The sequence below is a fragment of the Phacochoerus africanus genome, chromosome 2 (genome assembly GCF_016906955.1).
Source record: "Phacochoerus africanus isolate WHEZ1 chromosome 2, ROS_Pafr_v1, whole genome shotgun sequence".
Lineage (NCBI taxonomy): Eukaryota > Metazoa > Chordata > Mammalia > Artiodactyla > Suidae > Phacochoerus > Phacochoerus africanus.
Window position 1 is genome coordinate 144,689,045 of NC_062545.1, and position 72,089 is coordinate 144,761,133.

The 72,089-nt window shown below is 40.9% G+C and overlaps 1 protein-coding gene across 1 annotated transcript; it reads left to right on the plus strand.

Moving 5' to 3' along the window:
* Positions 1–35,885: 35,885 nt before the first annotated feature.
* MAGEL2 (MAGE family member L2) lies at positions 35,886–40,025 on the plus strand. Its single transcript, XM_047769469.1, has one exon. It carries the CDS (start codon positions 36,041–36,043, stop codon positions 39,620–39,622), a length of 3,582 nt encoding a protein of 1,193 aa, XP_047625425.1. The 5' UTR covers positions 35,886–36,040; the 3' UTR covers positions 39,623–40,025.
* Positions 40,026–72,089: the final 32,064 nt, after the last annotated feature.

Below are 72,089 nucleotides of genomic sequence, written 5' to 3' on the forward strand. Positions count from 1 at the left end.
TTTGCAAAATAACTCATGTTCATTTCAAAAATTTGACAAAGAGAAAAGTATGAAAAACAGAAAAGTTCATAGTCACATCACATAGAAATAGTAACTGTTCATATTTAGTTTCTTGCATTTTCTACATTTTATTAAAATTAATAGCTGTCTTTTGTGGGTAGAGTGAGGCATTGTACTAAACTCTTTACATGCATTTTTCTCTTTTGATTTAATCCTCACAACAGCCTTATGAGGCAAGCTCTTATTACATCTGCACCATGGAGGAAATACAGGAACAAAGCAGGTAATTAAATTTCCCTGGATCATAAAGGTTTAGTGATAGAAGGGGCTATGATTTGGACCCAGGCTGAATGAGTCCAGAGCCTGTGCTTACCCCCACCTGCCTACAACTGACCACCTACCTCCTGCCTTTTAGTTTATGCCTTTTAGAAATTTCATGTTCAAGTCTGTACTTTTAGGTCCCTGCCCCCAGCACAAACACACACATGCACATACACACACAAGGCTATCAACTTTATTTTGTAATGAGCCCATCACATTAATCTTGTTGAGAAAGCCGTCATATTCTAATTAAGAAACTTCATTTCAGAGAGATTAATTGAGCCGGCTAAGTTATGTTCCTGCTTAGCTGTGAAGCCAAGATTTGAAACTTGGTCTTCTTGGAAGGACCAGAATGAAGGAGTCTTCTCAGACCAGTGGTACTGGAGGAACATGCATGGGAAACCTGGGAGAGGACAGTGGGGTTGAGATGAGAAGGTGGCCTATCCGGATATCTGCAACCCAGCAGCTCTGGCATTGCACTGGGCCACTAAGCAACCCCTCAGAGGATGGGATGGGATGGGGGAGGAGCAGTGCCTGGGGATAAATCTCATATTAAAGTTCTCAGTCCTGCAAGGGGGAGGGAGAGAAAATGGCCTTTAATACGACCAGAAATCCTTCAAACTTCAGAAGATTGAAAAAGAGGATGTGGCCAAAGAAAGACCCTTATCTGGAGAAGATGGAAAATGAGGGGAACACATAGGTCACGACACCCCAGAAGAAGTAACCTGAGAGTTACGTTGGGTGAGGGGATTATAATCTGAATTGAGAACTAGGATTCCCACCGTTTAATGGCATTACTTAATAAGTGAGTGCAGGTGCTAAAAAAGCTGAAGAAGCCTCAGATGTGCAGAGATGAAATCCCTCCCTTTCAGAAGACATCCTGTGGTGTCTCTCATGAAGGGTAAGGGTATTTCTACAGTGACTCAGGCAAAGATGCCCTGGCTTTGATGCCATCTCTCACCCTGAGCCAAGATGAATTCAGACATTACAGAACTGTTTAAAAAAAATTCCTTCTCACCTCAAAATTTCCTGCAGAATCAAAACAAATCTGCCCCATTAAATATAAAATTAGGAATTCCCTGGTGGCCTAATGGTTAAGGATTGGCATTGTTACTGCTGTGGCTTGGGTTGGATCCCTGGCCTACAAAATTCCACATGTCATGGGTATGGCCAAAAAAATTTATATATATATATGTAAAATTACGGGGCTCTCTGAGTTGTCTCATTTCTGGAGCAGGACCAGACCCAGCTCTCACCCCTGCCAAGGTAGGCTGATGGACACTTTCTCTAAGGCCCTAATGCTCCTTGCAGCAATCATAACTTCTGTACACTTCTTTCATCAAACCAAGAAGTCACCAGGTAGGCAGTCCCATCACCTCCCCATGTTTGTATTTATGTTCCTCTCTGCCAGAGAAACCAGGAGAACCACTCCAAAGGTGCCTTAAGCTCCCTGACACAGGAACATCAACCATGCCACAGAAAACCTAATCTTGAGAGGACAGGATAGTAAGAAGTGAAGAGCTGACCCCAGCAAGTTATGTGGGCAGGGCCGCTGAGCTCTGGCTTGGACGCAGCCAGACGCAGAGGAGGAGGCTTCCCAAATATGGAACAGAGTTAATTCATGACTTTAATTTGTGACATGCAGGACAGCACCTTGGGGCACAGGGAAGAGTCAGTATCTCTCTTAGACTTTCATGATGGGCTCAATTGAAAGGTTAGAAGGTTGGTCAAATATTTTTTAAAAGGTTAATCTACAAGGTGCTGGGGGTGGTCATTCAGGGAGGGGTCTCCAGACCCTCGATGTTTCGGCTGAGATCACAGCATGGTGAAGCCTGGACTGCTGAGGCTGGGAAAGAGTTCCTAATCCCCATGACATATGACATTTTATCAGTCTATCTTGCCAACTAGAAATTCACTTCTTTACAAACACCCACACGTGTATTTCACTGTAATTAACTTCATTTAATTAAAGTTATGGAGAGCAAAAAGGACCTTTGTAAACTTAGTATAAAATATAATGCCACCTCATATATTCTGAGGGGAAAATTAATTACTTCTGTAGTATCATTAGTAAATAGGAAAGGCATGTTTTAAATGAACTTCTAATGCAGTTATTTCCTCTGCTTGAAAAGTCATCTTTGAAGAGATAAATTTGGGGGTTGGGGTTGACATATGCACACTGCTGTATATTAAATAGATAGGTAACAAGAACCTACTGTGTAGCACATGGTAACCCACTCAATACTGTCTAATAAGCTATATGGGAAAAGAATCTGAAAAGGAACAGCTATGTGTATATGTGTAACTGATTCATTATGCTATTCACCTGAAACTAACACAATTTTCTAAGTCAAATCTACTCCAGTAAAGTTACTTAAAAAAAAAAACAGAAAAACTAAATGATAACTAATAATACAGATTTTCAAAAAAGAAAAGAAGGAGTTCCCATCATGGCTCAGCGGAAACAAATCCGACTAGGAACCATAAGGTTGGGGGTTCCATCCCTGGCCTCGCTCAGTGAGTTTTGGATCTCGCATTGCCGTGAGCTGTGGTGTAGGTCGCAGACTGGGCTCGGATCTGGCATTGCTGTGGCTCTGGTGTAGGCCAGCAGCTATAGCTAGCTCGGATTAGACCCCAGCCTGGGAACCTCCGTATGCTGTAGTTGCCACCCTAAAAAGACAAAAGACAAAAAAACAAAAGAAAAGAAAATAATATCTGGCCCCCTCCACTTGAATTTCATCTGACCAACACATGAACACCTCTTGTGTTGGAATATGCTATCTGGTCTTCAAAGCACAGTTGTGTGTGGTAAGACAACATTGTAAAGAAACTACAATTCAGCAAAAAATAAAAATAAAGCACCATTGTATTTTCCAACTATTCCCTCCAGTAGCATCCTAAAGTGTTCACTCAGCATACACATGTTTTTAATAAATGAGTTAAGTTTGTCTTTCTCTTCCTGGGTTGCTAGATAAAGGAAAAACCTGTACCTGTCATTTTCACTATTTTCTTGATGCCTAACTTAGTGAGTAGCATATGTATGTGATTGATAAATACTGGTTATGTGAGTTAAGAAACTAAAAATATTATAATAGACTTGCCCTGGAGTTCCCTGCTGGCTTATCAGTTAAGGGCTCAGCATTGTAACTGCTATGGCATGAGTTCAATCTCCGGCCTGGGAATTTAGGCATCGTGTGGGTGCAGACAAATAAAAATAAATAAATAAATAAATAAATAAATAAATAACCTATTCTACCACATAGCAAAAACAAAACCAAGCATAACTAATAATGATCAACCACTCTAAAGTACTGGAGGTGCAGTACTTTTCCCTCATGGCACAGAGGATTAAGGATCCAGAATTGTCACTGCAGTGGCTCAGGTTGTCACTGTGGCACAGTTTTAATCCCTGGCCTGGGAACTTGGAAATGCCTCAGTTTTGGCCAAAAGAAAAAAAAAGTAGAGGACCAGATGAAATTAATGAAATTTAAATGTACAGAAAAATAATATCAATAGGTTTTTATTATTTATTGAAGTTTAATTGACATTTAAATTGTATTTGTTTTAGGTGTGCAGAATAATTACTTGATATATGGATATACAGTGAAATGAATACCAGAATAAATTTAGTCAACATCCATCATCACACACCATTAACAACATTTTTCTTATGGTGAGAACTTTTAAGATCTACTCTCTTTGCAATTTTCAAAAATACAATATAGTTTTGTTAAGTGTAGTCATCATGCTGTACATTACATACCCAGGACTGATGTATATCAACTGGAAATTTGTACCTTTTGACCACCCTAACCTATCTCGCTCATCATCCAACCCCTAACTTGGCTACTACTAGTCTGTTGTCTGTATCTGTGAGTTCTATTAGTTTGTTATTTGTTTTAGATTCCACTAAGAAGTGACATCATATAGTATTTGTCTTTCCATGTCTGACTTATTTCACTTAGCATCATGTCCTCAACATTTATCTATGCTGTCACAAATGTCAGGATTTCCATTTTTATGGCTGACTAATATTCCATAGTATATATATAACCACATTTTCTTTATCCGTTTTTTGGCTGTGGATGTTTGGATTCTTTCCATGTCTTGGCTATTGTAAAATAATGGTGCAGTTAACATGGGGTTATAGATATCTATTTGAGATAGTAATTGATTTTCTTTCAGATAAATGCCCCAAAGTGGAAATGTTGGATCATATAGCAGTTCCACTTTTAATTTTTTGAGCAACCTCCGTACTGTTTACCACAGTGGCTGAATCAATTCACATTCCCACCAATAGTGCACAATGGTTCCTTTTTCTCTACATCCTCCCCAAGTCTTAGTATTTCATGTATTTTTGATGACAGCCATTTGATTCTAACAGGTGTAAATTTTGTTTGTTTGTTTTTAAGGAGAAAGGGGAAATAATATCTTCTTACCAGGTAAAGAAGCCAAGGACACACCAGGTCAATGCCCTAAATTTGACAAAAATAGCAAGTGAAAAAAAAGGAAAAAAAATCAAACCACAGATTATTGTCAAGATACTTTATGTGTGCTAACTGATCAAAGATGTGATAAAGCCAATTATCCTGCATAACTTGACATTCTAATACCCTGCTAGAGCTATATGAATAACTACTATTGACCTTTGAACAACTAACTGGAGGAGGGTACATTAGGGCATTAGGGATACTGACCCAGCCACTGTCTGTCAGAGATAAATTTATAATTTACCTCTTATACATTCCCCAGTTTTCCATCCACGCATTTAACCAAACGCAGACCCATCTATTGAAAAAACTTCTGCCTATAAGTGGATTCATGCAGTTCAAATCTCTGTTGTTCAAGTCAACTGTACCTGCTTTCTTATTTTATGTAGTAACTTGTAATGTGTATTGAGCACCTATATGTTTCATTTGCAGTGTTAGGAATTAGGGATGCAATCGTGAACAGACTAGGCATTGTCCTGTGCTCACAGACCCTGCAGTGCATTGAAAGAAGCAGATGAGTAAAAAGAATCACACTGCAGTGCAATGAGTGCCACTCCAAGAGAAGTATGGAGGCTAAAGAGGCTCAAACTGGGCCATCAAACTTGGACTTTCCAAGAGGGGTGACATACTTCTATACCATGAAAAGGAATTAGCAATGTGAAAGGGGTTTGGGAAGGGTGGACAAGGGCAGATTTTCAAGGAGGAACTGCTGTGTGAATACATACACAAGATGGCAAGACTGTGAAGTTTCCATAAACCTAGAAGATGGGAAATAAATTTCAGAATGGTCTAGAGGCTAAAATTTTGGAAAAAGGGAAGGAAATAACATGCTGAATATGCAGTCATTGCCCTGAAGATGTAAGTAATTTTAACCATACAACAGCCCAACAGCCTTAGAAGGAACAGTGCTGAAAAGATGGAATTCTTGTGAGTAAGCATCTTCCCTTTTTTTTTTTCTGATTGCTATTCAAGGGTCTAAAACATCCCTCTTTATCTATCAATTTCCCCCCTAATTCTTTGTTTCACTTACTAAGTGATTTGGAGCCCCTAACTATATTATGCATTTTCCAATGTGTAAAGGACTTTATGTGTCCCCTTCTTATCAACCTGTGTGTGTATGTGTGTGTGTGTGTGTGTGTGTGTGTGTGTGTGTGTAACAATTTCAACTGTATATAAGCATTGTGCTGGGTTTTGAGTATACATTTGCGAATTAGACAAAAACAGCTCCTGGCCTCAAGGAATTTACTGAGAATCCCAGAAAGTGGATAGAGCACAATAAAAAGGTAAACAAACAAATGAAAAATTAAATACAAATTACACATTTGGATAGATAATGAAAGAAATGAATTGACTAAAATGGTAAAAATGGTAGAGGAGATCAGCTCAGAAAAGCTACTCAGGGAGTTCCTGCTGTAGTGCAACTAGATCAGCAACATCTCTGGAGCACTGGGACACAAGTTTGATCCCCATCTTAGCACAGTGGGTTAAGGATCTGACAGTAGGTCACGACTGAGACTCAGATCTGATCCCTGGCCCAGGAATGCCATATGCCCTGGGCCCACCAAAAAAGGAAAAGAAAAAGAGTTTTCTGAAATGGTGAAATTTCAGCTGCTACCTGAAGGATCAGGAGAGCTCTAGCAGAAGGAACATGAATCTAGGCAGAGGAAACAAGCTGATGTGAAGGCTCAGAGTTAATTAAGTGAATTTTACAGTTTCCTTTACTAGCAGACACAGCATTACAGGTGAGCTGGGCAGCATGCAACACCCAATACTCTGCTGGTTCATCTTCATAATGGAGGCAGCACTAGCTGAGTATGGGATTTCTATGCCTGCCAGCTATGTTCCAGTCAAGAGATATAAGAAAAAGTCCAGGTGCTTTCCCTTCCTGCATCCCTTTACTCTTTCTAAGAAGATAGAAGAAAGTTTCAGAGATATTGAAGCTCTCATGACGACAAGAATGAAAAGAGACAAATCACAGAGAGGCTGAGCCTGACATCTTCAAACCACTGAACTAATATCAATTAGCCACCTGCTTATCTTCTATATCTTTTCTCCCCAAATTTACTGAGATATAGTGGACCTAGCATTGTATAAGTTTAAGGTGTACAATATGTTGATTTGACGCACTAACGGATTGCAAAATGATCACCACCGTAACGTTAGCTAACAACGCCAGCATGTCATATCATATTGTGTGTGTGTGTGTGTGCGCGTGTGTGTGTGTGGTGAGAACATTGAACTCTCTGAGCAACTTTCACATTATTATTAATGACAATCACCATGTTGTACATTAGACCCACCCAAGATGTTTGGACACTTTGACCAACATCTTCCCGTCACCCCTGCTTTCACCCCAGCCCTTGGTAATCACCACACTACTCTGTTTCTATGAGTTTGACTCTTTGTTAGACTCTCCATGTAAGTCATATCATATGATACTTTCTTTCTCTAAATGGCTTATTTCACTTAGCATAATGCCCTCAGTGTTTCATCTATGTTGTTGCAAAAGACAGGATTCCCTTCCTTATCGTGACTGAATAATGCTCCATTGTATAGAATATTATGCATCTGTGCATTACTTATTTATGAATGGATAAACAAGGTGTGGTCTATTTAACTTTTTTAAAATCAGCTCATTTTTAAGTCAGTGCTATTATTTGATTAAGAAATCATACTAATACTAGTAATGCATCCTTGGAGGTAAAAAACATAAAGTTCACATAATTAAGACAGAAGAGGAGCCTAAGGCCAGCCTTTAAGGCAATGACATATTAGCACATTGTATTCAAGAGTAAATAGAAATCACTAAAGAGTTTTGGACTGATTTGAAATTACATTTTTAAAATATTACCCTATTACATTCAGAATAACTTGAGAGCGGTAAGGGTCAAAACTGGGATTCTGTTAAGAGATGTGGATGATGTAGAAGAATATGGAGTATGGTTATTTTTTGGACAAAAGGGCATAGATTACTTTCTGAGAGTGAGTGGTAGTAAGATTTAATGAGATAAGGAAGGTAGAGGCAGAGAACATGCTTTTGGTGAAAGTCATGAAGTGTTTATACATGAGGACTCTATGAAATATCTTAATAAGATGTGGGGTAGACAATAAAGATGCATTACTTTAGAAAAAAAAATCATAGCCCTGCATTAGAGCAATATATTTATCCAGAAAGAAAGCGTAAAAGGTAAAGAGAAGTGTGTGTTTGGGATTATATTCTGGGAAACTGAACCATTTCCATGTCTAGTTTTTCTTTTTTTTTTTCTTTTTTTTTTTTTTTTTTTGGCTGTCAGTGGCATGTGGAAGTTCCCAGGACAGGGATCAAAACTATGTCACAGCAGCAGTGACAATGCCAGAACCTTATCCTGCTAGGCCACCAGGGAATTCCCCATGTCTACTCTTGAAGGAAGATCTGGTGAAGTGACTCCAAAGGGTATTTAGATGAAAGACAGAAAAAAATAGGAATTCCCACCCTGGCACAGTGGGTCAAAGGATTCAATGTTGTTGCTGCTGTGGCTCAGATTCAATCCCTGGCCCAGGAACTTCCATATGCCACAGGTGCAGCCATTAAAAAGAGAGAGACAGACAGAAAAAATAAACCAAGAGAATATTGGGTCATAGAAATTAAAATAGTAGTGTTCTGAACTGGCACAATTGGCCAATTGTGTCAAATGCTGCTGAGATATCGTGTCAGGGGAGCACTACACAATGATGATTAGAGATGAGATGGAGATGATTATGTTCAGAGGCTAGAATGTGATGTGAATTAGCTCAGGTGAGAAGTAATGGTGACCTTAACCAGTAGATGAGTCATTAAGATTGATGTGAGAAATTGATAAATATTTGGAGAGAAAGTTGACATGAATCTATGATTGGTTAAATGCTAGGAATAAGGACAGAGAAGACTCAAGGATGGCCAGGTTTCTGGGAGTTTGGGGGTGGTGGTTTATTTAGTTGTTTCAGCTGTGCACTTGTCAAGGGGGTAATTTCTGGGGCCGGGGTTTGAACCCAGGCCACAGCAGTGACCATGCTAGGTCCTTAACCCACTGAGCCACCAGGGGACTCCCCAGCTTTCTGTTTGAATAATGCCTACTGTTTGGTTTGGGAGCAAAGAGAAGGCCATGAAAAGATGCTGAGGTCAGCTTTAGACATGTTGAGTTTCATGTGAATGGGAGACATCTAAACAGAGATGTCCCTTTAATTGGGGAGAAATTTCTAAGAGAGGAAGTGAAGATACAGACTAAGATGTCATGAATCCATGAGCAAAGTGAATGATACTGCTTAGGGAGAGCGTATGGACTTGTAAAGGTAACTGGTACTTTGCCTAAGCGGTTGAGGAAGGACATCCACTGCTCAGGTCACTCAGACACGAACAGCTATCTGCAGATGTGTTGAATCTTCTAGTTCCTGAAGCACGGCAGTTTAGGAAACTTCGAGAAAGAAGGGGAAGAGGTACAGGAGAGAGCTCTGCAGAGAACAAATATTAAATGGACAAGCAGAGGCAGAACTCTCAAATCATATAAATACAAAGTGGACAGAAATTAGGAATAAAGCAAGACCTAAAGAATATGATTTTAGAGATGCCAAGGGAAGGATAGGATGATCAGTGGTATTAAACTTAGTTGAGCTATGAAGTTCTAAAATAACATGTGCTGAAGTTACTAATAAATAGATCATTTTCCTCTAATTAAGGATAATTTTGGAGTTCCCGTTTTGGCTCAGTGGGTTAATAACCAGATGTAGTATCCAAGAGGATGCAGTTTCGATCCCTGGGTTAAGGATCTGGCATTGCCACAAGCTGTGTCATAGGTGAGAGAGGCGGCTTGGATATGGTGTTGCTATAGCTGTGGTTTAGGCTGCAGCTGTAGCTCCAATTTGACCCCTAGCCAGGGAATTTCCATATGTCACAAGTGTGGCCTTAAAAAGAAAGAAAAAAAGTAATTTCAGTAGAATAGGAGTTGATAGAAGACAAATTTCAGTGAAATAAGAATTGAGCATGTCAGTGCCAACAACCAAAACATGTGCCATATTTGTTGGGCAGAAACCAGTTTTGACTGTGTGGTGAGATGGAGCCTTAAACGAAATCCATGATATATTATCTATAGGGATGAGGTATGTGACAGGAAGTTGGTGGTGCTCTATTTTCTCAGAGGAGTGGCAAGGGAAGTAAAAATTTAAGGCCAAATGGAAGTGAAAAGAGATAAAGATAGTCCTGAAAGTGTTCTAGCTGATGCAGAAATCTTCTTTCCAGGAGTGGCTGCCATGCCTGACTCAGCAAGTATCATCAAATGTAATTTATTTGTAATGAGAATAATCTGCCACTACCAAGTTTATTTATTCAAGGAATGCAAAGTTTCTTCAATATTAAAAAAATCAATAATCATAATGCACAATATTTATAGTCTCACGAAGAAAAATCACATGATTGTATCAACTCTTGCAGAAAAAGTATTTGACAAAATTCACTCCCATTCATGATAAAAAATTCTTAGCCAACTAGGCATAGAAAGGAAATCATGAACCTGATAAAGATTGTTAAAACAACCATTCAAAAAACCAGGCTGCAGTTAATATGATGCAGTGTTTAATGGTGAAAGCCTGAATGCTTCCCTTGAAGAATGGGTACAGAAGGATGCCCTTTTTCTACTTGGTAGTTAAAGTCCTGGCCAATTCAATAGGATCAGGAAAGGAAACTGATGCTTACATATTGACCATGAAGAAATAAAGATGCCTCTATTTGCAGATTACATAATTGACTACATAGAAAAAATATGGAAAAAACAAAAATGAAAAATTAGTCCATATTTAATAAGTGAATTGAAAAAGGTCACAAGATACAAGGTCAATATATACAAATAATTGGATTTCTACATACTAGTAAGTAACAACTAGAAATGGAAATTTAAAATTCAGTGCATTTACAAGAGCTCAAAAATTAGATATAAACCTAAGGAAGCATGTATAGGATCTATATGTTGAAAAGTATTAAAGACTGATTTTAAAAAATCAGTCTTAAATAAATGGAGAAAATATCATGCTGATAAGATCAGGAGACATTACATAGTAATTAGAGCAAATTCATCAAAAGGCTAAACACAATTCATCAAAATCCTAGCAGTTTGCCTGGAATTGTCCTTGTTTCAGCACTTAAAGTTACGCTGCCTAAGAAGCCCCTATGCGAAATGGATATTTGGGATATGAGTGAGAAAAATTGGGGGAAAAAACATGGAGTCAGTAGGCAGCCACAAAAGAGAGGCTGGATGCATTTTAGTGTAAAATAGATACAGCAAGCATTATCTGCTTTTTATAGTTCCTGTCATTGTTTTACTTTTTGATTTTTCCCTGGCCAGTTATGTTGGCAAGTGTAATTTACAGTTCGCAGTAATGGACCAACAATTATTGCATCACTTTGAGTGTTGTGATTTAAATGTATACCGCTTAGACATGTTGTGATCATGAATGTGAGTTCATATTTGACCTTTACTGTGAATTAATGGTTCTGCTTGTATCCATTTAGAGCTATTACAATTTTCACCTTTATGAATTCTGTGACCATATTTTCCAAGAATTCAGATAGCGAAAATGAGAATAATTGCAATAACTGTCCCAGACTGCCCTGAAAAAAAGGCAAAATGGCCGTGTGATTTTAATGACATTTGAAAGGCACATACCAACGTTTTAGAAAGGTCAATAAACAAAATAGAGAATATTGCACCATATACAGAAAAAAAAATGGGTTTTGTATAGTAGAGAATGTGATGTGATATATATTAATTTGCCGAGGCTACTATAACAAAGTACTGTAGACTGAGTGGCTTAAGCAACAGAAATCTATTTTCTCACATTTCTGGAAGCTAGAAATCTGAGATCAAGGTGTCATCAGGGCTGGTCCCTTCTGAGGGCTGAAAAAGAAGAATGTGTTCCAGGCTTGTAGATGGCTGTGTTCTCCCTGTGTCTTCACGTTGCCTTCCCTTTGTATGGAGACTGAATCTCACAAGTTGGGGCAAAGAAACAAACACTCCTAAAAGGATCAACAGCTTCTCTCTTTCCTTTCTTTTTCTTTTGGGGGGTGGTCTCCTGTAAGGACCCCAATGATCAGCTGAAAATAGCAGCCACTGTATTAGCGGAGGCATACCAAACATACACACACCATCGTTTTGTTGTCTTGATTGCTCTCTGAAGTGAAGTCAGATTTTTGAGCTGCAAGTAAAATGTCCTTTGGGCAAACAAAGGAGGCCATTCTGATAAGGAATGTATCATCCCCTTACCTTGTAGGGCTGATTCTATCAGGTTTTCCCACCACCACGCTTTCTACAGCATATCAAGGGACATGTTGAATCAAGGCAATGGCAATAAAAATGAACCCCCAGCTCTTAAGCATTTTGATTTGAAAAAATGGAGCTTCAGGAGTTCCCTGGTGTCTCAGAGAGTTAAGGACTCAGTGTTGTCACTGCTGTGGCACAGTTTCAGTCCCTGGCCCCAGAACTTCTGCATGTCACAAGCATGGCAGAAGAAGAAGAAGAAGAAAGAAGAAGAGGAAGAGGAAGAAGAAGAAGAGGAAGAAGGAGGAGGAGGAGAAGGAGAAGAAGCAGCAGCTAAATGAAGAGAAATGGGGCTACAAATTACGTTTTTGTTTTCTATGAAAATTTTAATTGAACCAGAATAAACATAAAACAGAAGATTATTGATATTTTGTCCAAATCCAAACTGGACTTTGTTCTTATATCAGCATGTTCGGCAGATGGTGCAAATGTAAATCTGGCAATTTCATTCAGTCTATGAGTTTCTTGCCAAAGAAAATAAAAGGAAAATATCATACTTGCTAAAAGCCCCATACACCTGCCTTTAAATTATATTTTCAGTGTGTGAGAGAAAGAGAATGTCCTTGTCTAATGTGGAAATACACTGAGTTAAGAATAAAGAGAAGATAACAATGAAATGGAAATGTATACGCTTTTTTCTCCTAAACTGTTTGTAGACAATAAGGAGCCTAGTAAAAGATGAATTGATTGTACCTGAGTTGCTTGATGATATGTTTGGCTGCAAAAAAAATAATACAGCAAAAAAATAAAAAGACAAAGCAAACAAACAAAAACAATTGGGGGGGGGCAGGAAGAAGACTGAAAATTTTAAAAAAATTATCAGCAAATGCTGGCCAAGTTAAAGAGGATTTTCTCAATTTCTTTTCTTTTTTTTTAATTGTAACTTATTTGGGAGTTTCCACTGTGGTTCTGTGGGTTAAGAATCAGTCATGCAGTGGCTCGGGCCTCTACTGAGACTGGTGTTTAATCCTGGGCCTGGTGCAGTGGGTTAAAGTATCTAGCATTGCCACAGCTGTGGTGCAATTGCAGCTGCGGCTCAGATTCAATCCCTTGCCTGGGAACTTCCATATGCAGCAAGTATGGATATAAAAATTAAATAATTAAAAATATAAACAAACAAATAAATTATAACTTTGTTGGAATAAAAATTTGATTTCACAAGTCCAATTTACCTCTATGCCTAGAAATCACTTTCTCTCAGAAAGAGGATTAATTTATGATAGCATCCAATGCACTCCACATTTTTTATAAATCATGGACATTTTAGATGTTAGTAGCTTATATGATGAATTTATAAAAGAAAAAGATACCAGTGACAAAAGTCTAGTCTATCAAAATAAACTGGTAGATTCAAAGTACTTTATGTTTCGAATATTTTTTTTTGAAAGTGGACATTTTTTGGGAGCTGGAAACTAATTCCTACAAATGTAAAAATCTACTGTTTCTGATAAGTAACATTCTATGTATCCTATGTTCAGGAGTGTTTGCTGAGAAAACATTTAGCTTGACGTCATCACATTGAACTTTCACAAGGAATCAGAATCGTGTACAGGTAAAGAGAAGACCTGTGAGTCAAAGAGAACTATATGTTTGTGTTCAGTCTTTTCATCACATAAAAATATGACTTATCACAAGAGCTAGAGGCTTTTTAGAGAAACGTTATTGGAAAAGGAAACACAAGGAAAACAAATATCCCATGCATCATGAACTATGTCATTGTTATTTTAAAATTAAATATAGGAATTCCCTTCATGGCTCAGTGGAAACAAATCTGGCTAGTATCCATGAGGACGCGGGTTCAATTCTTGGCCTCACTCAGTGGGTTAAGGATCTGGCGTTGCTGTGAGCTGTGGTGTAGGTCGCAGAAACGGCTTGGATCTGGTGTTGCTATGGCCGTGTTGTAGGCCAGCAACTACGGCTCTGATTTGACCCCTAGCCTGGGAACCACCATATGCAGTGAATGAAGCCCTAAAAAGCAAAAATAATAATAATGATAATAATAATAAATTAAATTAAATATAGTAACATCCTATATCCTTTGAATTTGCATCTCCCTAAAATTCTTACATGCATCTTGAGAAAAGCTAAAATATAATCTACAATATTCAAATATGCAATCAAGAATAAAATAAGGATTTCCCTGGTAGCCCAGTGGTTAAGGACTCAGCTTTGTCACTGCTGTGGCTTGAATTCAGTCCTTGGCCCAGGAACTTCTGCATGCTGTGGACGCAGCCAAAAAAAAAAAAAAATAGTTAAAATAAATTGCTCTATTAGAGAACTGAAACATGAAATCTTGTTATATTTTCTCACACATATTACTTCTTAGTTCAACTACTTATTACTACTGATTGCCACTATCAACTAATTCTGATTTTATTTAGTTTAAAAATATCATTTATGTAACATAAAAGCAAATGAACAAAATAATATACACTTTAAAGTAATATACAATAATGCACAACTTAATATGCACATAAACCCCTATTTTCATAGGTTATATTAAAGTAAAATACTTGTGTATATGTACATTTTTTTTTCTTTTTGGGGCTGCACCAGCGGCATATGGAAGTTCCCAGGCTAGGGGTCCAGTTGGAGCTGTAGACACTGGCCTACACCAGAGCCACAGCAATGTCAGATCTTAGCCATGTCTGCAACCTACACCACAGCTGATGGCAATGCCAGATCCTAAACCCAGTAATCGAGGCCTGGGATCAAACCTGCATCCTCAAATGAACCAGTTAATTGTAAAATGTAAATCTCTTAAACTTTTAAAAGAAAACACAGAGGGAAATATTCATAACTGATTTAGAGAAAGAACAGAAAGCACGATCCACAAAAGAAAGGCCTGATGTGAGTTCCCTGGTGGTCTAGGGAATTGTCACCACTGTGGTGTGAGTCACTGCTGTGGTGCAAGTTCTGTCTCTGGTCCAGGAACTTCTGCATGCTGCAGGCACAGCCAAACAAACAACCAAACAAAAAAAAGATAAAAAATCACTGTTCTTTTAAAAAATTAAAAATCAAAAATAAATAAAATAAAATAATAAGTTAAATTATTCTTCTTTGGGAGTTCCCTGGTGACTCAGCAGGTTAGGCATCTGGTGTTAGCACTGCTGTGGCTCAGGTCACTGCTTCGATACAGGTTTGATTCTTGGCTCAGGAACTTCTGAATGCTGAGTGTATGGCCCCCAGAAAAATATATATATTTTGGAGTTTTTTGTTATTTGTTTGTTTTTTAGGGCCACACCTGTAGCATATGGAAGTTCCCAGGCCAGGGATTGAATCTGAGCAGCAACTTCAGCAGTGCTGGATCCTTTAACCCACTGCACTAGAACAGGGACTGAACCTCTACCTCTGCAGTGACCGAAGCCACTGCAGTCAGATTCTTAACCCCCTGCACCACAGCAGAAATTCCCTGAAAGACACAGCTAAGAAAATGAAAACAGGAAGCCACAGACTGGGGAAAATTGTGAACCACAAACCCCCAAAAAAGGATTTATACCCAAAAAATGTAAAGGACTCTAAATTCAACATTATGAAAACAATCTGATTAGAAAATGGTCAGAGACAGAAATGGACACTTAAGCAAACTGGTTATATGGATGGCAAATTAGCCCGTGGTAAGATGGGCAAAACCAATAGTCATTAGGGAAATGTAAATTAAAGCCACAATGAGATATCACTACACACAAATTAGAATGGCTGAAAGAAACTCTACTGTCAGTATCCAAGAGAGGCTGTGGAACAACCAGGCCTCTCACACAGCTGGTGGAAATGTAAATTTGCAAAGCCATTCTGCAAAATGGTTTGGCACTTTCTCATAAAGTTGAACATACATACACTTACATATTACACCTAATTTTCCAACTCCTGGGTAATTACTCTACAGAAATGACAGCACATATGCATAAACAATGGATACACAAATGCTTATACCAGCTTTAGTTTGCAATAGCCCACAACTGGTGAATGCATAAATCATGGTATGTGTATACAAATAACCATTTCTCAGCAATAAAAAAGAACTGAATATCATTACACACAGCAACTTGGATGAATACTGAGGGTGTTATATTAAGTGCAAAAATTCAATATTGCAGGTCCACTTATGGAGCAGCAGAAATGAATCTGACTAGTAACCATGAGGATGCATGTTTGATCCCTGGTCTCACTCAGTGGGTTAAGGATATGTCATTGCCTTGAGCTGTGGTGTAGGTCATAGACATGGCTTGGATCTGGTGTTGCTGTGGCTGTGGTGTAGGCCAGCAGCTGTAGCTTTGATTCAATTCCTAGCTTGGGAACTTTCACATGCTGTGGGTGTGGCCATAAAAAAAAGCCAATATCAAAAGATTATGTACTGTATGATTCCAATTTTATAACATTTTTTAAAATAACAAAATTGTAGTAAGGGATAATAGATAAATGGTCACCAGAGTTAATGGAAAGTGTGACTGTAAAGGGGAAACATGAGAATATTTATTTGTGGTGATGAAACAGTTATGTAACCCATTTGATGGCTATGCAAATCTACATCTGTAATAAGATTTCATAGAGTGATATACTCCCTCAAAAAAATTAATGCGTTTCAGAACTGGTGAAACTCAAATAAGGTTTTTGGTTTATTTAATAGTATTGTGCCAATGTTAATTTCCTAGTTTTTATTATTCTACTCTGTGTTATGTAAATTGATATCACCATCCCTCTCAATGAAGGGGACATTGAAATTCCTTGTGCTATTTTTGCAATTTCTAAAATTATTTCAAAATGAAGTTTTTTAAAAGTGAATGCTAATAGTAGTACAGAGAGAGAACAATTCTTAGAACAGCTTAAGAAAAGTGTAACAGAGATCTCTGGTGGCTTAGCAGGTTAAGGATCTGAGTTGTCACTGTTGTGGCCCTGGTTGCAGCTGTGGTGCAGGTTTGATCACTGGCCCAGGAATTTTCATATATTCTGGGTGTGGGGGAAAAAAAAAGGAAAAATGGGGCATTGATCCTTCTGACTATCCAGTGTGCCTCATAATGTGAGAAAAACTCCAACATTTTTACAAAAAGCAGAATAAAAGGATAAAGTATGACACTTCTATATGGCTGTAAAATCATCAAAGTTCCCAGGATATGGTAGCATAGTAATGATGGTGTTAACAATAATGGCTAAAACTTACAAAGAACTTAGTATATAATTCTATTTTTTTTTTGTCTTTTTTAGGGCTGCACCCGAGGCATACAGATGTTCCCAGGCTAGGGGTCTGATCAGAGCTATAGCCACTGGCCTATACCGCAGCTCAAGACAATGCCATATCCTTAACCCACTGAGCAAGGCCAGGGATCGAATCTGCATCCTCATGGATACTAGTCAGATTCAATTCCACATAGCCACAACGGGAACCCCAGTAAGTAATTCTTAGAATTACCTAAGAGTATGTATTTCCTTACCACCATTTTACAGATAAGAAACTAAAACATATAGATATTCATACATACAGCCTTGACCACAGAGCTTGTTAATGACCTTAGTGGGACTTTCACCCAAGGTGGTCTGGTCCTAGAATAGGTAGAGAACACAGAAAAAAAAAAGTGTAATATATTCTGAAACTTCTGAAAAGCAAAGAGAACATAATCACAACAGATGATGTTCAACATTTTGATGCATCCTCTTTTTGGTAAGATGTTCTAATCCTTAATCTGGGAACATGGACTAGAGCACTGAGAGAAAACCACATCCCTGTCTATGTAGAGCAGTCTAATGGTGTGGGGGGGGTGAGGAAATACAAATGAAACAAGCACAAGAGAATTTCTAAAGTAGAATAAGGGATTAAGATTGCCAGGGAAGGCTTCTCTGAGACAGTGTCACCCAGGCCGAAGTCTGGAAGTGAGGGAGTGGGCCAGGGGAATATCTCAGTAGAGCAGTAGGACATTCTGGGCAGAGCACAGAACTCCTGTGATGATCTGGTTGCTGGACTGGATCCAAGGTGTACAGGGAGGCCTCTGCAGATGGAATTGGACATGGGAGATGGCCACATGGTAGCCATGTGACCAAGATCATGCCCTATGGTTCATATGACACAGCTCATTCAGAAAGTCTCTTCACACAACTACCACCGTATATTTTCTTCCCTTTTATAGACTGTTTGTTGTTTGTTTTTGAGAATGCAGTATTTTCTAATCCTAACAGAAGACAACACAAATGATATTGCTCTGTCCTCTCCTTCCCTCCTTTTGATGGAGCAGTTCCCTTAGGTATATGTGAAAGATGTGTCCTCAGGGACACCTCCATTGGGGCTCCCTCTGAGACTGGCCTTGGGGGAATTCAGGGGAGCTGGTGTCAATTCTGGATCCCCATTCTCAGAATTCCCAGCAGATCAAATAGAACTTCAACCCAAAACTTGCCCCACCAGTTCAGGAAGAATTTGAGGCCTCTTGAGATTCTTAGCGAAGGGTGTGGCTGAACTCTTCTGCCACCTTGTGACTGATTCCATTTCTCCCTTCCCGTCATCAGAGGGATGCTTCTCCAGAAACTCCCTGACTAGGACGTTCATTTTCAGAAAAGGGTCCTGCGGAGATCAAAGGACGAGGGGACCAGAATCCACAATGGACTTTTTGACACAGAGCTAAGGCTAAATCAAAGTATATACCTAGTAGTGAAATGGAAGGTGGATTTTGAAAGAAAAGGGCATCAGGTATTTCATAAATGCCTAAAAAAATAAAGAGAATGAAGAACGAAGGTTGGGTGTGAGAAAGAAGAACTAAGGAGTTAAATAGACAGGCATCTTCTGCAAACGTCTCCGCCTTGGAACTCCACTTAATTGTCTATCTCTTCTATATGACAAATGTTCAACCTCCAATGAATCCAATGCATCCTTTCTCTATACACCCTGAGACTGAATCTCCTGCTGTCGGGATATGTATCTATCTGTCTGTAGGCAATTCCCCCTTCCCTTCCCAGCAAGGAGACCCTGCAACCTATCCTCACTCCCTTCAAGCTCACTCTGTCTTGCTAGTTTGTGAGGAAATCTGGGCTGTCAGTCAAGAACTCCCTCAGTGTATGGCCCTTGTATAGTTCAAAGTATATGCCTACATCCAGACTTTCTGTCTTTTTTTTTTAATTATAAATTTGACTTTCCAACCACCACATCTCATCTCCTATGAGAGCAATTTTCCTTCAGCTCACCTTGGTGTATTTTCAACTTCTCCCTTTCTACCTCATAGATGCATGCCCTGAATATACATCTTACTTTCCTGCCTTGGCTATGTATCACACACTTCTCATTCTGTGCTTTTCTAAGTTCTCCACAACTTAGGGCACAAATATCAGTTCCAGGGCTGATTGCAAAGCTTTATAAACTTATTCAAAGTGTCACTTTAAACTCAAACCAACATGGAAACTTAATGACTCTTTGTCAAGTTCCTGACACTTTTATTCTTTGATTGCATCATACTATGAAGGTGGATGTACAATTTGGGTGAAATTTTTCATGTAAATCATGAAATTTCAAAGAAATATCAGGTTCAAGAAGAGCCATTAGAGTAGTATATTTAGCTGTATCACACATGATGAATCATATATGCTTTGTAGAGATTCTTTGACTAAAATTTTGAAATGGACTTCCACTTCTGGGTTGGGAGCAAAAAGTTCCACCATGATCATGAGAGAAATATGGATAAATTAAAAGAACACATCACAAGTTGAAGGCACAGAGAAACCTGAATGCATTAAATTACAAAAAAAAAAAAAAAATGACAACCCCTTCCTAGGAGCAAAGAGACAATCTTTGTGGGTAATGCAGAAGCAGAAACAAACCCCCCACAGAGGGCTATTGAGAAACTATTATTTTTTTCCTTTTTTACTGCCACACCTGAAGCATATGGAAGTTTCCAGGCTAGGGGCTGAATTAGAGCTGCAGCTACAGGCCTACATCACAACCACAGAACCCCAGATGGGAACTGCATTCTGCAACCTATGCTGCAGCTAATGGCAATGCAGGATCCTTTACCTGCCGAGCCAGGGGATCAAACCCACTTCCTCACAGATACCATGTTGGGTTCTTAACCTGCTGAGCCACAATGCAAACTCCTTAACAAACTCTTATTGACTCCATAGTATCTGATGTGATAAATTCAAATTCTGGGGAGTCTAAAAGAACTAAATCCACTTGCTGAATCTCCTTCAAGGTTTACAGACTGAACATGAGCATCACACCAGTGGCTGACAGTGGGGCAGGGGAGACAAGATGAACTCATGAACTCTCCCCTGAGTGCAAGGTAGTGACAGGGAGGAGGATGCTGCAGTTGAACAGGAGAAGTAAAACCCTATGAGGTTTACAGACCCCTCCGGCGTGCAAGGCAATTGCCTGCAGTAGGCTGTGAGCAGAGAAAGAATGGACAACACTTACTCCCAAATGCACACTAAATCTCCCTTGAGTGCACTGGACTGGGCTGAGAAAGACTAGAGGTAATTGCAACTAGAGATTCTCATACTAAGTGAAAAAAGTTGGAAACAGACAGACAAATAGCATATGCTATCATTTATGTGTGGAATCTAAAATGTGTTACAAATGAACCTATCTATGAAACAGAAACAGACTCACAGACATAGAGAACAGACTTGTGGTTGCCAAGAGGAAGGGAGCTAGGGGAGGTATAGGGTGGGAGTTTGGGATTAGTAAATGCAAGTGATCATATATAGGATGGACAAACAAGGCCCTACTGCATAGCAAAGAGAACTATATCACAATACTCTGTGATAAACCATAATGGAAAAGAATGTTTTTTAGTCACAACTACAATATGTGGATCAAACCCGCACCACAGCAGTGAAAACGCTGGATCCTTAAACCATTAGGCCACTGGGGACACCATAATGAAAAGTAATATTTTAAATGTAAATACATGTATAAATGAATCACTTTGCTGTACAGAAGAAATTAACACAGCATTGTAAATCAACTCTGCTTCAAATTAAAAGAAAAAGAAAGATTTGAGGCAGAGAACTGGGAATAAGAAAGACTTCCTTAGGCTTGAAGTTAGAGGAGCAGAGCTAGAGAGAAAAGAAAACTCCCTGGTGGAGTTTCTGTGTGGCTCAGCAGGTTAAGGATTCCCCATTGTTACTTAAGTGGCTCCAGTATCTCCTGTGTTGAGGGTTTGACCCCTGGCCCAAGAATTTCTGCATGCCAATAGTGCAGCCAAAAAAAAAAAAAAAAAAAAAAAAAAAGGAAAGGAAAAGAAAATTTCCTAGTAAACCAAAAAGTTGTCAACTGAAGAGTTGAAATAAGAGGGAGAGATGGATGGGGGCAGAAGGAGGGGAGAGAGAGATGAGAGAGATTTCCTACCTCCATACAATAAGCAACTGGGTCTAATACATAGATATTTGAATCTGGTCTCAGATTTGAATTTTTGCTTAAAGGAATATCTTATTCTTTGTTTTAATTGTTATTTCCCCAATGTAATTTTTTTTCAACTGTACAGCATAGTGACCCAGTTACACATACATGTATACATTCTTTTTCTCCCATTATCATGTTTCATCATAAGTGATTAGACATAGTTCTAAGTGCTACACAGTAGGATCTCATTGCTAATCCATTCCAAAAGCAATAGTTTGCATCCATTAACCCCAAGTTCCCAATCCATCCCACTCCCTCCCCATCCCCCTCCCCCAGGCAATCACAAGTCTATTCTCCAAGCCCATGATTTTCTTTTCCGTTGAAAGGTTCATTTGTGCTGTATATTACATTGCAGATATAAGTGATATCATATGGTATTTGTCCTTCTCTTTCTGTCTTGCTTCACTCAGTGTGAGAGTCTCTAGTTCCATCCATTTTGCTGCAAATGGCATTATTTTGTTCTTTTTTATGGCTGAGTAGTATTCCATTGTGAGTATGTATATACATATATATGTGTTTGTGTGTGTGTGTATATATATACATATATATATATGTGTATATATATATATATATACCACATCTTCCTAATCCAATCATCCATTGATGGACATTTTGGTTGTTTCCATGTCTTGGCTATTGTGAATAGTGCTGCAATGAACACGCGGGTGCATGTGTATTTTTTAAGGAAAATTTTGTCTGAATATATGCCCAAGAGTGGGGTTGCTGGGTCATATGGTAGTTCTATGTATAGATTTCTAAGGCACCTCCATACTGTTCTCCATAGTGGTCATACCAGCTTACATTCCCACCAACAGTGCAGGAAGATTCCCTTTTCTCCACACCCTCTCCAGCACTTGTTATTTGTGGACTTATTAATGATGGCCAATCTGACGGGTGTGAGGTGATATCTCCTGGTAGTTTTGATTTGCATTTCTCTAATAATCAATGATATTGAGCATTTTTTGTGTGCTTGTTTGCCATCTGTATATCTAAGAAATATCTTATTCTTGCCGTCAAAATGTATGAAGCCATTATTAGAGAACTGAATCTAAGCATAGCTGTAAAAAAAATCCCAGATTCAACTCAACTGCATATTAGATCACTTAACTATTTAGAACCCACATAAGGAGTTCCCGTTGTGGCGCAGTGGTTAACGAATCCGACTAGGAACCATGAGGTTGCGGGTTCGGTCCCTGCCCTTGCTCAGTGGGTTAACGATGGGGCGTTGCCGTGAGCTGTGGTGTAGGTTGCAGACGTGGCTCGGATCCCGCGTTGCTGTGGCTCTGGCGTAGGCCGGTGGCTACAGCTCCAATTAGACCCCTAGCCTGGGAACCTCCATATGCCGCGGGAGCGGCCCAAGAAATAGCAAAAAAAGACAAAAAAAAGTAAAATAAAATAAATAAATAAACTTAAAACCCACATACTAGTTGTCTGACAGACAAAGGATTATACTTTCTCTGGGAATAATTATTATTCACTTCAGTCTTTAATTTTCTTACATACATTATTTCATACACAATAAAAATTAAGAAACCTAAGAAGAAACAGAAAAATGTGACCGAGGGGAAGAAAGAAAACAAACACAAGAGAAGAGACTCAGAAATAATCTGTATGTTTGAACTGGCAAAGAAAGAGTTAAAATAATTATGAAAAATATGTTTAAGTATATAGTGAAAATGTAGATAACATACATGAACAAAAGAGAGATTAACAAATGAGAGGATATCAGCAAAAAGAGAACTACTTTAAAAAATGAAAATGTGGAGTTCCCACTGTGGCAAGTACGTTAAGGATCCAGCATTGTCTCTGTGGTGGCTTGGGTCACTGAGGAGGCTAGGGTCAATCCCAGGCCCAGCACAATGGGTTAAGGATCTAGTGTTGCCACAGCTGTGATGTAGGTTGCAGCTGCAGCTCAAATTTAGTCCCTGGGCCAGGAACTTCCATATGCCATGGGTGTGTGGGGAGAAAAAATAATGTAAATGTTATAAGAGGAAAAAATTCAATATCAAGATGAATACTTCATTAAATAAGCTTAATATCAAATTGAATACACCAGAAGAGGAAAGGGTCAGTGGATAGGAAGAAGACTAGTGAAAAGTATCTAAGCTGAAACAGGGAGAGAACATTCAAGAACTACAGGGCAATGTGTAAAAACAAGTTTAACTTATGTGTAATTGGAATCCCAGAATGACAGGAGAAAGAATAAGACAGAAGAATTATTTAAAGACATAATGGCTGAGAATTTTCTAAAAATGGTTAAATGTCTTAACCTACATATACAATAAGTTAAGTGCACCTGAATCAGGATAAATAATAGAAATCCACACTTATGCCTATTATCATCAAACTGTGGAAAACTAAAGACTGAAAATCTCAAAAGTAGCTTGGGACAGAACATTATGTGCAGGAGAACAATAATAATAATGCCTTACTGGAGTTCACTGATGGCTCAGGGGATTAAAAATCTGGTGGTGTTGCTGCTGTGGCACAGGTTGGATCCCTGGCCTAGGAATTTCCACAAGCCTAGGGCACAGCAAAAAAGAAAAAAAATCCCTATTGCCAAAATGCAATGGAATAATATCTTTTTTTCCCCTCTCTTTTTCTGCCACACCTGTGGCATATGGAAGTCCAGGGCCAGGGACTGAATCCGAGCTAAAGTTGTGACATACACCACAGTTACTGCAACACTGGATCATTTAACCTGCTGCGCCAGGCTGGGGACTAAACCAGTGCCTCCAAAGAGACAAGTTGGATCGTTAAACCAATGTGCCACAGAGAGAACTCCTGGAATAATATCTTTAAAGTGCTGAAAGGAAAAAGAAAATTGTCTGTCTATAATTATCTATCCAGAAAAAAACATCTTTCAAGAATGTAGTTGAAGGAGTTCCCATCAGGGCTCAGTGTAAACGAATCTGACTAGTATCCATGAGGATACAGATTCAATCCCTGGCCTCACTCAGTGGGTTAAGGATCTGGCATTGCCATGAACTGTGGTGTAGGTCGCAGACACAGCTTGTATCTGGTGTTTCTGTGGCTGTGGTATAGACCGGCACCTACAGCTCCAATTCAAACCCCTAGCCTGGGAACCTCCATATGTGGTGTGTGGCCTTGAAAATACAAAAAAAGTAAAAAATAAAGAATGAAGTTGAGAGACAAGACTATTCAATGAAGAAAGGATAGTCTTTTCAGTAAGTGAGGACGGAAAAACTGGACAGCTGATTAAAACAATTGAATTGAACAGCTATTTTATACCATACACAAAAATCAACTAAAAATATCAAAGTCTTGAATGTATGACTTGAAATCATGAAAAGCCTAGAAGTAAACATAGGAATAAAGTTAAAATTGATCTTAGCAGTGTTTTTTTGTGTTTTTTTTTTTTTTTTTGTGTGTGTGTGTTTTGGTTGGTTGGTTGGTTGCTTGGTTGATTTGGTTTTTTGTTTGTTTTTTTTTTAATTTGACACCAAAAGCAAATCCAACCGAAGGAAAAGTGAACAAGTCAAACTATATGAAACTAAAAAGCTTCTGATGGCAAAGGAAACCATCAACAAAATATAAGCAATCTATGGAATTGTTGAAAATATTTGCAAATTATATATCTAATATGGAGGATGCATACAATTCAATAGCAAAAAACCCCCAAAACAATCCAATTTAAAAGTGGAAGAAGGAACTAAATAGACATTTTCCCAAAGAAGATACACAGCCTGCTCAATATCACTAATAACCAAGGAAAAGCAAATCAAAACCACAATGCTATATCAAACCTGTTAGAATGGCTATTATCAAGAATACATGAAATAAGAAATGTTAGCAAGGATCTGCTGTGGTGCAGCAGGTTAAGGATCCAGTGTTGCCACAGCCTGAGGTATAGGTTGCAGCAGTGCTTTGGATTCAATCCTTGGCCTAGGAACTTCCATATGCTGTGGGTGTGGCTGAAAGGAAAAAAAAGAAGTCTTGGCAAGAATTTTAGAAAAAACAGAGAATTTCAACATTTTTTGAACTTCTGGTAAGAATGTAAATTGGTTAAGCCACTATGGAAAACAATATGGAAGTTCCTTTAAAAATTAAAAAAATTAAATTACCATATGATCTAGAAACTCCATATATGGGTACATATTCAAAGGTGACAAAAATCACTATCTAGAAAATATATCTATACCTCCATGTTCATTGCAGCATTGTTTATAGCAGCCACGACAGAAAGCAAACTATCTATAGGTGGATGGAGTTATAAAGAAAATGAGATGTTTGTATAGGCACGTGTTTGAATAATGGAATATTATTCACCCTTTAAAAAGTAGAAAATACTGGAGTTCCCACTATGGTGCAACAGATCAGTGAGGTCTTTGCATCACCAGGACACAGGTTCTATTCCAGGTTGCACAGTGAATTAAAATGTTCCAGCATTGCTTCAGCTGCAGCTGAGCATAAGTCACAACTTCAGCTCAGATCCAATCCCTGGCCCCAGGAGCTCTTACATGCTGCAGGTAGCCAAAAAAGGAAAAAAAAAAAGAAAACTCTGCAATTTGTTAAAACACAGACCTGGAGGGCCTTATGCTAAATGAGATAAGTTGGGCAGAGAAAAATGAACATTACATGATCCCTATTACTTGGAATCTAAAAGAAACCAAGCTTGTAAATACAGAAAACAGATTGGTAGTTGCCAGAGGTGGGGTGAAGGGTGGGCAAAGCGGTTGGAGGTTGTCAAAAAAAGAAGAATGACAGTAAAATAAAGTTGCTTTCAGATAGACAATAGCTGAAAAAATTTAGTTTCTTGCCAGCATTCACTACAAGTAATACTAAGGAAACTTTATCAGGCTGAAGGGAATTGATACTAGAAAAGATCTTGATAATGCAGTAGTGGAGGGAACTAGAAAGTATATGTGGGAGTTCCCATCATGGCTCAGCGGTAATGAAACCCACTAGTATCCATGAGGATGTAGATTCAATCCCTGGCCTCGCTCAGTGGGTTAAGGATCCAGCATTTCCATGAGCTGTGGTGTAGGTCAAGATGTGGCTCAGATCCCACATTGCTATGGCTGTGCCATAGGGTGGCAGCTACAGCTCTGATTGGGCCCCTAACCTGGGAACATCCATATGCTGCTGGAGCGGCCCTAAAAAGACCAAAAAAAAAAAAAAGAGAGAGAGAGAGAAGTTTATGTGTGTATATAAAATGTATAGCATAAAAGGACTAAAAATTATTGTAATATTCACCATATGTACAAGCATGTTTATAATATTCTAACATAATAATTTGACATAATACTATACACAGGAAAATCATATATTTTAAATTATGCATACATAGATATATAATCTAGTCAGTCCTTGATTTGCCTAGTACTATGTCGACTGAAACTTGTGCACATCCAAACAATGCTTTTTGTGTTTGCATAGAACCTTGGCTATTAGACACTAGTGCAAAGCGAGTTCACTTTTCCAATATGCACAAGTTTAAGTTAATATGGTTTTATGCACAGTAAGAACTGCATATATGTAATATCTATTTTTTGACCACCTTCAGTCATTTTGCCTACTCCTCACTCTCACCTCTGGCAACCACCAATCGATTTTCTATGTATAATATCATATATGATTTAAAAAAGACACTTGTCCATTTAAAGCAAAATGAATAGTTGTATATCATGTGTTGTGGGGTTTGTGGCAGATAGAGAGGTAAAATAAAAAGCCATAAGAGCACAGAGGGTATGAGGAGTTTAAATGGAATTATATTGTTGAAAAGCACTTATATTATTCATGAAGTAGGTAGTATATTTGATGTAAATGGCACTAAATTAAAGATTCATAATGTAATCTGTAGAGCACCATTAAAAAATGAAGAAGGGGGAGTTTTCTTGGAGTGCAGCAGGCTAAGGATCTGGCATTATCACTGCTGTGGCTTAGGTTTCTGCTGTGGTGCAGGTTTGATCCCTCACCCAGAAATTTCCCCATACTGTGAGAGTGGCCAAAAAAAAAAAAAATGAAGGAGATATAAATTAAAAGTCAGTATCAGAGAAAAAATTGAATACTGAACTATTTGATTAAGACTAAATTGGAAACAAAAAAACCAACAGATGACATATGAAAACAAATAACAATGTAGTCAACTTTTATCCTACTCTCATTAATTACATTAAATGCTAATTGACTAAATATTTTATGAAAAAGGACAGAAATTAGCAGAATGGATTAATAGATCACAACTTTAGTTTGATTGTTAATTTTGACTGGGGTACAGGGTGTCCAAATATTTGGTCAAACATAATTCTGGATGTTTCTGTGAAGGTGTTTTAGATAAGGTTAGCATTTAAATCAGTAGACTGAGTGAAGCATATTATCCTCCATAATGCTGGTGGGCCTCACCTAATCAGTTGAGTGATTGAATAGAGCAAAAAGGCTGAACTTCTCCCAACTAAGAATGAATTATTTCTGCCTAAGTGCCTTTGAACTGGGGCATAGGCTTTCTTCCTCCTTTTGGACTTAACAAAAATATCAGCTCTGCCAGTTTCAAGCCTACTGGCCTTCAGAATGGAACTATACCATTAGCTCTGCTAGTTTGTAGTCCTTTAAATTCAGATTGGAATTAAACAATTAGCTCTCTGGATCTCCAGCCTGATTAATCACCCTGAAGATCTTGGGACTTGCCAGTCTCCATTATCACATGACACAATTCCTTATAATAAATCTATAAATTATATATCTATAAATTATATCATATATGCATATCTATAAATTAAATTTATATATATATATATTTCCTGTTAGTTCTGATTCTCTGAAGAACCCTAATATACTAAATATGTCTTATTTATTAATGTATACCTTAACTATAATGACCTTGGAAAATTAAAAGTTTAAAGATGAAAATAAACAGGGTACGTAATTACTAAGCATAAAAGTCAAAGTTGCTCTGTTAATATCAGACAGAGTAGACTTCAAGAGGAGGGGTGTTACAAGCTAGAGGGGGCATTTCATAAAAATGAAAGGGTAAACATCAAAAAGATATTATCACACACAAAATATGTGTTCTAATGAAAGATCTTATAATGCATCAGATTAAATTCTTTAACTAAGGAGAGAAATAGACAAATCCACAAGCAAATTTAGAGATTCTAACTTTCTAATGCTTTCTTGAGTAATTAATAGAACAAATAGATAAGAAACTCAATAAGGGTACAGAAGATGAGAACACCATAATCAAATTGACTTAAGTGACATTTATAGGACTATATCAAATAATGAAATCAAAGTACTACACCTACTTTTCAAGTAAACAAAGAATATTTTTCAAAATATACCCTATGTTAGGCACTAAATGTAAGTCAATATATTTAAAACAACTGAAATAATATTAGGCATATTCTCTGATCGCAGACCACAGTGGAATTAAATTGATAAGTAATATTACAAAAATATGTATATAATGTCCAAATGATTGGAAATTAAATAGCTTAATTCCTAATAATCCATAAATCAAACAAAAAATCAAAGAAAATTATAAAATGTCTTGAAACATTATAAAAACACTATATAACAAAATTTGCAGGATGATTCCACTGTAAGGCTGAAAGATAAATATATAGCCTTAAATACCTATATTACAAAAGAGAAAAACAGGAAATATTCCAAATAAATTACCTAACCTTGTATGTTAACAATACAGAAAAAGACTAAATCAAAGTTAAGTTAGAAGAATGAATAAAAGAGAAATAAAAGCTGAAATAGATGAAATAGAAAAAAGACCAACAAAAGAGACAATTATACAAGTTAATAGTTTATCTTTTAAAGAGTAAGAAAATGAGTAACCCATAGAGATACTAATAAAAGAAGAAAGGAAACAAGAGCGAGAGAACAAATCAGTCATGTCAGGAATGAAAGAGAGATAATACTGCATATTACACAGACCTTAAAAGGATAATAAAGGGAAATTTTGTTAATCTCCATTTAGTTAAGAGAGACATTGTTCATCTCCATGTTAAAACCATTTAACAATGAAGTGTTAATAAAGGTAAATTGACAACTTTAAGTTGATAAACTTGACAACTTAGATGAAATAGACAAATCCTTAAAAGCAAAAATTACTCAGACTGGCAAATGAGGAAATAGAAAAACTGAATAATGTGATAAATTAAATTCAACAAGAAGACAACCCAATTAAGAAACAGCACATAGAATGAAATATACAAAGAAGAAATACAAATGGTCTCCAAGTACAGCCTAAACTGTCTTCCAACAGTCTTTGGCAGTTTCTTACAAAATTAAATGCAATTGTAGCATAAAATCCAGCAATTTTTCTCCTTGGTATTCACTCAAATAAGTTGAAAACATAAATGTACACAAATTTTTCTAACAGTCTTATTCAAAATTGCCCAAACTTGGAAGATCCCAACATGTTCTGTAACAGGTGAATGCTAATAAACAAACTATGGTAACTCCACACAGTAGAATATTATGCCAAGAGGAAAATAAATTATTCAAATACACATGGATGTTTATAGCATCTTTATTTATATTTGCCAAAATTCAGAAGCAAAGTTGGTGTTCTTTCATAAATGAATGGATAAACTGTGGTACATCCAAACAATGGAATATTAGTCAATGCTAAAAATGAAAAGACATAGAGGAAACTTATTTGCTTATTAGTAGGTGAAAAAAGCCAATCTGAAAAGTTTACCTACTGTATGATTCCAAGTATATGACATTCTGGAAAACGTAAAACTACGGTGATATTTAAAAGGGCAGTGTTTGCCAGGGATTGGGGGTGGGGGTAGGGCGAATAGCAGAGCACAGAGGATTTTTAGGGTATTGAAATTATTCTTTATGTAATAAAGATTGATACATGTCATTATATGTTTGTCAAGACCCACAGACTAAGAGTTCCTTGGTGGCCTAGCAGTTAAGGATTCAGTATTGTCACTGCTGAGGCTCAGGTTCAATCCCTGGCCCTTGTGACCACTGTGGCTCAGGTTCAATCCCCAGCCCAGGGATGTCCATATATGGCAAGCACAGCCAAAAAAATAAACAAAAAACAAACAAAAATACCATGATACAAGATTTTCTTGCTCACTGGAATGCCTAAAATCAAAATGGCCATGTTCATCAATTTTGGAAAGGGTATGAAACAACTAGAACACTAATACATTGCTAATACGAGTATAAATTGTACAATAACAACTTCACATCACTAGAATGGCAAAATAAAAAGTACTGACAACACGAACTTGTGTAAAGCTGCTGAGAACTTGGAATTTTCATATATTCTGAAAGAACATAAAACTTTCTAGCCCAACAATGGAGAACTGTTGAACTTCCTTATAAATATAAACACACACTTAGGGAGTTTCCATCGTGGCTCAGTGGTAAAATACCTGACTACTATCCATGAAGAAGTGGGTTTGATCCCTGGCCTCACTCAGTGGGTTAGGGATCTGGTATTGCTGCAAGCTGTGGTGCACGTCACAGTTGCACCTCAAATCCAGTTTTGTTGTGGCTGTGGCATTGGCCTCAGCTGCAGCTCCAATCAGACCCCTAGCCTGGGAACTTCCATATGCCCCAGGTGTGACTGTAAGAAGAAGAAAACAAAAAGTCTACAAATTATAAATACCAGAGAGGGTATATAGAGAAAAGGCCCTCTTACATTGTTGATGGGAATGTAAACTGGTGCAGCCATTATGGAAAATGGTATGGAGGACTCTTAAAAAACTAAAAATAGAGTTACAATGTGATCCAGCAATCCTACTCCTGGACATACATGCAAAAAAGATGAAAATTCTAATTTGAAAAGATACATGCACCCCAGTGTTCATAGCAGCTATTTACAACAGCCAGGACATGAAAACAAACCATGTGCCTATTAACAGCCAATTGGATTAAGAAGATGTGTTATACACATACAAGGGAATATTACTCAGCCATAAAAATAATGAAATATTATCATTTATAACAAAATGGATAGGCCTAAAGAATATTATACTCAGCGAAGTAATCAGATAAAGACAAGTATTACATGATATCACTTATACGCAGAATTTAAAAGAATAACATAAATGAATCTATATACAAAAGAGAAACAGATTCACAGACACAGAAAAAAAACTTATGGTTACCAAAGGGGGAAGGGTGGTGGGGTAGGGATAAAATAAGTGTATGGGATTTACAGAGACAGACTGCTATGCATAAAATAGATAAACAGGAACTCCCTGCTGGCCTAGAAGTTAAGAATCTGTCATTGTAACTGCTGTGGTGCAGGTTCGATCTCTGGCCTGGGAATTTCTGCATGTTTCAGAGGAAGAAAAAAAAGCAGATAAACAATAACGATTTACTGTTTAGCACAGGGAACTATATCCAATAACTTATAAGAACCTATATTGGAAATAATCTGAAAAATATATGTAACTGAAAAAATTAGTTGTCTTTGAAGGTAAAAGAATCAACTGGAAAAGGGCACATGGATTTTTACTGGATAAGAAAATGCTCTTCATTTTGTTTTGACAGATAGTTACTTGGTGACAAAAGTCATTAAAGAGAATGCTATATATCTAAGCATTTCATTGTATGTTAATTACGTCTTAAATTTAAAGAAAGGTTTTGGCAGCACTGGAGTTAATGGCCAAGAATGCTCCCTTTTGGCAACAAATAGATCAGGCTTCAATTTCAGATTTTGCTGCAGATTGCCGGATCTGCAGCAAGTTAATTACCATCCTGATCCTCAATTTCTTGACGGCAAAATTTGGCCAAACATTTGCGGATTTTGTGAGGAATATACAGTGTATTAAAGCTATTAAGATGGTATTTGGTCTAATAATAACCATTCGATAAATAGTAGTTACACAATTTTAATGAATCCCTTGCAATTCTTCTTTCAAACACCTTGTATTTGTGATATAGCCTACTTTTTTTTTTTCCTTTCCCTTTAGTCTCCATCTATTTGGAGAACACTCACAAATCTCCCACAGCTTTGGATCTGTTTTTTTTTTTTTTTTTCTTTTCATTGCTACTGCCAGCATCACACCCCCACCACCACACTCCAAGCAGGAGTATTTGGTTATTTACATCGACTATGACCCATATGTGTTTTAAACAATGCAAACAATAACACTTTCCCACACTAAAAATATCCCTCTTCACCTATAAGATCCTATGTCAGAATTTTCTCTGTGCATAGCACCATGTCAGGCAATACTAAATCCTTCATAAAAGGCATTTCCTAAATAAATAATTTTAGACTTTGTGAAAGTCATAACTGATTATTTCACTCACTTAGAAATATTTACACCTAGTCTAACAGCTATAGAGGAGTAAAAGACAGACACTTCTGGTGCTAATCTTACACTTTCATTCAACACTTCCTCTCTGACCACTTAGAATGCACAGAAGATACACAGTGAACAAAACAAGGCTCCATTCTGCACAGAGACAGTTCTTGTGACAATCCAGCAATAAAGAAACAGACAAATTTTTCATACATCTGGCCCAATGATTTTCCTACTCTATCTTCATTTCTCCTTCCCCTAGTCTTTTTAATTACTTGTGTCAATCTTTTGCTATATATTTGTGTAACTACTGAAAGTCCTTCTTAATTAGAAGACAGACAGACTGCTATCTTCCGTGGATGTTTTGTATATCAGTGCTTTGTATATGTTTTGTATATAAGTGTTTTGTACATGCGTGTTTTGTATATGTTCGGCTCCTCTTGGATTTCTAAGCTGTTTCATGGAGAAGCAGCGAAAAGGAATTTTGATGACACTTGGTTAAGAGGACTAGAGATGCAGGAATACACACACAGAAGGGTGGTGAGAGCTTCAGGAAGCGTGAAGATTCCACAAGGAAAAGAGGGTTTTCAGAGACCTATTTAAAGCTTGTAGTGCAAACCCACTAAACTCAGGATAGTATTGGATTTCACTGTTATTAAATCAATCAACCTTCACAAAGGGGCTTTATGTCACTTGATTCCTCATGTGTGGACCCACATTGGGAGTAGGTTCTTTGTAAGTAGCTATGTTGTCAAGTGGCCTGGTCCTAAGAGCAGTGATTCTCTAAAACTGGCAGATGTATTTTCCAGAGAGGAATAAACCCAAATCACCCGCCACTACCAGCCCCATGGGAACCACTGGATAATTATGCCCCATTTTTTTTCTCATATAATTAAATAATGTTACCAAGTAGTTGCAAAGGTGCTAGTGTATGACTTGACTACCTTCCATTTATAATGACACCTACAAGTCCCCCCCAACTCCATAATTCCTGATAATTCCTTTCTGGCTTCTGATCAGCCATGGGCATACACTGAGCCTCCTTTCACATAGAGGATTTGGTGGGAGTTGACATTGTGTGGCAGGGCTATTCATTAAGCTCCAACCTCAGTGAGAACAATCAGGCCCTGCTGGTAACAATTTATTGTGTGGGATGACCCACAGCAGGCTGGACCAAAGGTTAAATCTGCTATAATCCTGATAAACAAATGGTTAGTGGAAGAATTTATCTTTGATGAATTTATATATTTGAATTAGAGGAGGAAAAGGGGTACTTTTGTGAAGGTAGAAATGTCATAGGTTGAAAAACAAACTGATTTTCCAAACCCTGCCACAGCCAGCAAGTGCCATATGACAGAGCTGGTAACAGGGAAATTTGAGGATTATCTGTATAGAGTCAGCTCCCTTGAAGTAGTTCTAAACTCCATCACACTGAAAATTCTTATATGGACTGAATCCAGGAGAGGGACCTGGAAGCATGAGACATGGGAATACACACCTTTTAGAAGCAGCATTCTGGGTGTTTGTAAGTATGACACATCACTGAGCAGCATGGAAGAGGGGCTGGCCTCTGAAAAGGTGTTCCAAGGGGATAAAAGCTCTGATTTTACAAGCCTTTAATTGCCAGAAAAACTACTGAAACCTCACTCTCAAAGTAGTCTTTCATTATTTAAGGCAGTAATAAACTTGGGAGTGTCTATATGTCTTCATTAGCATTCATAAATTATCAGTTTGGAGGGACCCCGGGCTAGGGGTACCTCAGGAGAAATCGGGTGTAGCCTCCATCATTCTCTTCTGCCCCCTTGTGGTATCTTTCATGGGTTTTGTTTTGTTTGTTTTTTGTTTTTATATTGGTCATTCTGGACCCTTACTCTAGGCTCCAAATAGCGTCTTTTGAACTAAACATCCTTGATACTTAGTATTTTGTATATTTCCAGAAACTACACAGCTGGAATTGAGACTGTCATTTCCTTTCAGCATGAAGTAGTATATAGTGTTACTCAATACATTTGATGTCTTCTTTACCTGTTAATACATTGTTTGTTAATATTTAAACTGATTTTCTATGAGTTGATTTCTCTCCAATTCTGTATTTTACTCTGTATCTGTTTTTTTTTCCCTATATATTAACCTTGGATCTATTCATTCCTCATTTTATTATTTTCTAGTGTGTTTGGGGGGGTGTCATTTCTATAATTTCTTTCTTGCCCTGCAGTTGATAAACAAGCAACAGGAAACCTACCTTGTTCTTTCCAGTTATTCCACAGGAATTATCCCCCATTCTAAAAATGTTGCCACTTGTGGGTGTCTGGAACATCTCAATTGCCAAGTTTTCTTTCTTTCTCTATTTTTTGCCATCCTTTTTCTTTGTGTCTGAAAATATTTGTATTCCTCAAGCCCTATCTCAGGAGTTTGCTTCTAAACACTGTTCTTCTGCAGCCACATTCCCTGACATGGCTCTATTTCCATGAGGAGCATCTTGACTCCCAGCTCAGTTTTCTTCCGAATCCCAAGCCATTATACAAGAGTGTCTATAGAGTATCTTTGGCAGTCCCACAGCACTGTAAATGCCATAGCCCATTCAATATGCATCAATGTCTCTTCCTATGAGCCTCCACTATGTCCCTAAAAGAATCAACGGACACCAGCAATTTTCCACTTTCCAGGACACTTTCTCGGTCTCTTTCACTCTTATAGTAAATTATAATAGCTCTCTACTATGACTCAAGTAATATACAAAGATATATTATGTATGCAATTATATTATATATATATATATATATATTATTTTTTCTTCTACCCCTCCGGCTCCTGTTTTGCGTTTTCTGAGCTCAGACCACACCATCTCCCCCCTCATGGATGCCTTCCATGTTCCCAGTGGTCTGTTCCCAACTCTATACTGCAATATTGTGATTTCTAAGACATAGATCTGTTCCTGTCACTCCCCTGTGAAAACTCATCCATAGAGAATCTGACCAGGCTGAATTTGGGGACTGGACAGAGTGAGGAGGGATCTTGTGTCAGCCAGGATTTCTGGTAGACGCCCCTATGCTCTATCCACTTGTGGTGGTCGGGGGCGGGGAAGGGGCGGGATTGAGCCCCCTTCCCCCTCCTCCTTACTGCGGAAAGCTGCAGAGCTAAGGGCACTCACTTCCTATTCACCAGTCAGCGGGGAGGAATCCTCTCAGCAGCCACGTAGGCATTCTCTTCTCTCTGGAGGAAAAGGCCCAGCAGCTGTCGGACGAAAAGGCTCACCAGCTGTCAGAGCAAAGGGACATGTCGCAGCTAAGTAAGAATTTGGGTGATTCGAGTCCCCCGGCGGAGGCCCCTAAGCCTCCGGTCTATAGCCGCCCTACGGTTCTGATGCGGGCCCCGCCTGCCTCCTCCCGGGCTCCGCCAGTCCCTTGGGATCCACCTCCAATTGATTTGCAGGCTTCACTGGCCGCTTGGCAGGCACCTCAGCCTGCCTGGGAGGCCCCGCAGGGCCAGCCGCCTGCCCCCGTGGCTCCGATGGCCCAACCTCCAGCCCTTGGGGCTCCGATGGTCCAGGCTCCCCCTCTGGGAGGGCCGATGGGCAAGCCTCCGACTCCCGGAGTCCTGATGATCCATCCTCCCCCTCCGGGAGCCCCGATACCCCAGCCTCCGACTCCGGGAGTCCTGATGATGCATCCTTCGGCTCCCGGAGCCCCCATGGCCCACCCTCCTCCTCCGGGGACCCCAATGGCCCACCCTCCCCCTCCTGGGACCCCGATGGCGCATCCTCCCCCTCCTGGGACCCCAATGGCCCACCCTCCCCCTCCTGGGACCCCGATGGTCCATCCTCCCCCTCCTGGGACCCCGATGGCGCATCCTCCCCCTCCGGGGACACCGATGGCTCATCCTCCCCCTCCGGGGACCCCGATGGCCCATCCTCCGCCTCCTGGGACGCCGATGGCCCAGCCTCCAGCTCCAGGAGTCCTGATGGCCCAGTCTCTGACGCCGGGAGTCCTGATGGTCCAGCCGCCTGCACCAGGAGCACCGATGGCCCAGCCTCCACCCCCCGCAGCGTTGATGGCCCAGCCTCCGCCTCCAGTAGCCCCGATGGCCAAGCCTCCAGGTCCTGGAGTCCTGATGATCCATCCTGCAGGCTCGAGAGCTCAGATCACCCAGCCTCCAGCTACAGGAGCACCGATGGTACAGCCGGCAGCCCCACCTGCGCAGCCGATGGCTTCCTGGGCCCCACAGGCTCAGCCCCTGATACTTCAGATCCAGTCACAGGTTATAAGGGCTCCTCCGCAGGTTCCCCAGGGCCCGCAAGCCCCGCCGGCGCAGCTGGCCACACCCCCGGGCTGGCCAGCCACCTCGCCGGGCTGGCAGGCCCCGCCGCAAGGCTGGCAGGCCACGCCCCTGGGCTGGCAGGCCACACAGGTCACCTGGCAGGCTCCCACGATTGCCTGGCAGGCTCCTCCACCTGTGCGCCAGGGGCCACCACCCATCCGCCCTGGCCCTCCGCCCATCCGTCCAGGTCCCCCACCTGTGCGCCAGGCCCCGCCCCCAATCCGCCAGGCACCACCACTGATCCGCCAGGCACCACCACCCATCCGACCTGCCCCACAGGTCCTGGCCACCCCACCACCTCTCTGGCAGGCCCTGCCACCCCCACCCCCTCTGCGGCAGGCCCCGCAGGCTCGGCTGCCCACCCCACAGTTGAGGGCAGCCCCGCAGGTACGAGCAATTCCACCAATTCGGGCGGCCCCGCAGGTGCCAACTGCCCCACCAGCACCGCAGATGCCCACTGCACCTCCTGCTGGCCCGCAGGCACCCCAGCCTGTGATGCCAGCCCCTCTGCCGGCGCCACTGTCGGCCCCACAGGCTGCGCACTGCCCACCCATCATTTGGCAGGCCCCAAAAGGACAAGCCCCGGTGCCACATGAGATGCCGTCGTCGATGGAGTTCCAGGAAGTGCAGCAAGCCCAGGCCCTGGCCTGGCAGGCTCCAAAGGCCCCGGGGCACTTCTGGCAGCCTCTGCCCACCCAGGAGGCCCAGAGGCAGGCCCCCTCACTGGTTCAGCTGGAGCAGCCCTTTCAGGGGGCCCCCACCTCCCAAAAGGCCCTGCAAATCCAGCTACCCACCCAGCAGGCCCAGCCCTCGGGCTCGCAGGCAGAGCTGCCATCCCTGCAACTCCAGCCCTCCTGGCAGGGCCCCCCCGCAGCCCTGCAGGGCCAGCCCGGAGCACCCTTAGCGGGAGCAAATTTTCCCATGGGCTCCGCTAAATCATTGATGACTCCATCAGGAGAATCCAGGGCCTCATCTATAGACCGAAGGACCTCTTCAAAAGAGCGTAGGACCTCTTCAAAGGAAAAGGAGCGCAGGGCTCCTTCGAAGGACCGCATGATCTTTGGAGGCACTTTTTGTCTTCCCAGAGCATTGCCAGGTGCCCTGCCAACTCCCTGGAAAAACTTGCCTGCCACATCAGAGACCTTCACTGCCACCCCAAGGGTCTTTCCATCTACCTCCCAGTTCCAGCCTTCCTCTTCTAATGCCTTTAAGGGTCCATCTTCCACCTCAGACACCCCAAAGTCACTGCCACTTGCTCTGCAGGATCCATTTGCCTGCATTGAGGCCCTGCCTGCCATCCCCTGGGTTCCACAGCCCAATGTGAATGCCTCAAAGGCATCCAGGGCAGTGCCCACCATCCTGATGGCGACAGCAGCTGCCCCGAAGGCGATGGCCACCACTCAAGAGGCATCAAAGACCTCCGATGAGCCTCCGCGGCGCTCAGGCAAGGCCACCCGGAAGAAGAAGCATCTGAACACGGAAGAGGAAGGCAGTGGCCAGATGCTGACCATGCGTCACTGGCAGGCCCCCAGGCACTGGGAAAGTCTGGACTTGAGTGACTGGGAGGTTCAAACCCCAGTCCAGGTTCTGGGTGACTGGGAGGGTCCGAGCACTTCCCGTGGCCTTAGTGGCTGGGAAGGTCCTAGTACCTCCAGGATCCTGAGTGGCTGGGAAGGGCCCAGCACTTCCTGGGCCCTGAGTGCCTGGGAGGGACCAAGCACCTCAAGGGCCCTGGGTCTCTGGGAAAGCCCAGTTAGCCCTCCCTCCTTGATCATCTCTGAGCTCCCTAATCTTGCTCAGGGATTCAGTGCCACCCAGGATGATCCCAAGCTGGAGACTCAGCCACTGTCTCCCTTGGATGAGAGGGCAAATGCACTGGTGCAGTTCCTCTTGGTCAAGGACCAAGCCAAGTTGCCCATCAAGCGTTCAGAGATGGTGAGGTTCATCATCCGTGAATATAAAGATGAGTGCTTAGAAATCATCAGCCGTGCCAGCCACAAGCTGGAGTGTATCTTTGGTTATCAATTGAAGGAAATTGATCCCAAAACCCACTCTTACATTATCGTCAACAAGGGGCAGAAGGGTGACTCAGCAGCACCCTATTTTGACAGGCCCAAGCTAGGCCTCCTGATGGTGGTCCTGAGCCTTATCTTCATGAAAGGCAACTGTGTCAGACAGGACCTGATCTTTAATTTTCTGTACAAGTTAGGGTTGGATGTCCGGGAGACTCATGGTCTCTTTGGAAACACAAGGAAGCTCATCACCGAAGTGTTTGTGAGGGAGAAGTACCTAGAGTACAGGAGAATCCCCTTTACTGAGCCAGCGGAATACGAGTTCCTCTGGGGCCCCCGGGCATTCCTCGAAACCAGCAAGATGCTTGTCCTGAAGTTTTTGGCCAGGCTCCATAAGAAAGATCCACGGTGCTGGCCAGCCCAGTACTATGAAGCCTTGGCTGAGTGTGAGTCTGAAGATTTGGATGAGGATGAGCCTGGCCCCGGTGATAATGCAGATGACCCCACCAGCAGCCCCCCTCCCCACTAATGAGGTTTAGCAAATCTCTTATTTTTCCTTTGGGTCCCTGGCCTGAGGCCACTGACAGGGTGGGGTGGGGGGGGACGTTTTGTTTCTGGTGTTTCCGTTCCAGTTCTATGTGTGTAAGTTTGGATTTCCATTTGCTTTTGTATCTGCCAAAGCTTTGTACATTTTCATGTGGTGTTGATTTCAACTGGCTACTGTTCTATTTGGTATTTTGGCATCTGTATTTTTAAGTGAGATCTGTGACTCTCTGTTTGTGTTATAATTGTGTTATAATTGTTTTGGTATCAGAGTTGTGCTGGCTTTGTGAAATGAATTGAGAAGCTATCCATCTCATTCTGGTACAGATTATGTAGCGTTAAAATAGGCTGTTCTTTGAACGTTAAATGACTCATCAGTAAAAGCTGTCTGCAGAAAAATAAATATTCTATATCTATATATATATAAATATAAATATAATTTCAGCATAACATGGAAGTGTTTGTCTTTATTCTAATTTTTATTCTAGATGGTGGGAGCCAAGTTTCCCCATACTGTTCAAATAGAGCTGAACATCAAGGCAACTCAACCATGGTGACAAAATTGTTTTTCAAAGACAGTGCTGCATACATCGTAATGATGCTGTGATTGCGATGGGTGGTGAAATGTTAGGTTTCCATTAAAGCAAAAGTGAAACTTCATAAGCCAGTGAGGCTGAATCAAGAAGAGGTGGTCTACCTCCTCGGATTTAATCCTCACCATAATCCTCGAAAGTGAGTAATATTCCCAATTTGTAGGTGACTGTCTAAAGTCCAAGTAGATTAATTTAATGGGACATATCAGTGCCAAGTCAGTAAAGTTGTAATTTGCAGCAGAAAATTTTCTTAAGGTTACGCAGGAAGGGGGACCATGTGCCTCTAAGACCTCAGGTAGCCAGGTTTGTTAGCCACCTGGGGGAAGGAGCCAAAGGGGCATTTGTCAGTCATGTGGTGTGGTGGGTATCCGGCAACTCAGGAAATTGGGGTTTCATCAGCATGTTGGCACTGGCATTGAAATATGCCCCCTGCAAAACATCCAGGTATATAACAGGGAAAAGGAAATACTGGGCTTCAGTGAGCAGAGCAGCCGGCAGATTGCAGGGGTTCTGGGGGAAGGAGGGGGAAACATGGAGGTCTATCTGAAGCTCTTGGGAAGGTGGCAATAATGGTAAAACACAGGGGAAGTCAACCTGCAACATCCGAGGTTGTTAAGTAACCCCAGTCAGCCCTTGGGAGCTAGGAGCGCTGTGGGGAGGGAAGGTGACGGGGGAGTTTTGGAGAAAGACGTTCATATATACGTAACCAGACTGGTGGATGCAAGAGGACTTTCCTAAAGTTTAATGGGTGGGGATAAAAGTCGCTGCTGCCATCTCTACTGCCCTAGAATGATCCAGAAGCCCACTCCAAAACCCTCCTCCCGGTGAAGAAAAAGTGCCCATTGCGGTAAATGGCGAAAATGGTATTCGTCTGCCATCTAGTGACTTGTTCCGGTTCTGCCGCTCATGCAGTGGCGCAGTGCGGCCCTGCCACGGTGAGGAACCTCATACCTGGGTTGAGGCTGGTACTTGTTTCATAACTTCTGGCCATACTTTTACCTTTTCATGTGCCCAAACGTTTCTATTTTTCTCTTATGTAATAAGGCAAGGTTCACCCTCCTCAAGTCCAATCCACTTGCATTTAGGAAACTGAGGTTCTAGAGGAGGAAATGAACTCAGGAAAGTCCCTTCCGAGCACAGAGCTGTGCTTTTCAGGAGGACTGCCCCCACCCACGACCTGCTGAACTACAGGGAAACCTTTAGCAGGTTGTCCAAGTGGCCGGGTTTTCCAGAAATTCACAGTGAGTTATTTGTAAACTCCGTGGGTCAGAGAATCCTGGGTTTATGCCCCAGTCGATCTTCAGTTATTTTGAGAGCAACAAATTCTTTGAAGCAACAGCCCTGTCCCAGCTGAAAGCTATCCCCCAAAGAGGCTTTGCTGGGCCACGAAAGTGGCACATGGGTGCAATGTTTTTTTTCTTTGTTTTTAATTAATTTATTATTGTTTTATAGTTTTCTCCAAGTTGTTTACACATGGGAGACTTGAGAAAGTGGTTGTTTGTGGAGCAAAATTTGGAAAAGTAGCATCATATGACTTTGGTGCCATGCTGAAGACATGGCTCTACTTCAAGGCATAAAGGCTTACTTCCCATTGACAATCTGCCCTCTCATTTATCTCATAATCCCATATAAAGCAAATAACCTTATTTAAGCAATGTCAAGGGCTTAAGATCTGAACTGAATTAAAATGTAATGAGAAATAAATTAAAACAATAATACAATTCAACCACAAACAAAATTGGCCAAATAGTCAATTGGAAAGTTTACAAAGAAGAGCTGACATTATGATATCAGAAGGCAGAAAACAAACATCCAGGAAAATATGAAAATAAAGAGTAAGAAGCAATGGGAGAAAATTCAAGAACCATTATTTTAAAGTTCTAAAATGTAAATCTGAAGTTCAAAGTTCCAAAATATAGTATGAAGATTTTTATTATAAAGAAAATAAAATAAATAAGAAAATTAAAAACAGAAGAAAAACAGAAGTTCCCTGGGGGCCTAACAGTTAAGGATCCAGCATTGTCACTAAGATCATTGTTGCGACACTGGTTCAATCCTTGACCCTGAATTTCGGCAAATTGTTGGCTTAGCCAAAAAAAAAAAAAAAAAAATCCTCTGTAAACTAAATGGACAAAAGATCAGGTAACAAAAACCAAAAGAATTACAAATGGAAAATGACATTAAAACTGTTCTACCTGGCTAATACATAAAGACAGCGATATTACACCAATATTCTAGCTTTCATGTATTAAATTGCTATCAAATAAACATCCATGGAATATCCAATGGAAATAAAGTTAGTATGAAATCACAACCCTTAAGAATCACTGATTAAAATATAAATTACTACAATGGTCCCTGAAATAAATTCAGCAAACTGAACTTTCAAGAGGTTTAAAAATATTAACACTGTTTTACCTAGAAATTCCTCCTATGGGACTAAATCAAAAGGAAGTAATCTGCAGTAGGGGCAAAACCCTTTTGACAAAGGGAACTGCTTGGGACAGTGGAGGAAAAGTATTGTCATATGCACTCCCATATTCTCAATACAAACAGCCTAATATCAATGTAGTCCAGTGAGCTTTCTGCTGAAAAGACCAAAGACTTCCTCAGAAAACGACTTGCAGTTTGTTCTAGCATAAAATTATGTGTAGCAGAGGAGAGACATGATGATCTGAACCTGAAATTTTTGAAAGTGCACAGGCGCCCATCAAAGTCATGGAATGATCTCAGTAAAAGCCGTTTCAGATTGAGCTGTAGACAAGAAATGGAAAGTTTCTCTAGGAGCTCCTGCTGTGGCTCAGTGGGTTAAGGACCCAACGCTGTCTCTGTGAGGATGTGGGTTTGGTCCTGGTTCTATCTCAGCGGGTTAAGAATCCGGTGTTGCCGGATTCTTAGTTCTCAGCTGCAGCTCTGATTCGACCCCTGGGCCAGGAACTTCCATATGCCACAGGTGGGGCCTTAAAAAAAAAAAGAAAGAAATGTTTCTTTAAGTGATGGGAGCCCATGCACTATTGTATAGGATGTTGTTATAAGCAACTTAATGTCTTGGGAGGCTTCCCTAAAATTGATGATCTGAATTTTAGAATAATTTTACTATAAGCCATTCCTCCTGAGAGGAGTAGAGACCAGAAGCAGTTATAGCAGCTGCAACATCATTAGCAGAGGAGAATTAATCATTGTGGCTATGATGGACATAGGACTGTCTCCAAGGTCTCTGTGGCCTCTACTGGACATCTAGCGCACACTATGCATTTACCTCAGAGTCAGACACACCTGCCCACATGTAGCATCTTCTCATCTACTGCAGTTATTCTCGAAAGGACACATGCTCATACCTGACACTCCTGTATCAAGCTCAGGAGACTAACACGTGGGCATCTCCCCTTAATGTTATCAGCCACCCAGGCCTTCCACTTTTGCCACATCACATGGTCAGTATTCACCCTTCTCTCCATTCCTACAGCCACTGTTTCTCGCGTGGACCTGGCAGCCACCTTTGACATGGTCCCTACTTTTAGTATTGCCTCTCACACAAACTGCTACACCGGCTACCCAGATCATAGCATTGCACTTTGTTTAAAGCACTTGATAGCTCCCAGTTTCCCTCCAAGTTAGATACAATCCTTCTCAGCACACTTTCCTCATCCTGAGGGTCAAGGAGCATCAGGTGGGTTAGCCTAAACTGGGATTTACGAATGGGGCCAGGACACCCTCTGCTGGGGAGTTAGAGGAACACCTAGGAGTCTGTATTGAATATCCAGGTGTGTCAACAAGAGAGACGCCTCTGACATTTAGATTACAGACTGCCTGCTTTCTCTTGCCCCTAACCCAGAAAGTCCTGTGGGCACAAGAAAGACAGGCAGGACTTCTGTGGAGATAATCTCTGGGAAAGGACATTTGACAGTCCATTTTAGAGCGTAAGCCACATTTTCCTGAGTGCAAGCATTGTCTTTCTTCCAAATAGTCCAAAGGTCCTATTGTGAACACCACAAAGAGACTTATAACACTACTAACCCACTAGTCCTTTTAGATTCTGAAAATAATATTGTCTCCTTTCTGTTTTAAGAGAAAAAGCATATAAGAAGCCTCTTTTCTAATCAGTTTCCTTCTCTTTTGCTTGGTGGTGCTTGCAGAAAACACCCTGGGGTCTGAGAGATGCCCTTATCAGTGCAAATGACTTCACTGTGCAAACTGCCAGTAAACCTCCCAGTGAGACTGACTTCCTCTGACCCCACTTGTTCAGAGTAACTTCAGCTTTAGGTTTTCAGAGGGTTAACAGAGGGATTGAGGTTGTCCAATCAACCAGCAATAACCACAGAAGCATTTCCTAGATCTAATAGCCTTCCTGGATTGTACTTGCTAGTGGCTCAGAAGCTTCCTGTAAGTAGAATTAGCTGGGGCCACAAAGCTGTGAGATTTGGGTTTCTTGGTTTCTGCAAGACATCCTTGAAAACATTTTATTTTGAAATAATTACCAATTCATAGAAAGTTGCAAAGATTGTACAGGACAGTCTAGTGCAAGCTTCATTTTATTTTCCCTAATGTTTGCATCTTATATAGCTGTAGCACCATATCAAACTGACATTTGCACCGCAAGTATGTAGTTCCATGACATTTTATCACAAATGTGGATTATGTGAATATCACCTCAGTCAACATACAGAACTATTCCACCACCACAAAGATTTCTCTCATGCTGTTGTCATCACTACGTGAATCCCTCCCCTCACCATCTGTGACCCCTGACAATCACTATCTTGTTCTTTACTTCCATAATTTTGTCAGTTGGAGAATTTTATGTAAATGGAATCATACTCTTGAGCCTGGCACCTTTTCACTTACTATAATGCCTTCGTTAGTCAGCCAAGTTGTTGTGTGTATCAATACGTAGTTCATGCCTTTTCTTTCTTTTATTTTTTTTGGAACTTTTAGGGGTGCACACACCCCACAAGGCTAGGTGTCCAATCAGAGCTTCAGCTGCTAGCCTACACCACAGCCATAGCAACACCAGGAGACTTAACCCACTGAGCAAGTCTTCGGATTGAACCCACGTCCTCATGGATATTGGGTTCACTACCACTGAGCCACAATGGGAACTCCAGTTCATTCCTTTTCAATGCTGCTAAAATATTTACCTGGGAAGGACATTCTGGTTGTTTCTAGCATTCATCTGCTTCAAAGTTGCTACGAACATTCTTGTGCCTGTTTTTGTATGGACATAAATTTTCATTCATAATTGTCCCTGGGTGTAACTGCTGGATTGGATAGTAAATGAATTGTTACTTTTTAAAAGAAACTACCAAAGGACTTTCCAGAATAGTTGTTAACAGTTTATATACCCTCTGGCAGTGTATGAGAGATCCAGTTACTTCCTATCCTAACAATTGCTGTAGTCACTGAAAAAATGTAGCTCTCCTGATAGATATGTAGTGTAATATCACATTGTAGTCTTAATTTATATTGCTCCCTTAGCTAGAGGAGTTAAGAGGAGTTAAGCATCTTTCCACGTTTTTTGTTTGTTTGTGTTTTGTCATTTGTATATCCTCTTTAATGAAAGTTCTGTTCATCTCTTTGCCCATTTTCTAAATGGTTTTTTATATAATATTGGATTTGAGGTGTGTTTTATGTAATCTAGAGTCTTTTATGAGATACTGGTGTACAAAATTTTTTCCTAGTCTGTAGTTTGGCCCTTTATCATTGTAACAGGGCTTTTCACAAGCAAAATTTTAAATTTTGATGAAGTTCAATTTATTGATTTATTTTCATCTATGTATCATGCTTTCATATCTAAGTACTCTTTTTTTTTTTTGGCCATGCCTGTGCCATGCAAATATTATGCCACCAGGGAACTCTCCTAAGTTGTTTTTATCAGACCCCAATTCCTAAAGATTTTCTTCTGTTTTCTTCTATAGGTTTAATAGTTTTATAGTTTATATTTAAATCTGTGATCCATTTTGAGATGACTGTGTATAAATATGAACTTTATATTTAAATCTGTGATCCATTTTGAGATGACTGTGTATAAATATGAACTTTATATTTAAATCTGTGATCCATTTTGAAATGACTGTGTATAAATATGAACTTTATATTTAAATCTGTGATCCATTTTGAGATGACTGTGTATAAATATGAAGTTTAGGCCAAACTCCTTTTCATTTTTGTAGTTTGTTTCGGTAATTTTTTTTTTCTTCTTCTTCTTCAGGCCACTCCTGCAGCATATGGAGTTTTCCAGGCTAGGCGTCAAATCGGAGCTGCAGCTGCTGGCCTGCCCCACAGCCACAGCAACTCAGAATCAGAGCCACGTCTGCAACCACACCACAGCTCACACCAACTCTGGATCCTTAACCCACTGAGTGAGACCAGGGATCGATCCTGCATCCTCGTGGGTACTAGTTGGGTTCATAACCCACTGAGCCACAACAGGAGCTCCCTCAGTAATACTTAGGGAAAAAACTAACCTTTCAACATCTAATTGCTTTTGCAACTTTGTCAAAAAAAAAAGTTACTAGCACAGCACTATAAATTAATTGTACTTCAATATTTTCTTTACATTTGGAAGTTACCTGGTGGCTTAGGGGGTTCAGGACCTTGAATTGTCACTGCTGTGGCTCAGGTTCAGTCCTTGAGCCCAGAACTTCTGTATGCCGTGAGTAAAGAAAAAAAAAAGTTTGGCTGTCCTTGTGGGCACTATTTCTATCTCATTGATTTGTGTATCTGTTCCTCTGCTGATACTACACTATCTTGATTACTGTGACTGTACCAGTCTTGAAAACGAGTACATTGATTCTTTTCACAATATTCTTCTTTTTCAAAATTATTTTCAGCTATTCTGGGTTCTTTTGACTTTCAGTATACTAAAGTAACTATTATTCCATTTGCATGCCCACAAGTAATGTCAGAGAAGTCCAGTTGTTCCACATCCACTATAACACTTAGTATGCTTTTTTTTTTTTTTTGCCATTCGAATAAATATGGTTTAACTTATTGAAAATAAAATGATTGTCTATATAAAAAAAACTTTCTGGGATTTTTATATGAATTTAGTTAAACCCGTTTACCAGGTTGGGGAGGATTGACTTTTTTACTATGCTGAATCCTCCAATCCATACACACATTATGCCTCTCCATTTATCTGGATTTTCTTTGATTTTTTTCATCAATATTTTGTATTTCTTTGTGTACAATTCCTAGATAGTTTCATTCAATTTATACCTAAATATTTCATCCTTTATCAGTGATTGTAAATCGTATTCCATTTAAATTTCAGTTTCTACCTGTTCAACACTAGTATGTTCAAGTATAATTGAAATTTATATTTCACTTTTGTAGTCTGCAGCTTGTTGAACTCATATATCAGTTCTGGGAGTTTGATTCCTTAGGATTTTCTTTGTAGGCAGTTCTGTCATCTGCAAATATGTGCAACTATCTTTCATTCTATATGTATGACATTTGTTTTCTCTTATTGGGCTGGGTTTATGTAGTATGTCACACTAGAGTAATTAAAGCAGATATCCTTGCCTTTTATCAATGTTGGGAAAAATTGTCCGTGTTTCTTTTTCCTTTTGGTGGCATGGTTCATTTTATTTTTTTCACATTATGTTTTAAAATGATTTTTCCAGTATAGATGGTTTACAGTGTTCTGACAATTTTCTACTGTACAGCAAGATGACCCAGTCATGCATACACATATGCATTTTTTTCTTACATTATCCTCCATCACGCTCCATCATAAGTGACTAGATATAGTTCCCAGTCCTATACAGAAGGGTCTCATTGCTTTTCTAGTCCAAAAGCAATAGTGTGCAAATATTAACCCCAATTCCTAGTCCATCCCACTCCATCCCCCCCATCTTTCATTCTTAAGTATAATGTCACTTGCAAGTTACTTGATGTCCTTTATCAGGTTGAGGAAGTTCTCCTCTATTCCTTTTTTTATTAGTGTTTATCATAAATGGGTGTTCAATTATTTTGTTAAAATTTTTCCCTATGCTAATTGCTTTGATCATGTGATGTTTCCTGTTTAAGCTATTAATATGATGGATTATAGAAATTTATTCTTCAGTATTAAAGAAAACTTGCATTCTTGAAATAAACCTCACTTTTCCCTGGTATATGTCTATTTATTATTGCTGAATTTTATTTACCAATGTTTTGTTAGGATTTTTTACATCCATTTTACTGAGGGAAACTGGTATGTAGTTTTCCATTCTTTGCTTCCTTTTTTTGGGGGGGGAGGAAGGAACACTGTGTTTGCCTGATTTTGGTACCAGAGCATTACCAATTTCATAAAATGTTATTTCTGTGGGACTCCAACATCTCTCCAAAGAGATGAACTCAAAAAGTCTCAGGATATCAATGTTGCTGAGATAAAAATTACCAGACCCTTATCTCCCCTTCCACATCCCACTGCAACTGTTGTAGAACTGTTACAAATTTCTTGAGCACCTCTTGAGCAACCTGGCCTACTCCACTCCTGCCCCATATAAGGAAAGTTATTTCACCTGTTACTCTCAGAAAATGTACAGTAAGATCTCTCCTCCCTCCTTTGTCCCTGGGCTATAAAAATAGACAAAGGATGTGTGCTCAGGCTTGGCTTTCTCTGACCATCAGGAAGTTTCTTGCCAAAATAAAATCATCTCTCTCTTCACTGCACTCTTGAGTCTAGAAATTCTTTTCCAACCTGCACACAGACCATGACACTTTCCTCTTCAACTTTCTGTAAGAGGTTGTGTAAATGTGGTATTAAATCTTCCTTAAATAGGATTCTCTATTGAAACCAATAGGGGATAGGATAGGATAATTGCATGAGTGGTTGTGGCCTAGGGAGCTTTGGGAGATCACTGTGGGTTGGTGATAGCTCAAGAGGGCAGTCAGAATGAGGCAGACATGCTTGACTAGTGGAGGCTCAAGATATGCCTCAAGTCATTGGGTGAGGCCTGCATCCATGTTCAGATCAAGTGCAGGAGTTTAAGGACTGTCCTTCTGCTGATTTGAATAAGACCTTGACAGTTTGACCTTATAGGGTCAAATAATATCTTACCAGATGGAGGAGCTACTACTTGAAGAAAGAGGAAGAGACAGTGTTTTCCCACTCCCATTTCCCTTGGATTATAAAGTGCAGCCCACCTAATCCTCAGGGCAGAGCCTCCTTGACTGCCTGTATTTATCACAAGCACCTTAACTTAATAAATCTATTTCTTGCCTATCATTTGGTCTCTCACTGAATTTCTTCTGCCCTGAGGCACAAAGAACCTGAACCTCAGTAAGTCCAGACACTGGGTGATTGATTCTAATTTAAAAACTGTGGGTTCTAGTCCCAATCTGTATTTTGGCTGGATTCGAGTCCCAGCATGTTGGTTCAAGTCCCAATCTGGGTTTGGCTGGGTTTGAGTCCAGCATCTGGGTTCAAGTCCCAACCTATGTTTTGGATAGGTTAAAGCCATAAGTGCTGTCAGTTTCAAAACTATCAATTTTTCAAGGAATTATTTTCTAATATAGTTCTCCTTCAGGATTGAGGGAATTCTGTGCACATAAGCACAACATTTGGTGGAACTTCCAAAGAGGGGATAGCACCCTATTACTTCAGATGATCCAAGAATGGGTGTCATTGTCTCTCCTTTGGGGAAATCCAGGGTCAGCACCAGTCCCTCCCCCAGGGCTGAAGGCAGAATCCTGCTTGGGCTCCAGCCTTATGATTGATGCCTGAACTTCCAAGTTTATCACAGGATTCCCCATTTTTGCCTTCTGTTACAAAGCAGAGAGTCTGGTCTTGGCTTCTGAGCTCTCACAGTCTTTCACCCACAGTGTGGCTCATTTTCACCCTCTTAGGAATTTCTATCCTTAGAAAAAAGATATTGGCATGTTTACCCAGAGAGGTTGAAATCCTTAAGGATACACTAATAAGAAAAAAAAAATGGTTCTCCAATGCAGTAGTGATAGAGGCAGTGAATTGCCTAGTCTGAGTCTTAGCCACTATCATTACACCTGCTACACTGTATTTTTGAGGTTTCTCTGCAATGAGGAGGCTGACAGCATATGTTTGTGACTTTGTGCCATCATCCTATGACCCAGTCATGCGTTTCCACAGAAGTATTTGAAAAGATGAGTGTGAAGGTTTCAATGAATTTATTTCTTTATTAACCCTTAAGTTTACAGAGATAGCCAAAGGCAATAGTGGTTAAGCAAAGCTTATTCAGATGACCTGCCATTCAAGAGTCTTTTGTTTCTGCTTCATGGGTTGATCACTTACCCTTAGGGAAAGGGAACATCTACTCTTAGGTGCGCAAGGTTCTAGGCAAAGCCACAAAAGAGTTAAGACACAGATAAAATTCCTATTATCATGGTGCTTACATTCTCTCTTTAAAAAAAAAAAATTGGCCACGCTGGAGGCATGTAGAAGTTTCCCAGCCAGGGATTGAACATACACCACAGCAGTGACAACACCAAATCCTTAACCACTAGATCACCAGGGAACTAGTCTTTTTTTTAACTGAAGAATATTTGATTTATAATGTTTTGTTAATTTCTCTTGCACAGAGAAGTGATATACATAAATATATTTATATAGATATAGATATTTACTTTCCATTTTATGTTTATATGTGTGTGTATATATATATTTTTAAAAATATATTTACTTTACATTTTCAAATATTATTTTCCATTATGGTTTATTGTAGGATATTGAATATAGCTCCCTGTGCTATACAGTAGGACTTGTTAATCCATGGTGCTTATGTTCTAGGGAAGACAGATGGATAGCAAACAAATGGGGAAGTGTCAGTAGTGACAGTACTGTGCTGAAACTAAAAGTGAACTAGAGAGACTTAAAGGAGGGCTTGGTAGATTCTGTGATCAGAGCAGGACTCTGGGAAATTCATATTTAGGCTGATAATTTAAAGGCAGAATTGGGCTGTTGCAGGAAGGGGGACCCTTCCAGGGCCTGAGAATGGGCTCTTCTCAACATTCAGAAATGAACTGAGAAGATGTGTGAGCTGATAAAGTAGGAGACTTTATTGGGAAGGGTTGCCCAGATGGAGAGTAAGGAACCCAAGAGAACTGGTCTGCTGCATGGCTCACAATCTCCATTTTTATGGGAATGGAGTTAGTTTCTGAGTTGTCTCTGGCCAATTGTCTTGCTCATCCCATACTTGGTCCCGCCCAGGGTACTTCCTGGTGATGCACACCTCTCAGCCAAGATGGATTCTGGTGCCAAGGATGCTGGGATGTTGGTCCTCTCCTCCCTCCTAATTTGGGCCCCTTCCATATTCTCCTGGTTACTCTTCAAGGCAGCACCCTGTTCCTTATCAGGGTCTCCTATTGTGAAAAAACTCATGTAAGCAGCTATTATCATGGCTGGCTAAGGTGCACACTTTCAGTCAAGGGTCCCCTAACAGAGCCAGGCCATATAAAAGTTGGAGAGAATAGTTTTCTAAAGAGAGGAATTAGCTAGTGCCAAGGTCATAAGGGTTGGGGCATTCATGGACTAGATACAGAACAAATAAGTTCACCTGGAACAGTGTGATTGGTGCCTCATTGTCAAGGATTGACAAGAGAGATTGCCCCCTTTTTGGAGACGAATACCCAACATTGAGCAGACTTACTTGGTAACACTGACTTGCCTTGCTCTCCCATCAGCTGATTAGGGGTCAGTACACAATGCACTTGCTTATGGATTGCACACACGATCCCTCAGGAAGTTCACCTATGGAAATGAGTAGGCTGAGGCTAATGAATCAGGTATATGCAACTGGCCTTAGGGTCCCATTAGCCACTTCTTCCATGACTTCAGAAAGACAGGCATAACAATCACTTGTTTCTAATATAATGTGCACCTCCTGGTTGTATGGGGAATCATAAAAAGAATATAACAAAGAAAAGGTTTTTTTGAAGTCTTTGAGAAAAGGCGTTATTCAAAATTGATAGTAGTGTCAGTGATAGCTACCTCAGTATGTGGAAAGTGTTGAATGTGTTGAAATAATTCTAGAAAAACAGATGAGCCATCTCCTTTTAAGGCTGTATAAGTTTAAGCTGTATGGCTTAGGTGCCAAAAGAAATACTGTTCTGTGTCTTCAGAGTTCCCTGTAAGATTTATATGGTGTGCAGGGGGAGGTATATAGTACTGGTAGTTTTCCTAGGCCTTGTGGGGGGAGAGGGGTGCACAGTGTAGGGAGTGTGGTACTGATTGGAATGAAAACCTGTGCTCTTGGCAACTAAGAGTCAGCCGAGACTTAGATGTCCTTCTTAGGAGTGTGCTGTGTGCTGAGGCCTGGAAAGGTAAAGCTTGTCAGAGTTCCATTCCATCATCACCTGTCATGCTGAACACTGAGATAACAGTTCTGGGGCTCCACTGCCATGTTAATGTCTGTACATATTTTCTTATGTTTACTGACCTACCTGGGAAGGAGCCAGGGTAAAAAAAGTACATTATAGGAGTTCCTGCTGTGGTACAAAGGGATTTGTGACATCTCAGGAGTACTGGGACACAAGTTCGATCCCTGGCAGGGCACAGTGATTAAGGATCGGGCATTACTGCAGCTTTGGCATGGGTCACAACTATGGCTCAGACATGATCCCTGGCCTAGGAACTCCAAACGCCATGTGGCAGCAAAAAAAAAAAAAAAAAAAAAAAAAAAGAAAAAGAAAGAAAGAAAGAAAGAAAGAAAGACAGAAAAAGGGAAAGAAAGGAAAAGAAAAGAAGCAATATGTTATAAAGGGAACCTAGATTCTACAGGAATAAAAGGGAAGCAGGTTGCATTGAAGGAGAGAATCACATCATAAATTGATAATTCCTGATCATTTTGGAAGACAATGAGGTAAAATGCACTGTCTGAAATCAAGGTCTTGTGAGAGCACGTAAAAGCCTTCCTACCAATGTCATAGAATTTGGAGTATTTTTAAGACATCCCCATCCAGGTAATAAAAAAATCAACCCTTTGCTTCATCTCTGATATGTAAAGACCTTGGAAGTCATCCTTTCTGTGCTTACATGAAGAAAATCCTAGACAAGCTATCAATGAGTTTTCTTGGATCCATAAGAGAACTGAAGCTGCAAAGCAAACCAAGTGCACCGACCTGTAGAGAGAAGGAGACTCCAATGAGATACAGGAAGGGAAATTCTGAGGCAGAAACTCTGGACACCAGAGGCTGGAGGAAAGACTTCCCAAGAGAGCCATGTAGAAACCTCAGCCTGTCTGGGCAAAGGGAAATGTCTGCCCACTTCACCTTCCTGTGTCATCTAAGGAATAAAAACAAACAAAAACTAAAGCCAACAAGTGAGAGAGCTTCAAGAAAATAGCCGGGGATAATCTCAGCCAAAAAAGATAGTAGGAGATGAGAAAAACTCTAGAGGAGGGACAGAGACATTCATGAAGGCTTCCAAGACAGAAGGACACTGTACCCCCTAAGAACACCTGCCTCCTGTCCCACATCCCACCACCTCACTAGCAAACCTCCAGCAAGAGCACTGGGTGAGGGCAAGAGTTGTGAGTTGCAGAATCTCTCTGAAGAGCAGTACAAAAGGCCCCAAAATTCAGCACCCATTCATAATAAATACTCTTGAAAAAGTAAAAGCAGAGCTTCCTTAACCAGATAAAGTGTTTATATAAAAAATGTGCTGCTAGCATCATACATAATAGTGAGAGATTCAAAGCTTTCCCTCTAAGATCAGGACCCCACAACAGTGGGGAAAGGATAGACACAGATCAGTGGAACAAAAGAGAAAACCCAGAATAGATGGTCACAAATATAAGCAACTGATTTTGGATAAAGATGCCAAGGCAATTCAATGGAGAAAGAATATTCTTTCAACAAATTATGGTGGAAAAATTCTAAGTCCTTACACAGAAAGTGAACTTTGAAGCTGATCTTGAACTTTACACAAAAAGTAACTCAAAATATATCATAGAACTAAATATAAGATGTAAAATAATAAAACTTTTAGAATAAAATAGAGAACACTTGTATGCCTTTGAGTTTGTTGACAGGTTCTTAGATCCAACAGAAAGTATAATCCAGGAGATTAAAAAATTGATGAATTGGACTTTATTAAAATTTTTTTTTCTCTGCCCAAGTCACTGTTGAAGGAGTGAAAAGACATTTCACAGCCTCAGAGAATAGATTTGTACATCACACATCTGATAAAGGAATTGTATACAGAATGTACAAAGAACTCACAAAAGTAAATAAAGAGAAAATGAATACCCCAAGTAATGAATCGGCAGAAAAACAGTGCACAAAAAAATTTCAACACAGTTGTAGATAGTCAGCAGCAAGGCTTGGGTTTTCTTTTTTTTTTTTTTTTTCATCACACCCTTCATTCTCTCTACAGTTTCTAAATATGAGTGTCCAGGAGCTTCCCAAATGAGAGCAATGAAGTCTAGATAACCTAGCTGAATCCCTAGAGTAAGGTTACATGTTTTTCACAATGCACATTACTATTCTTCATCCTGAACTGATCACTCCCCCACCTCTGGAAGATCTCATTTAATTCCAGTTTTGTAGGATCCTATAACATAAAATCTTAGGCTGTGAAATTGCCATGGAAATGTTATTAAAAAATGCAGGTAAAAACTGTGTTCAATTCATGAATGAAGGCATTACAAGATAATAAACTTGTTTAAAAACTATTTGAGAAACTAAGAAATGTATAGTCCATCAAGAAATGCATATTGCAGGAGTTCCTATCATGGTGCAGTGGAAACAAATCCTACTAGGAACCATGAGGTTGCAGGATCCCTGGCCTCCCTCAATGGGTTAAGGATCTGGGGTTGCTGTGAACTGTGGTGTAGGTCGCAGACACAGCTTGGAACCTCCGTATGGCTCGGATGTGGCCCTAAAAATCCAACAAATAAAACAAGAGAAAGAAAAAAAAAAGAGAAATACATATTGCAGAAGTTCCCTGGGGGCTCAGCAGGTTATTTCTAATGTTATCGCTGCTGTGGCTCTGGTTATGCTGTTGCAACAGTTTTATCCCTGGCCTGGGAACTTCCACATGCTGTGGGTGAGACTAAAGTAATTGTTTTAATAAATAAAAAGTAAAGAAATGTACATTGTAAGAAGTTTTATTTATTACAAAAAATCTAGTTAATACCCTATCAACCAATAAGTCATAATTTTTGAGATTATCTTTTCCACAAAAGAGAAATCGTTTCTATCTCTATCAGGTAAAAACCTACAAGTTAATGTCTACATTCATAGTGTCTGGGTTCTAACTGACAGTAAATAACAAAGCCAAATAAAGTCATTCTCCTAGAAATTAAAAAGTCCCTAAGACGGGCCTCTTGAACAATGTCCCGGTATGACATTAAAAGCACATATTGAGAATTATGTTCCATGTCCAGTAAATAATAGCAAAGGGTTTTTATATTGTTGAGTGGGAAATGGGTCTGTCCAGCTACAGAATTCTGTGTTCCATGGTCTGCAAAGTAGCTCCTAGGAGGGCCACCTGGTGGTCACTATGTAAAAACCAGCAGCTTTTTGTATTTTCCATTTCTCTGGAGATATTTATTTAGCTTCACTAAAGCTATGCTAAGTCTAAAAAGTCTAACACTAGGACTTCCTACAGACTATCTGTAAGCATCCTGAACATTTAGCAGAATTCAGGACCTATGTTTGTTAGTATGTTAATTGTCCCATATACCTTACTTATAATTATTATATAAATGTATAATCCATATGATTTCTCTGGACTCAGCTCGTTAAATGACTCAATGCAATATATTCACCTTCCTCTTTCTACTACAATTTCCATATGTAAGCCCCTAACATCTCTTGCCTGGAATGTTATCTCATCTCCTGCTTCCCCTCTTGATCCATTTTCTGGAATAGCCCAAATGATCTTTTAAAAACATATTTATCAAATAAATAAATAAACTAAAATTAAAATAAAAAATGCGTTCCCATTGAGGCTCAGCAGAAACGAATCTGACTAGTATCCATGAGGACGGAGGTTTGATCCCTGGCCTTGTTCAGTGGGTTAAATTATTCGGCATTGCTGTGAGCTGTGGTGTAGGTCACAGAGGTGGCTCGCCTCTGGAATTTCTGGGCTGTGACATAGGCTGGCAGATACAGATCTGTTCGACTCCTAGCCTGGAAACCTCCATATGACCCATGTGCGGGCTTAAAAACAAATAAATGAATAATGAATAAATAAATAAATAGTAAATAGATAAAATAAAAACATGTGTATCATAATAAGGACATATCTTCTCCTTGCTTAAAATCTCCCAGTGATGTTCCATCACCATTATAGTGGAATGTAAATGTTTCACCATCTCCCACAGATCCCAACTATCTGGTCAACCTTATTCCCTACCCCTCTCCTCTTCATTTACTAGAAACCGGATGGACCGGTATCCTTCTCTTTCATTAACATGTCCTCCCAGATGTTGACGTGTGTGTGTGTGTGTGTGTGTGTGTGTGTGTGTGTGTGTGTGTGTGTTGTTCCCTCTGTCTAGAACGATGTTTTCTCAAATATTTACCTGGATTTGTTTTCTCTAAAGCCATGGGTTTGTTCAGATCAAATACCACATCCTCAGAGATATGTCCCTTCTGTGTTACTCAGATACATTACCACTAGCTGAAATAATAAAGACCCCCACATCTCAGAAGCTTGGTGGTATTATATTGGGTCATGTTACAGTATGATATGCTATGTGATGTAATGTCTTATGCCATAGCCATCACATCATATTATTTTTTGTGGGGGGGGTGGGGTGGGCATGTGGAGGTTCCCAGGCCAGGGAACAAACCTGAGCCACAGCAGTGACAATACTGAGTCTTTAACCATTAGGCCACCAGGGGATTTGACATTACACTTGATTATGCAAATTTCCATATGGGTTAAAAGAGTGAGTTCTGTAAGCTCTGCTCTATAATTATTCAAGGACTCAGGCCTCTACACACTTAGGACTCCCCTTTTCAGCTGATTCTTCAAATCTATGCCTTTCACCTCTCAGAGGAAGTAAGAGAGTGTGGAGGATTCTGGCAAAGTGTTTCATGGACCAGATGTGGAGTGCTTTATTTCTGCCTACATTCTCTTTGTTGATATTCAACTACACAGCCTCAACCAACTAGGACTATGGATGGTAAAGGTAGGCCAGCTTTGATTCCCAGGAAAAGTAGGGTTTGTTGAAGATAAAGCATTTTCTCTGCCAAGGTAACAATTTTGTTCATCAAATACTTATTTCACACTCTCCTCACATGTTGGGCAAACTCCTTTCCTAAGGGAGACAACCCCAAATTCATCTCCGTATTGAACCCAGTTCAATGTTCAGGATTTCTGAATTCGATTGAAGTTGTGATGTGGTTTTTCATGGTCAAGAATTTGGATAAGATATTTTCTCTTGACATCAAATAGTCCAGCAGAGAAAGGGGAAAGCTGCCATAAGGTAAACTCTTATTTGGAAAGGCAAAGGAGATGCACAGCAGTCAGCAACCCATAGGAATTATAAAATGCTACTGATACTTGACAATGGCTGTGAGGCAAGTGGGCATTCATTTTCCAGAAGGACCAAGGTGTGAGATGAAATACTAGTTCCTACCATTTGAGGCAAAAGGGGTAACAGTGAAAGGTCTGAAATAAGAAGTAAATTATTTTACATTTAAATACTGAACAGAGAAAGGATGTGTGGTTTGATTATATGTTGAAGTCTTTATTTGAGCATTTCATATTTTTTTCATCTCCTACTCTCACATTTGTGATCTGAAGTTCAGGCCACTCATAGGCATAAGGCACCTACTTTGAAGCAGCAAAGCATGAGGAGTGCCCACTGTGGTGCAGTGGGTTAACAATCCTACTGCAGCAGCTCAGATTGCTGAAGTGGTACAGGTTTGAGCTGCGGCCTAGAACAGTGGGTTAAGTGATCTAACATTGTCACAGCTATGGTGAAAGTCATAGCTGCGGCTCAGATTCAATCCCCAACCCAGGAACTTCCATATGCCACTAAAAAAAAAAAAAGAAACAAACAAACAAAGAATGAAACCCAAAGCCTGAAAATAAAGTAAAAATATATATACTAGTGCATGTGTATAGGGCTAATTTTTCAGTTCTTGATAGCTCAAAGAGGATTTAATAGGTGCAAAGAGGATGTTGAGGGAAGACAAATGGGTCATATGTGATCCTGAGTTGAGTGGTGAGGTGAGGGTGGAGGGCGACTGTTTAATAAAAGGGAATGTCCACTATGAACAGGGATTCTTGGAGTTACCTTCATGGTTCAGCAGTTAACAATCCAGGCTAGGATCCATGAGGATTCAGGTTAGATCCCTGGCCTTGCTCGTGGGTTAAGGATCTGGCATTATCATGAGCTGTGGTGTAGGTCGCAGATGTGGCTTGGTTCCTGCATTACTGTGGCTGTGGTGTAGGCCTGCAGCTGCAGCTCCAATTCAACCCCTAGCCTGGGAACTTCCATATGCCTCTAGTGCAGCCCTAAAAAGCCAAAAAGAAAAGAAAAGAAAAAGAAAAAGAAAGAAGGAAAGAAAGAAAGAAAGAAAGAGAGAAAGAAAGAGAGAAAGAAAGAAAGAAAGAAAGAAAGAAAGAAAGAAAGAAAGAAAGAAAGAAAGAAAGAAAGAAGAAAGAAGGAAGGAAGGAAGGAAGGAAGGAAGGAAGGAAGGAAGGAAGGAAGGAAGGAAGGAAGGAAGGAAGAAAAAAAAGAACAAGGATTCTTTTTCTTTTATAGCATGGGTTCTAACAGTACAGAATCATGTTTCTTCTGGTATGCTCTTTAGGGAGAGGTCAATCCTTTAGTCATTGAGAATCTAGTATGAGGTACTGCTTCTATGCACTTCATTGTTTGTGTTCAAAGATTCTAGAAACTGTATTCCAGGACAGAGTGTTTGATGCTTGGATATACTGGGTAATGGAAGCATGTTAAGGAAGCCTAAGCTGAGTTTCCAAGTGTGGCACAACAGAGTCAGCAGCATCTCTGGTGCACTAGGATGCAGATTCAATCCCGAACTCAGCACAGTGGGTTAAGGATCCAGCACTGCCACAGCTGTGACATAAGTTACAACTGTGGTTCAGATATGATTCCTGGCCCGGGAACTCCATATGCCATTGGACAAGACAAAAAATATATAAGAAAGTCTAACCACCCAAACATGATCCCTTCAGAAATGTTGACCTAGAAATCACCCTCTGGTTTGGAAAAAGAGTGTACATGGCCCTTACTCTGGATAAGGATACCCTGTGGCTGTCTACCTAACTAGGCTGTAAGATCTAGGATTCTAGGATGGCAAGAAAGCTGCCTCCTTTTCTCACTATTTATTTCTTACCTCCTATCACAGTGCTTAACTTAAAGTAAATTTTGAGCAAATAGGAGTTGAATAAAAAAATAACTTTCCAGCAGTCATTCGTTGTTAAACTCAGTGAGAGTCAGGCGGCAAAGCCTTTACAATCTCTGCGTGTGTACACATTGCAGCTCAGAGTCAAATGCCTATGACACATATCTGAGCTCCTGGTGCCTTGTTTAGAAAGAACTGTCTGTGTTGAATACTGTATATGCCTTGACGGTTGAGCATATGGTGCCACTGTGTCTAACAACAAACTCAACTTTATTACTTCCTGGGTTGGAGAATGGTTGTTGGGTCTTGGGATCAAAAACCTAAAATGGGTATCACAAGTGAGCTCTGGGGAAACTAATGGCCTAGCCCAGACTTATGTGCTATGACCATCTTTTTGCACTTATTAGGTGGGGGAATGGGTTTTGAGCAGGGAGGCCACCTAGCACATGTATAGTTTATGGTATTCATTGAACAAACAGACACAAACCCTGTCTTTTGGAGCCCCCAGGCTAATGGGGGTTTAAGTTCAAAGACAGTGAAAATGCAGTGGATTAGGCACCACAAATCAGGAATTTTTACCAAATTTCAGGAAATTAGGGAAGGTCATCCAGTAGATGTGTGACAAAAACTGAAATTTGAAGGCAGAATAAATGGTAAAACACTCAGGTATCAGACATTCCAAAAATTCAGGAAAAGCATGAGGGAAATCCTGGGAGAGGGATCATGGTGCATTTGAGTGACACAGAGAAAGGGAGGGTGAAGATGATGTGTTCAGGAGCAAGTATTCTGCATTCAAAGAAATGAGAGCAGATCATTGCTGCTAAAACTTCAAGTGTGTGTGTGTGTGTGTGTGTGTGTGTGTGTGTGTGTGTGTTGTGAGTGTGAAGGAGTTGGGAAGGGAGAATATTGAGTCTGGAAACATCAGCAGAAGGAATAAAACAATGGGTCTTTTGCATTATAATAATATGTTTGGCCCTTAGCTGTAATAGAAGATGTCTGAAGGCATTTAATCAGGAGAATGGTGTAATCAGATTTAATTTTTGAGAGGTGAAATGCTATCCGTCTTACCATACTCCCCGTATCCCCACCTCCTAAAGCTCCTTTTATCTGGTTGAAAATCCTGGGGCTTAAAGATAATTGATTTGGGCAAGTCATGAATCACTCTCAACAGGCTTTAAAAGTAACCAAGGGCTCAGAAGGGGTGAATGAACCCTTCACCTAAAAAGACAATTGCACTAAGCTGGGTTGGCTTTGATGCCTTTGTATAGCTTCAGATCCTCATGGAAAAAAACCAGATCTGGCTCAGAAAGGAAACAATTTTCTCTAATACCCATGGGATGAGAATACACTAACCCCTTCCTCTATGGAACCAGCAGGCAGTGGGGGATGAAACAAAAACAACCCCCACCTAAATTTAAGCATTCTCCTCTCCACCAGCTACCAATTCATTATAAACTGAGCTGAAGCAAAAGTGACTAATAGGTAGTGGACGTATGAAGTGGGGTGTAAAGGGCCTTGGTGGCCAGGATCCCATTATGTGAAAAGGAAAGGAAACCACAGAGGCAGAGAGGGTAGGCACCCTGCATGGGGCAGAGTTTCTCAGGAGATGGCAGTGGCAAGGGACACAGAGAAAATGGAAGTTAAGCAATGATAGAACCTTCCTGGAGTTCCCTGGTGGCTCAGCAGGTTAAGGATCTGGTGTTGTAACTGTTGTGGGGAGGGTTAGATCCCTGGCCTGGGAACTTCTGCATGTTGGCCGTGTGACTGAGAAAAAAAAAAAGAAAAAGAAAAATGATAGAACCTTCTTTACAGGAGACTGCCTGTCACATCTGGGATGTGAGACACTGCCCAGGAGATTGATGGGTTAAAGCTCAACCCACAGTCTCTGTCCCAGATTCAAAATTCCAGATCACGTTAAGGTATTGGGAGAACTCTGAAGGAAAGAAAAGTTTGAGCACTCTTTGTGATTTAGCAGCTATTTGGTTTAAAGAAGGAAGGTGAGAAGTCATCTATGTTCCAAATTGGAAGGACGAATCCCACTCTGAGGCTGTCACATATTATTAGAGTCTAGCATGGCAACTCATGCTTTTATGGACAATAAGATGTAGCAACTCATTAATCTCCCAACAGGAAAATTATAAGATTGCCCTCAGCCCTTCTATCCCCAGAGCGAAACCCATGACATTCACTGAGGGAGAGAACAGAGGGATTTTCCTCTAAGGTTAGAAAAGTCCCCTGACTAATGGGGAAGAGAATGGATTGAGAGGGGATAATTAAGGAGGCAGGGGAGCCACATGGAAGCTGTTCCCATAATCCAGGCCAGAGTAAAATCTTGCTAAAATGAGATAGTGGCAATAAGGTGGAGAAAAGCAATAGATCTGGAGGTTAAAAGAAGATCTTACTCCCCAGCTGCCTTGCCCCCAAAGATAAGAGAGATAGAGAAAGATGTGATGTTAAATATGGCTCTGAGTTTCCAGGATTGACTGATGGGATGTACACTGGATGCCCTTATTCCAAAAAGGGAGCACAGGTAAGTGGTTGCTGACAGGGGCAGAGAAGTTATTTGCTTAGTTTCTAATATTTGTATCACATATCTAGGAAATAACATCACACAGGTAGGTGCATTTATTAGTTTGCTTCTTTGTTTATTGCTTTATTTGTAGAGCACTTTGGGTGTTTCATTCCATACATGATGGGAGATTAAAATACAGGAGTCGTCATAGAGACCGTGGTGGAAACCCCGGAAGAAAGCAAGATGGTGACTGATTACACACAGTGAGCAGAGAGCCAGGGGTGGGAAGCTCAGAAAACAGCTATAGAACAAGCGGGCAGTGGAAGAAGGATCCGAAACCGAAAAATTAGAAAAAAAGATAGTCCAAAAATTGATAGAGGCACTAGGGAAATGGCTATGTTAAATAAGCCAAGAGGGGAGAGAATCAAGCACTGGTGATAGAAAATCACTCCTTAGGTTTAGCAGCAATAAGTTAATAAAAAGTAAAACTCTGAAAACAATGGTTTAAGGGTAAGAAAAAGGAGTTCCCACTATGGCACTGTGGGTTAAGAATCCGACTGCAGGATTTTCCGTTGTGGCTCAGTGGAAACAAACCCCACTAGGATCCATGAGGATGTGGGTTTGGTCTCTGGCCTTGCTCAGTGGGTTGAGGATACAGCCTTGTGGTGAACTGTGGTCAAGGTCGCAGACACAGCTCAGATACCGTTTTGCTGTGGCTGTGGTGTAGGCCGGGAGCTGAAGCTCCAATTTGACTGCTAGTCTGGGAATGTCCATATGCTGCAAGTGTGGCCCTACAAAGCATAAAAAAAGAATTTGACTGCAGTGGCTCAGGTTGCTACGGAGGCTCAGGTTCCATTGCATGGCCAGGCTCAGTGGGTTAAAGGATCCAGCATAGATTGCAGCTGTGGGTCATATTTAGTCCCTGGCCCCAGAACTTTCCTATGTTGCTGGTGTGGCCATAAAAAATTTTTTTAAAAGAGTAAGAAAAACATGAAAAAGTAGAAGGAGGGAGGTTCTAGAAATGATTTTAAATGGAAGGAATGGTAGAGGAAAATATCTGGTAGTAGAGGGGCAAGTGTGTGTGTGTGTGTGCATGTGTGCACGTGTGCATGCATTCACACAGGTACTTGAAATAAATGTAAAGAGGTTGTATGCCTGAATCCTGTCTTGTTACTCCTCAGGAGCATCATAGTATTATCAATTTCACTTACACTCCCTTATTTGCTGTATTGCAATAAATAAAATTAATATGTTACCTTACAGTGTTGATCTTAATTGTAGCCTAGATTTCTCAAATACCCAGCCTTCTGGATTCTAACAGACTATTAAAATTAGGGGTTTCCTACCATTTCTTGGTCAGATGAAAGAATCCTTTGCTAGTATTCTTTTAAATCACTGAATAGTGTTTTCAGGAAAGCAAGAGTTAAACCCCATACAAGGGTACTTTATTCTCCTTGATTCTCTTCCAAGTGCGGTACCAAGCAACTCATTCATTCGACTATTTTTATCCAATAAAAAGGTATTAACTTTCTCGTATATTCTAGAACCCCCAAAGTTTCAGAATTTTTATTCTAATCAATTTTTTGATTATTTACTTATAGATAATCCTGTATAAAATTCCTGACAGTTATTTACTGAGCTATATGTGTAAGCAGCTCTTTGCAGAAAAGTGCCCTCAGCAGGAAGCCCCTTTCCTTGTCACTTTAGCAGAGCTGTCTTGTCACTAACCTTAAACCAGGCACCCCCATGCTCTATTCATCTCCAACCCGAGCACACTTTTCACACCTTTTGATCACAGAATACCCTGCCTAAACTGTTGGTTCTTTTTGCAGAACAAAGAAGTCGAAATGAAGAGTAAATAATGAACAGATGGCCAGAACTCTACCCTAGTTTCCCCTTCAGTAATCTCAGGAGGACACACTGTGTGAACAAGACTGCACCTAAAGAAAGATCACCAGGAATGACAAACCTGCACACAAGGGGCAATGGCGACCACTTTGACCCCCTATCTCAATGGTTGACAAAGATCACTTCCCTTTTTCCTTTTAAAACTTTCATGGCCTAGCAGAATATTTAGAGGTGTTTTTGAGGGTACACTGAGTCCACTATCTTCCCAGATTGACAGCTTTCTGATAAAAGGCACCTCCCTTTCTACCATTTGTGAGTGTGTCACTGATTTTGCAATTGGTAAGCAGTGTGAGGGAAACAATTCATTTTGTAAAATGTGGGATCCCATTTAATTCTCTGATTTTGTCTGTCCCTGTTCTTATACATGCATTTATATACAAGTCTGAGTCCCTTGCAAAGACTTCCTTTCACTAGGAGACACCCCTTATGAGCATTATCCTTGTCCTTCATCATCACGGCTCACCGAACCTTGATTGCATTTCCCCCTGTTTTTGTGTTGGTCTCATTGTACAGGTAGTGGTGGGATGCCTGGGGTCTCACCTGGGCCCATCCTGCTTGTGGCAGACCCCACAGGCATTCCCCCTACCTAAGACAATGTCTTGGCTGGACTGGCCCCTGTTGTTCTTATGATTGAAAGGTATTCCCAGAAACAACCATCAGGGAAATTTGAAAAAACAGGATGTATCATTCACACATTCTGGAGGTTACACTGCACAGCCATGGCCACACAGCAAGGTCACAGATAAAAATACAGCCTGGGACTCTGCATTTTTTGTGGTCGATGGTGGGGTTCCTAGGGTTTTGTGGGTTCACTCTTTTTTTTGGGGGGGGCATGCCCACGGCATGCAGAAGTTCCCAGGCCAGGGATTGAACCTATACAACAGCAGTGGCCCAAGCTGGAGCAGTGGCAATGCTAGATTCTTAACCACTAAGGCACCAGAGGACTCCTGTGGTTTCACTATTTATTGATGAATATAAAACATAAGGGCAGGAATTAAAGCATGGGAAGGGATGAGTGGAGTCATTGAGCAGTCAGCTACCTAATTCAACCAAAGCTGTCCACAAAAGGAAATTTCATGGGTCAGGTAGCCTGGCTCTTTATCATGTTGTATAGTTAGCAATAAATGTATTCAAGATTAATATCTTTGAATTGGATGCCCTAAAAAGCTTAATGCCAGGCACTTATATTTCGATCCAAATAGCTAATTGTCAGGCATGTACACTATAGTCTATAAGCAGCTCCTTTGCCCTCTTCCGTGTGCTCCTTCCTGTTTTCCCTAGGCCTTAATCGTCAAGATGAGATCATTAGGCAACAGTAGCTCCTTATTTCTGCTTTTCTAAAACCTTACCTAACCTGCTGATTCCTTTTCTGGATTAGAAGGAATAAGAATGAATAATTAAGTGGTTAAAGAATGAATGACCCTCTACTCCTAGGGTCCCCTAGTAAATATGCAGGCAGATCACACAAGCATGACAGTGTCCCAAGGAAAACAAAGAATCTGACTTCCTGCTTTACTGATTAACTGAGATCGTTTCCCCTTTCTTCCTTTAAAAATTGCTATGGCTTAGCAGAATTTCTGGAGTTGGTCTCAGGACATAAGTCCACCATCCCCCCATACTGCTGGTTTTTTTTTTTTCTGAATAAAGTAATTTTCTTCTGTATCTAAGCTGTCCCCTCAGCTTATTGCTATTGAGTAGCAAGTGGTGGAACCTGCAAATGGTTACAAATCTACCCTGGGAAGTCCAGGCATCAGCATTAATGGAGAATATTTACAGCTGGGGTAGCAGCTATGTTAACAGTTGGCAGGGCACATTATAACCTGGAGGGGTACACATCTAATTAGAGTTGTCATAACAAATTTCATAGTATTATATGGATGATAGTCTGCAATCAAGTTCATAATCCATTAAAATATCAGCCATCTCAGAGCCCTGGAATCTGTTCAAAGTTGTGGGTCATATTGCAGAGTATTTTAACAGTTGGGACTATCCAGAATAAGCAGGTTTTAATCTGTCCTGAGTAGTTGATGCACATGTAGCAAGTGGTCCTAGGGAGGAGCCAACTCCCTCCTTCCTTGACCAGGGAATTGTCTACAATCATTTGGACAAGAGATTCATGGGACAGTAGCACAAGACCCAAGGTTTCATGGAGTCCTTGTACATGTAAGGATAATTGTTGACTGGCCTCAATGGCATGATTAGGGTGGCTGGGGCCCTTGCATTGGTGCCAATCCAAGCAGTCCTTATTAGTACTGCAATGCCCAGGGCTAAGGGAATGAAAATGACTCTTGCGGGTTGGTGGTAGTCAGCCAGAGAAGGAAACAGAAGTTTGTGACCCAAGAGCTACACCTCCAGTGGGAGGCCAGGGAGACAATGGTGCTTGTGGTATGTGGCCCGAGAAGGTGGATCAAAGAGCTGGGGAGAGAATCATGCCCAGGGGGACAGCCTTGCAAAGTGAGCCCATGGTGCAATTAGCAGGTGTGTTCCTGGTGTTAAGTATTCACTGAAGCCTCCATTCTCAGAAACTTGGGGAATCATATTCATTCTTTGGCTTTGGCTGTCTCTGCTATGTGAGTCCTGGAGGGCGTGGCTAAAGGGGTCTGCGGGCCAAGAACTGTTGGTGCCCAGGCACAGAGTCACCGCAGTGGCCTCGGAGGCTGCTTCCACATGACACCGTCAGGTGGGGAATGGGTGGGGTCTCTTAACTGAAGGAGTGCCCAGGTAAAGAGTTGGCTCAAGTTGAAAAGATCAGCAGAGTAAGCATTTAAGGTAGAGTACAAGCAACTGGGGACAAGTGACAGACTTATAATTTCTGATTCCCACTGGGTGGGTCACCTTCTTGGTTTACTGGATAAGAATGTTGGTGGTATTTGTGAAGCATATGGGCAGTGTCCTGGGGGAAGTCCAGGGGAATTATAATAGTGTCGTAATAACCATGGCGGGGGCTTGTAGTGGCCAGCAGGTGTTGAGAATACACACAGCACGTGAAGCAAGAGGTCAAGTTGAGTAGGTGAGGGCAGATGACCCAAGTGGGCAGTATTTTTGGGCAGGGGAGCTGTCTGGTTCAGAATGCACAATTTGCCCTGACATAGTGGGGAAATAGGACACAGTGCTGCCCTGTGGTCAGCAGGGGAAATGCCCACCATCCTACATTCCCTGCTACTAGTGCATTCTGCAACCATATGGGTTTTACATACGATCATCACAAGCCCAGTTAGCTCGTATTAACATATTTGTATGGAAATCGAGAGAAGAGCATCATTGGACATCACTTCCACAGGGCCCGTTGCCTATAGAAGAATTCGGTCTCTTTGCCGGGAGACTTCCAGCAGGGCTCTCCAAAACTCCACAGTTCCACCCTGGGGTGCAATTACAGGCTGGAGTAGTACTGGTCCAGCCTTGTATCTGTGTGACGATTAGGCCCCAGGGGTCTCCCAGTAGCTCTGTCATCCAGACCATACAAAGCAGCAGAGGAGCCATAGCCATAGAGAGCACTGACTTTTTTTTTTTTTTGGCTATGTCCATGTCACATGGAAGTTCCAAAGCCATAGTTGAACCCTCACCACAGCAGTGACAATGTCTGATTATTAGCTCGCTGACCAACCAGGGAACTCCAGAACACTGACATTTCATCAGCCAGCATCCTGTTGCTTCTGGCTGAGCTATTGGTATATGTATATATATATTTTTTTGTCTTTTGTCTTTTTTGTTGTTGTTGTTGTTGCTATTTCTTGGGCCGCTCCCGCGGCACATGGAGGTTCCCAGGCTAGGGGTTGAATCGGAGCTATAGCCACCGGCCTATGCCAGAGCCACAGCAACGCGGGATCCGAGCCGCGTCTGCAACCTACACCACAGCTCACGGCAATGCCGGATCATTAACCCACTGAGCAAGGGCAGGGACCGAACCCGCAACCTCATGGTTCCTAGTCGGATTCGTTAACCACTGTGCCACGACGGGAACTCCTATTGGTATATTAATTGATGGTTCAGTGTGACTGCTCTTTGTGAGAAAGTCTTAAGCCTGGGGTATGGCCATGATGTGCAGCTTTCTCATTACACTCTCACCACTGAATATGGCTTATATCTACCAAGCAGATATAGGAGAGTTTCTTCCCTTCTTTCAGACACCCAAACTGTGGCCCTGGTTGGTTCTTATAGCAATTATTTCCACTCCCCTTAATTACTAGGGAATCCAGTTTAAATTGGCCTGTTCTTGCATCCTCTGTATTTGAGAAAAGCAGCCAGCATGGAGGGGGCTCCTTCAGAAGAATCCTCACCACTGTCAGGATTTGCAAAGAACTGATCTTGCTCTAACTGGGTAGGCAATTGGACTGGATGGCATTCAATGATGAGGGGATTAGATTGGACTTTCTGTCCTTGATCAGGTCACAGGAGTGAAGAAGTAGTGAGATGATTGCAGGATCATTGAAGGGGGGGAGTGGAGTAGGAGGAAAAAATAAAAGGATACCATCTTTGGAGAGTAAAAGCTTGAGATTTGCCAGAGATGACCTAAAGTGGAATTGAGGCGGGGGGCAGTGTTGTAATAATTGGTACACTGGATATAAAGGGGCAGGGCGGGGAGAGTTAACTAATATGAGGGCATGGGGAAAGAAGTTTCAGGGAGCACTTGCCTGGAAGTAATTTATGGAGTGTCTATAAGGAGGCACTTAAGATGCTCAATGAGGTCAGCTGGCTGGGGAGAAGAGACTAGGTTGAAGTTCCAAAGAGTATGTTGGAGGACTCCCAAGAGGTGAAGTGGGTACCTTGAACAGATTCAATGTCTTGTGATCCACAGGGAATACAAATAAGTTTGTTTTGAGGAGGAATTCCAGGTGGGGATGATCAAGAGAAAGCCCATATCAGTGGTTGCGACAGCACATGTGGAAGCCCTAGCCAAAGACAGCAGTGGTCAGCGAGATCATTCTTCTAGTGGGAGTGCAGTGGGTCATCCTGGGGGCTATGCCCCCATCTAGATAGGGCCACTCTTCAGTTTAAGAGTGGAGAGTATAAGTGTCTGTCAAATCCCATAAGCCCAAGTGTTAAGGCATGGGTGAACCCATCCCCCTTGGGTTGTGTGAGCCCATTTCACAAGTGGAGGGAAGGGCTGGTGCCCTGAGAAGTCTATACTGGTGTAACATGACAGAGCTTAGGGTGGGAGCCCGTAATATTGATAAAAAAACAGCTTCTTATGTAGAATGGTTAGTGTGAATGATAGGAGCTTGGGACTCTGCTAATTCCAACCGTATTTGGGCATCCTAGATGGGCTTGCCTTGTATGAGTGAATTATCCCTTGTCCATTGGCCAGACTCAGCCATGGAACCATTGCAGCAGCCCAGGAGTCTGAGAAGGTGGATCCACAAAGGCCCCCTTTCATGCCCTCTTTAAATGGCTGGGTGGACAGCTACAAGTTCTCTCAATTGACTGAGTAAGGCTGGAGGGTGTGAGGGTGGAGGTGGTGTAAGCCCTTTCGCCATGGCCCTCCAGTAGGCTTCCATGCCTACAATGGCAGTGGTGTGCCATTGGTGGGGCACACTTGTCCCCTGGCCATCTCAGACAAGAAGTCCCAAGGAGATACCCAACTAGCCAGAGAAATAAGTGGGAGCACCACTCTCACTTCCTCAAGGCCGTGGGGAAAGGGATAGAGCAGTGGTGAAGGCACATTCTCCTATAATGTGGAGAGGCTTTTGATTTCACTTCTAGCTTTCTCCTGAAGGCACCATTCTGTTTAACCAAGGAGGCATCAGCAGCCATGTTGACTTTCACTGAGGGGCATCTCCAACCCAGGACATTATGGGAATTCAGGTATGAATTAGAACCACGTGGGGTGGTTATACTATGGTTTTAAAAAAAGCCCAATGGAATGCAAAAAGTTAGCACTCAAGTGGAGTACACTGGGCTGCTACTGGAGGTACTTAGTCCAAAATGCCACAGGAAGCCATATAGACCCATTCCTGGCCCTGAGAGCTAAAAGACCCTTGCTTTGATTTATCCCTGTGTTTGTTTCAAAAACACCTGGTATTCGACAGAGATGGTTTGCAGCTGAGGTTCAAGAGATATGCAGCGGAACTTGCACATGCCAGAGGTGTGGCCAACAAAAAAAAGAGAGAGAGAGAGACATGCAGTGGTGACGTTCCCTGGTGGCTCAGTGGGTTGGGGATCTAGCATTGTCACTGTTATGGCATGGGTTTGATCCCTGTCCTGGGAACTTGTACATGCCAGAGGTGTGGCTAACAAAAAGAGAGAGAGAGAGAGATGCAGCATTCAACTGCCCTGAACCAGCTCTGACTTGACTATATGGAATATACCTATGCATTTGAAACCTGGAGGTGATCGAAAGTTCCTTTTGCTTCATGACCATGCTGAAGTCTCTACCTACTGGTGGAGCCCAGATCCTTGAGTATGACCATCATGCTTCTCTTAGGTCCCCAGACACTCAGGAGTTCTTCCTTTATACTGTATCTAGATTCCATTTAATTTCCTTCACATAGATTTCATATAAACAATGCTTCAGATAAGATTTCGTTATTTCCCATTTTCTCTCAGATGAGTAAACTGAGCTCTAGGACACTTTAGTAACTAGATAAGTTAGTAAGACACGGAGACTGTGTTAGCTTCCAATCCTCCACATATCTGGGCCTCAGAAGACTTCCCTCCTCCAAGAACAGCCTTGTGTTTCTTGTGCTGCTTATGTGATAGTCTGCATAAATGGTACCATTATATAAAATATATATATGTGAAAATACCTGTCTGTTTATCTCCTATCTCTCTATACATCTGGCAAGATAGGGGAGAGAGAGAGAAATATTGGTGGAAGAAACTGTGACACCTCCTGTGATGAAGAATGTAGCTTAGGAGAAAATCTGCAAAGCCCCATGCCCAGCCTCAATGCCTCTGTTAGAGCTGCCCCAATGGCCCTAGCCTGCTACTCTGCCCCCTCTTTCCTTTAGTTTTAAATTTTTTGGTTGGCTGTGCCTGCAGCATGTGTAAGTTCCCAGGCCAAGGATTGAACGTGCATCACAGCAGCAACACAAGCTGCTGCAGTGACAACACTGCAGAGTCTGGACAGGGGAAAAACTAGCCCCTTGTTCAGAGGCAGGTAAGATCTGGAAGGTCTTTCATTCCCAGCTCAGGGTTGCTCAGTCCTTACCTTCGTGGCCTGCCCATCTACAAAGAAAGGCTATATGCTTTTCTCCAAGCAGCTTTTTTTAGGAGACATTTCCATTCCCATACACACAAGGGCAGGTAGAATCAGAGGACCCATTTAACTCAAGTGTTCTGGAATCAGACAATCCAGGTTCAAATCTTGGCTCCACAACTTTCTGGATGTGTGCCCCATCATGGGCAAATTACTTAACTTCCCCATCATTAGCTGACCTAGATAGGGGGAAGAATACTAGTACATTACTCTAGGAGTTGTTACAAGAATTACATCATGCTTAGGGACTCCCTTTGCATTTTGCCTACCATTTGGTAAAAACTTATTTTATAATATCTATTTTTTATAAGAAAGACAGGTTATGGAAAGGTTTCTGGGTCAAAGCTTCTGGCCAGGCATCTTCTTCTTTATCTGCTATCCATGCCCAGAGAAGTGATTTTTTGGACCTTATGACCTTAGGATCCCAAACATAACATTTAAGTCCATAGCCTTCACGGTATTATTTAAATCTAGCTTATCCTTATTGCTTTTTAAATAAGTGACTAAGATGTGTTAAAAATATCCGCTAAGTTTGTGGGTTCCTGGATTTCCCCTATTATTTTGTCTTGGTATTTTCTGAGACTATATAATCACATGACTACAAATTTGATGTTTTTAACTTCCTGATACATTGAAATTTTCTCACATTTTCTACTAACAACTTTGCCTTAAAATTAACTTCCCCAGGCATTCCCATTGTGACACAGTGGTTAACAAATCCGACTAGGAACCATGAGGTTGCAGGTTCGATTCCTGGCTTTGCTCAGTGGGTTAAGGATCCGGCGTTGCCGTGAGCTGTGATGTAGGTCGCATATGTGGCTCGGATCCAGCGTTGCTGTGGCTGTGGTGTAGGCTGGTGGCTACTGCTCCGATTCGACCCCTAGCCTGGGAACCTCCATATGCCACAGGAGCGGCCCTAGAAAGGGTAAAAAGACCAAAAAAAAAAAAAATTTAACGT

What these genes read in the sequence shown, in the direction of transcription:
- MAGEL2 (XM_047769469.1), top strand. Translation starts at nt 36,041, where the DNA reads ATGTCGCAGCTAAGTAAGAATTTGGGTGATTCGAGTCCCCCGGCGGAG.